The following is a 72,089-nucleotide window of genomic DNA, read 5'->3' on the forward strand; positions in this document are numbered from 1 at the left end:
ATTTTTTGATGCCTGAAACTCTGGCCTAAGTTCTGCCAGAAAGCAGGGCAGAAAACAGCTGTCTACATGTGAATAAGCATGTGAGAAGAAAATGTAAAGAGAAAGCTGCCTCTCATAGACTGGCGAAAAGGCTGTGAAAATGCCACGTGTTTTGGGTAGAAAATAGAGAACTTTGGATAAAAGTTTTTCAATTTTTTTAAAAAAATGTTTTCTAATTTTTTCTTTACTTTTTTTGTTTTGTTTTGTTTTTGGTACTGGGGATTGAACCCAGGGGCACTTAACCACTGAGCCCTTTTTTGTATTTTATTTAGAGACAGGGTCTCGCTGAGTTGCTTAGGGCCTCACCAAATTACTGAGGCTGGCTTTGAACTTGCAATCCTCCTACCTCAGCCTCCCAAGTCGCTGGGATTCTAGACATGCACCACCATGCCCAGGAAAAGTTTTCTAATTTTTAACTCCAAATGAAAGGTAAAATTAATGAACATAAAATGTATGAAAAAAGATTGGTTCTGAAAAGTTCCTGAAAATTATTTATTGCTAAATGATTTCAATATTCTGGCACTCTGTATAGGTAATTGTACCATCTATAGTCTTTTAATTAAGAACATAAATACCCAGAAATGCACATATATTTATACAATGATTTTTTCTAGGTATAATTCATACATATACAATATCATGTATAATTGATATTCCAACTGAGACTGTTATGGGGCGCAACTTAAGAGCAGACCGATCACCACTGAGAAGTCCAAATTTGAGAGTCTTTATTAAGCCGGCCAGCTGACTGTCTCACACAATGCCCCAAAAAATGGCTATTGGGAGAACAGCCCTGACCAGAGGGTTATAGGGATTCTTATACCAAAGATCACTTCAATCATAAGTGTCTGTTACTATGATTCAAAATTACAAACTAACATCATGAAATCATCAACAGAGGGGGAAGTGGCCCTTACCTAGGTACAAACTGAAGAATAGTTACTAACATCCACACAATTACTGTTCACATGGTACACTGTTTAGGAGCAATAGGAATCAAAAGAGAGCAATTTTTCATTACATAAGAATTGTCATTTTGTATTGCTAAACATGTCACACCAAGTAACTGTTGATGGGGACAGAGGCGGGGTGTTCCCATGGGAGAAACTTATTTCCTACATAACATGGAGTCTCAGAGCATTATGATGATACATAATGGGGGGTGGGAGGGAGGCAAGAATGTAGGAAGGAGGGACTGTATAGAGGGAAAAGAGGAGTGGAAGGGGTGGGAGGAAGGAAAAAACAACAAAATGAATCAAACACCATTAACCTTTGTAAATATATGATTACACATATGGTATGCCTCTACTTCATGTACAAACTGAGAAACAAGATGTACCCCATTTGTTTATAATAAAATAAATAAAAAAAAATAAAAACAGTCTTATCTGGTTGGCTTATTTGTGATTTGATGTGTGAAAAATATTTTTTAAGAGACTTTTTTTGTCTCTGTTTGCCCATTTCCATCCAAGGGTAGTTCAATAACACAGAAAATTAAATATATACTTGATTCATAGAAAATAAATCAAGGAAAAATTTTCTTAAACCTTCTGTTATGTGGTTTAAACATGTCATTGATTTTATGTTCTCTAATGAAGTTCTTTTTTTTTTTTTTTTTGGGTGCTGGGGATCAAACCCAGGACCTTGTGTTTAGAAGGCAAGCACTCTACAGACTGAGTTATCTCCCCAGCCCCTAATGAAGTTCTTTTGACATACTATTAGGTATATGTACACACACACATACACACACACACACACACACACATACACACAAATCCTAAAGAAGAGATAGGAATGAGTCTATAGGAAAATAACTAAAAAATGATAGAAATATGACTATCACAAATAATGCTGAATCTGTGGAGTAGTATTGTATTATGTTTGTATTAGAATTAATCACCCTTGAAAGTCCTTATACTTGGGGTGGGGTATATCAAGAGGAAGAGGCTGCTTGATTCTTAGTTCCTTAGAGAGTTGGACTATTTGGCCACAGTTATGGAAAAGGGATTGTGTCACAAGTAAAGTTATGGGTCAGGACTGTTTCCAGATATTCCTGCTTTGGTTTTAGGGGTAAAGAGCTGAGGCTTCTTGAAGTATTCTTTTTGGTCAAATAATTTAACAGGCAGTGGATCTGGTGCCAGTGATTCCATTTCTAAAAGATTTTCCTTTGAAGTGTGTGTTCCCCAATATGTTTTTTTCCAGCCAAACATATGCCTGTGATTTGAAATCAACTTAAGAATTTTTGTTCACACTTAGTGTTCATGTTTAGTGTACTGGCATTATAAGGTGCAGAATAAATTTGTCTGGTTCCTAAATCCTTATAGTGATATTGCCACTCAGGGTGATTCTCATGGGTAGAGTTTAGTTATCTGTGATTATAGATACTCACTTGGAAGTTATTTTTTCAAAGAACCTATTTCTGGGTAATATGTGTTCCAGCCTGTGTATATTTTGCATCTTCTCTTCTAGAATTTTTTTTGAAAAGTATTTCCTATTTGTTAGCATTATCTTAGTAGTTCGAAATTTTTATTTGGCCAAGAATACAGGAGTTATTCTTGGACAGCTTTGTGTCTAGATAGTGACCTGAAACTTTACTGATTGGATTACTTTCACTTGAGAATCCATTGAGTGTGGCAGCAAAAGATTGAAGACATTGAGATATTTCTGTGTTCTTCCTTGTTCTGGAACTGTGAGGCGTATGTTTGATAAGGCATGGCATACTGAATCTGCTAGTTTTGTGAATGGTCATTTGGATTCAAATGGTGAATGCTGGAGAAAGAGGCCAAAGTGAGAGCATCAGCTCATTAGAATGACGGATGGCATTTCCTGGAAGGAACCAAGGAGAGGTGTATGTTCTGTACTCTTGACTTTAAAAGTAAGCCTTAGATTTTCTTTTCTGGGGAACTAGTTTTCAGATCCTGAGGGACCAATTTTGACAGTAGAGACCTTCCTAAAACCCTTCTTTCTTTCTTACTTTTTTTTTTTGGTGGTACTAGTAATTGAACCAAGGGGAAGTCTACTACTGAGCCAGGGGTGGGGTGGGTTTTTTTTTTTTCCATCCTCCTGCCTCATCCTTCCAGATATCTGGGACAGACATGTACCACTGTGACAGGCCTGAAGCTCTTCTTTCCTGAAAACCAGTATAAAAAAATCTTTTAATTTAGTTGCTCACAAATTTATAGAGTAAGTGAAAAATTCAGATCTGGTATTTTTAGTGGACACCCTTTCTTGGATTTAGGTGACTTCTTGGAATAACCCCTTGTCTAGGTCATTTTCCTACACTCACCTAACTGAGGTGATTCTGATGCCTCGTGCACGGCTCCCATGTAAGGTGCCACTTCATTTCTTTCCTTCCATGAAAACACCATTGACTCATGAGTAGTTATTTGGATTCAAATGTTGGAGGCTGAAGAGGTCAAAGTGGGAATAGGTACTTTTCACTGAGAGACTGACTTCTCTTGAGAACGCCACAAGGCTCTCATTTCCTCTCAGTGGAGCCTCAGCATGCCCATTGTCAAATGAAACCCGGATGACAAAGGCTACTGTGGATTCCTCTCATTCATTACATTTGTTGACTCAGTTTGTAGCTCTCTCTACTTTTGTAGACTTAAGGCTTGGAAGGCAAGGTGCTTCCAGAGATAGACTTTTTATCTATCTACTTCCAGAGATAGACTATTTATCACATTCACAAAGAATACTTTGAAAATGTATGTCTTCACACATACTAGTCTAATTAGGTCCTAAAACTGATATTTCATAGAGATTTTGGAAAAAAATGACTTCTTTTTTATTTAATATTGTCCCAAGTTTTGAGTTAAATTAGATCTCTACCCCATCTACTCTTCTTCAAAAGATAACCAGTTGTTATCTAAGAAGTTGTTATCTTCTCTAAGAAGCTATCTTAATTTAATTTATTCATTCACTAAACACACATTTTTGGTAACTTCTGTTTGATAAGCTTTGTGTGAAGAAGTGATCACACAATGATAAATATGTACAGGTTTTGCCCTCAGGTAGTTCATGATCTAGACAGGGCATGGCTTATTAGTAATTAACTCTAATGGAACATACAAAATAATACCACAATGGCGCAAGTACATAGGAACACAGCTTCATTCTTCCAGAGACTAGGCAAGCCTACCCACAGGTGACAACATTTGAAGCACATTGCAACAGTTCTGGTGTCAGCCTGGGAAGACGGGGGTTTGTACAGTTGATATTCATTTTGGTAAGTGCATTCTTGTTCTCCTCTACTAATTTCAACCTCAGAGTCGTGATGTGGAATTATATTAGTAACAATAATGGAAATATTGCATTGCATTTTTCTCTGTAGAACAAATCCTAAGGAAGAAAGGAAGGAAAGAAGATGATGATTGAAGTTTAGTGAGAGGGTCATTAAAATTATTAAACTATTTTTTTTCTTTTCTCTACTAATGCCTACCTCTTGACAGCAGAGAATTTATTGTGAATTGAGCTGCTATAAACTTTGATGTGGCTGTGTCACTGTAGTATGCTGATTTTAAGTCCTTTGATTATAGACTGAGGAGTGGGATAACTGGGTCAAATGGTGGTTTTATTCCAAGTTTTCTAAGGAATCTCCGTACTGCTTTCCAGAATGGTTGTACCAATTTGTAGTCCCACCAGCAATGTATAAATGAACATTTTCCCCCACATCCTTGTCAACATTTTTTAAAAAATTATTTATTTATTTTTAAATTTTTTATAGACTGCATTTTGATTCATTGTACACAAAGGGGTACATCATTTTGTTTCTATGTTTGTACATGATGTAGATTCATACCATTCATGTAAACATACATGTACATAGCTTGTATTCTTGATAATTGCCATTCTGACTAGAGTGAGATGGAATCTCAGTGTAGTTTTGATTTGCATATCTCTAATTGCTAGAGATGTTGAATATTTTTTCATATATTTTTTGACCACTGGTATTTCTTCTTCTGTGAGGTGTCTGTTTAGTTCCTTAGCCCATTTGTTGATTGGGTTATTTGTGTGTGTGTGTGTGTGTGTGTGTGTGTGTGTGTGTGTGTGTGTTTTAAATTTTTTGTGTTCTTTATATATCCTGAAGAGTAATGCTCTGAGATGCAGGTGGCAAAGAGATTTTCTCCCATTCTCTAGGCTCTCTCTTCACGTTCTTGATTGTTTCCTTTGCTGTGAAGAAGCTTTTTAGCTTAATACTGTCCCATTTATTGATTCCTGATTTTATTTCTGGTGCCTTAGGAGTCTTGTTGAGGAATTCGGTTCTTAAGCCAACATGATGGAGATTTGGGCCTACTTTTTCTTCTGGTAGGCACAGGGTCTCTGGTCTAATGCTTAAATCCTTGATCCACTTTGAGTTGAATTTTGTGCAGGGTGAGAGATAGGGGTCAAATTTTTTTTAAAAAATATTTTTTAGTTGTAGATGGACATGATACCTCTATTTTATTTATTTTTATGTGATGCTGAGGATTGAACCCAGTGCTTCACTTGTGCTAGGCAAGCACTCTACTACTGAGTTATAATCCTAGACCCTATAATTTCATTTTATTATAAATGGATTTCAAGTTTTCCTAGCACCATTTGTTGAAGAGGTTATCTTTTCCCAATGCATGTTTATGGCATCTTCGTCTAGTATGAGATGACTGCACTTAGTGGATTTGTCTCAACAGCAGAGAATTTGAAGGGAATCAGAGTTTTCTATTTGGAATGAGATGTTTTTAGGAAATATTGAGATACAGAGATAAGGGAATGAAGATAAAGAGAGAAGGCATTATGTTTCCAGAATTTCCATGTAGGACATACTTGGGATGGCCATCTGACAGAAGGTTATTTCAGTAACCAGTCTAGTGGTTTTACTTAGGCTTGTATATTTATTGGAGTGGACTGGAAGGAGCTACTGGATACTGTGGGGTGAGAGAGAGAGAGAGAGAGAGAGGGAGAGAGAGAGAGAGAGAGAGAGGAAGAGAGAAAAAGACACACACACACACACACACACACACACACGTCATTCCTTGGTGCTTCCATTGCTGATAAAGTAGTCTGGAAAAAAAAAGAGCAAATATTTTTACTGGATGGTAATTCATTAAAAAGCATTTTCATACAAGGGCCTTTTTCCAATTTTAGAATGAAGCCCTGGGATGGAATTTAGAAAGTTCTGTCATGAAGATTTGTTGAAAGGAGTTTCAGTTGATTCCAAAAAAATGCAGTGTCTTATCCATGATATAATTTTAAGAGATGAACTTATGCAGTTCAAGTTAACAATTTCTCTAACCTCAAGGGGAGAGAATAAGGTAGTGCCCAAATATCACTGCAGCTATCCTTTTACTTGTCCACTCCCTGATCCATGCTTTCTGTTTCAGTGCCTGCAGAGCTAGGGAAAACAAAACAAAACACAACCCTCTTCAAGTATGCCCGGGGCCGGTGCCTTTCCATCCCTCCTGAAAACCAACTGGTTAGATGAATCACTAAATGCCTCTTCACTCTGTCTGCTTAGCTCTGCATTGCCCTGGATCATATCCACATTCCTACCTTTGACTCTAAACCAAAGTTAGGACTTGCTTGTTCCTTTTGGCACGTTTTCAGATTGTGAGCACATTTTATGATATGTCCATCTGCACAGCTATCTAAATAAGAGCAGTCTTTTGGGGAGTGTGGCTGAGAGTTCACTTAAGATCCTTCACAGGCTCCTGCCTGCCTCTTCCAGATTGGCAGCCACAAATGAGGTTAATCATGACTGTTCAGTATAGTAGAATGGTCTGGTCATGCGTTACACCTGGGAGTGTTGAGTACTGCTCTGAATCGAATGCCTGGTACTGTTTTGGTGATTTGAACTTTGAGCTGTGTTGATTTGTCAGGGGGCCAGTTAACAAATCTTCACTAAATAGTCTGTGGTATATTATTAGGAATGTTAGATAAGGCAGTTCCATGTAACACCTATCATTATACATTCTTGGAATCAAAATAAGCCAGTCTCTCAACAGTGTGGAGAGAAAGCCTTAGAACTAACTCTTTGAACACCATGAAAAATGATAATGATATGTGGAGATGCTCAGAAGGGCATCTCTGTGTCCTCCAACTTGTTAATGTAAAAAATAGATTCTTGCTAAGAGAATACAAATATGGACTAAACCACCATTTTTAATAACTGAAGATCTTTCTACTTTTTCCCAAAGGGTTATTGAAGTAATGCCATCATAGCTGCTTTAATTTAGTGTTAAAGCATTCTTGGTAAAGATTATGGAATCTGTGACATTCCTAGTCTGTAATCAATAATGATATTAAGAAAAGAAAAAATAATTGTTAGCAGTGATAAACATTTAATTAATGCCCATAAAAAGGCAAATGCTTGTGAGGACATGATTCATCATTGGAATTTTGGAGGGCAAATTTCCAAAGAACCACATGTTTATTACAAACTAAACATAGAAAGTTTTCCAAGGATCAATCATATATTTAATATCTTGCATAAAAGCAATGTAATTTCATCAGAACTGCTGGGTAACAGAAAATGATGTCATAAGCAAACTTAATCCTTAATTAAGAATGAAAGAGTAACAGTCAAATGACTTTGCTCCTATTCAACTATCATAATATAGTCAGTTAATTGCAATTTATAGGCAGGTAAATTTTCCAGCTTTAAATTATGAATGACACTGAAATGTGGCATTATTATTTAATGGTGGATCATCTTTGCCAGCAACAGTAGCAGCTCAACTTTGAGTTCTCAAGTAAGAGCAAGCATATCCATTATTCAGCGCTACTTTGGATGCAGGTTTTGAAAATTCTGAAGTTTTCAAGTGTTGCCTGATCTGCTCATGCACATGGTAAGGATTAGTTATTTGGCTTTATTCTATGGGAATGGGAAATTGGCAATCAAGTGCATCCTTACAGTTTATAATTTTGTTCCACAATAGAAAGTGATGGTTAGTGCTTATGTATTTCATTTGATGATGTCTGTTTGCCCTTTGAAGGTAGATCTGTTCATAGGAGAATAACTTCAGTTTAGTTGTAAAAAGCAAATGGCCTTCCCTCCAGTTGACAGTAGCTAGCTAATTGACAATAATTGGATACCTAAAAGAATGTTAATTTTTATATTTTACCTCCTTTTGAGAATTGGAACACCTCCAGGTAGGATCTTGTAAGAAATTTCCTTTCAACCATGCTTCTAAGTTCAGCTTTCTTAGAATTTAGTACACGGATATTATTTGGACTTGATTTTGCTTTCTCAGCGAAACAACCACTGGGACTTATATAGGACTTTGTACTTTAAGTGTCTTTCCTCTCCTTGCCTGTATAATATCTATTTTGCAACCAAGTATATGATATGAAATTCATCACTATCATAACCTCAGACTATTGGAATGTATTGTCAAGGAAGGTTGGAGAGAATTCCAAGAACTCAGACAACTTTTCATATTGGATGACTAGATATTTAATTGCATAAAAGCAGAAAATCTCTACAGGTTCTTGTGCTCTAATGTTAACATTACATATGAAGCTTTTATCGGAGATAAGAAAAATTAAGATAATTAGCTAAAATACTATCTTATTTCTTGATAACACTCAGGTTCTCCATAGCCCTGAAGCATTTTATCCACTTTCCTGATCATGTCTGTTTCTGGGTTGTGTTAAACAAATTTGCTATTCTCATTACTGAATTCTCTACTGATACCTTGGTTTTAGGTTATGACATACACCAGAGCTTTCTAATATCATAAAAAATGTTTTGAAGAGTAGTTTAAAGTGAGAAGGAAAGTGAACATGAAAATGTATAGATCTGTACAATTGAAGTAGTGCATATTGATTATATAAAATTTGAAAGATGACTAAGTATAAATAAGAAAACTCTTACTTAGAAGACAGTAGATTTCTATTAGACAAAAATATTTGAAATATATGGACAATCTCTCACCTAATTCAAATTATGAATATTTATTACATGTACATCTTAAACTGGATATGACCACCTCAGTTGTGGCTACCTGGAGGCATAGAATACATTCTTCCCTCTCCTGCTACAGGGGATGCCCTTCAATCCCTTCTTCCTTCATTTTCTTCTCGAAGTCACAGGCTTTAATTGTTGCCTTTGTAGCTACTGCTTCCAAGTCTGCTCCTGTGTGACATGGCAGGTAGGGACTATTACATTGGGGCAGAGTGTGGAAGAAGAATTGGTAGGGTGGAGAGGCCAGTGGAATGAGATGAGAGGGATATAACCCCCTTTGGACTCCTTCCGTTCAAATCCATTTTCAATTAGTATCTCTGATGACTATCTCTCAGACATCTATAACTGTGTATTTGTCGCTGACTTCTCTGAAACTTCTAGCTATCTCCTAGGCATTTCCTTATCAACATCTATTTAATTTGCTCCCTTATTTTATTTCCAATTGCAATCCCCCCGCCAAAGTTTGAATCCTTACTATATCTTTCAATTGCCAATGAATTGGTCTCCCTAATTATGGTTTCTTTTCCTTCTAATTCGTTGTATGACTTAACTTAATAACTTTATCTGTTCAATAAAGTACTTACTCTTCATCTCCTAGCATTTAAGATTATCTACTATTTGACCCAAACTCACAATATCAGTGTAATTTTTGTATGCCAGAGACTAGTAGTTTTCATCCCACACTGTGTATCAGGATTTTGTGGAGATTTAAATGCTGGAGCCCCATTTCTAGAAATTCTGGTTGCTCAGGGTAAGAAGAGCAGGTACAGAAGTCAGTATGTTTTCAAAGCTTCCCAGATGGTCCTGATGTTTCTCTGTGCAACCAGGATAAAAAATTGCTGTATAGCCTATCATGGTAGCACACTCCTATAATCCCAGCTGCTAGGGAGACTGAGGCAGGAGGATCAGGAATTCAAAGCCAGCCTCAGCAATAGCGAGGTGCTAAGCAACTCACTGAAATACTGTCTCTAAATAAAATAGAACAACAATACCAACAAAATAGGGCTGGGGATGTGGCTAAGTAAATACCACAGCAACAACAAAAAATAGGACTGGAGATGTGGCTCAGTAGTTGAGTGCCCCCTGAATTCTATCCCCAGTATCTAAATAAATAAATAAATAAATTGCTGTTTTAGCTCATGTGAAATCCTAACTGTTCTTGAAATGTTTTGCCATTTTTAGTCATTGAGACTTTGTGAGTTTTTTCCCTAAAGATTTAGAATATCTTTTCCATTAAAATTCTGCCCTTTCTTCTGCCTCCAATTCATGGAGTCTACATAATCACTCATCTGGAAGCCTACTGAACTCCTTTAGCACTTCCCAACACACAGGAATGAATGAGGTTCATCTAAATGAATGTGGCATCCATCACTTACTGTGTTTGAGTTGTTGGTATAGCTGTGTTATATTTTCTAGTGGGAGTCAGAAGGATAGAGATAGGGACTATATTATGCTACTTTTTGTTCTCTATCTCCTTCTAGTTGCCAATATAGTACTTTGCACATAATAGGCTTTGAATAAATATATTTTGAATAAAAATTCTACAGCATTTAACTGTTATTTTGCATGTTGTAGTTTGAGACATCAATTTCCAATATGCTTTATTCTGAATTTTATGAGATGGGTTTGAGACCTTGATTTGCTATATGATATTTTCAGAATCTCCTTCTAAGAGAGGCTTTTCTAACTTATGATATTTGCACCCGCCTATTATAAACTTGTGAGAATTTCTGAACATAAAACTTTCATTTTTAGATAGAATGTATTGGTTTCTCTTACTGTGATAGCTAATCAAGATTGTGGATAAAAAATAGAAAAATGCGAATAAATAACAAAAAAATCATACTTTTTAAAAAATTAGAGATTTTTGTAAGCAAAGAGGACTAGGTGAACTAAAATTGTATACTGGAAAGAGTGTCTCTGAGGGTGACTGAAATCAATGGTTATATTCTTCCATGAAGATATTTTTTCAGTTTTAGGGTATAGGTTGTAGCTATGCACTAAGGATCAGATAACCAAGGCAGAGGGTCTTTAGTGGGAGAGAGAATTCCATGGAGTTTTGTTTTTGGTACTAGGGATTAAATCCAGGGGCACTTAACCACTGAGCCACATCTCGGCGCTTTTTTAATTTAATATTTTTATTTTGAGACTGCTCTTACTAAGTTGCTTAGGGCCTTGCTGAGTTGCTGAGATTGGCTTTGAACTTGCAGTCATCCCGTCTCAGCCCCCTGAGGCACTGGGATTACAGAAGTGTGCCACGCTCCTGGCCCCGTGGAGTGTTGATGATAAACACAGGTGTGATGCATTTAAGTTCAAAGGAGTGGACTGAGGTTGTGGCTCAGTGGTGGAGTGCTTGCTTAACATGCATGAGGTTCTGGGTTTGATCCTCAGCACCACATAAGAATAAAGATATTGTGTTCACCTAGAACAAGAAAAATAAATCCAAAGGAGTAAAAAAGCACAATGTCCCTCTATGAAACATCTACTGAGTACTGTGTGCTGGGGAAGTTGTCTGTGAAAGACATAGACTTCAAAATAACTATTGTAGTATGCTACTGAAAAATACTGGAAAAAATGGACATGGAGAAAATGAATTAAAAAAAAGAGATTTAAACAGAGATTTGGCATCAACACACAATAAAATGGCCACTCTAGTGCTTAAAAAATAAAAATACAGTATCTGAAATTAAGAGATCATTGGATGAATTCTACATCATACTTGATATAGCAAAGAGCAGAAAAAATGACATCAAATACACTAAAATATTTAAATAAACCACCCAAACAAAATAGAGTAAAATGGAATAGAAAGAAAAGAGGGTTAAGAGATAGATGTGACATGGTCAAATAGGTTATCACACCCGCAAGTGGAATTCTAGAAGGAAAGAAGAGAGAAAGGATAGAAGCAATATATGAAAAGTTAATGACTGAGATAATGACCAAAATTGATGAAAAACTTGTTATAGGGTCAAGATGCTCATTTGACCCATGTAGGAAAAAAACAAAAGGAAATTACCAATACACATTAGCAGTCAAGTTACTTAAAATGAAGATTAAAAAAAAATCTCAAAAGAAACCAGAGGATAAAGGACCTATTCCCATCAAAAAAGTAATAACACTAATGGCTAACTTTCTACAGAAACCATGAAAGTCAGAAGACAATGGAATGACATCTTTAAAGGGCTAACAGGAAAAAACTGCCATGTTAGTATGCTCTACTCAGTAAAAAGTCCTCCAAAAGTGATAGTGAAAAAAAAGTGATTTTTGAAAAAAATCACTTACATATTTTGTAATTTGTATCTGACTAGAAGAAATACAAGAAGAAAAATGACTGTTGATGAAAGCACAAAGTTACAGGAAGGAATGAAGATCATTAGAGAATTAAATAAAAAGAATACTATTTAAAGTAATAATGATAAAAATATCTTATGGGTTTTAGAACATGTAGATGTGAAGTATATACAAATAGCACAAAGGACAAGAGAGGAAAGGAGTTAAACTATTTTAAGGTTGATGCATTATTGAAGAAATGGCAGAAGTATAGAATTTAAAATAATTTGTTATAAATCAAGAGTACATATTACATACAATCTCCAAAGCAATCATCAAAAGAATAATATATAATTCTGATAGAGGAGCTAAAAATTAAATAATAAAAATACTTGATTAATCCAAAGGAATGCATAAAAGACAGAATAAAGGGATAAAACTCAGATGAGAAAGATTAAAAAATATCAAAAGAAAGGCTAGATCCAGTATATCAGTAATCATATTAAATGTAATTTAATATGGAGTGTAACACACTCCAACTAAAAGGCAAATATGGTCAGATTGGACCCAACTATGTCTTGTTTATTGGAGTAATTCATTAAATGAAAGATCATAGATAGTTTGAAAGTAAAGTGATGTAAATACCAAGCTAGTCAGTGTAGCTATAATGATCAAAGTAGAGTTTATGGTAAAAATATTACTAGGAATAAAGAGGGACATTTGTTAATGCTGAAAGGATCAATTCAATAAAAAATCATAATAGTTATATTTAGGATAAATTCAAAATACATAAAGCAAACTTTGACAAGATAAAATAGGCAAATAGATTTTAATATCCTCTCCCAGGAACTGATAGATATACTCACAGAATAGGAGTACTGAAGAATTGAAGACCACTGGTAAATAACTTGTCATAATTGACATTCATAAAGTACTTCATACAATAACTGCAGAATGACCTTTGTTCTCCCTGCAAATTCCCATGAGTTATTTTACAAAAGCAGACTATATCCTGGGACATAAAGGAAATCTCAACAAATTTCAAAAGGTTGAAATCTTACATGATGTTCTTTCACTATAGTGGAGTTCAACCAGAACTCACTAAGAGAAAAGTAACTAAAAAATCCTCAAATGTTTGGACATTAAGCAGCAGACTTCTAAATAAATCTTGGATCAAGGAAGAAAGTTCAGCAAGTATCAGAAAACATTTTTAGATTAATTAAAGCAAAACATAAAAGCAGAAACCTTCTAAATTACTTATTGGTCAAGTAGCTTCAGTTTCTCCCTGTGTAAAAGAGGGATAATAATTGAATCTATGTTATTGGGTTACTATGAGGATTAGATAAGCAGATAGTAAAATCTTTAAAATGGTGGTTGTTGTATAGTAAGAGCAAATATTAGCAGCTTCTGCAACTACACATACTACCAATACTACTGTTTTTACAGGGGGAACTGTAGGCACACATTCTTACTTTTAAAAATATGATAATTGCATGGTTTCTGAGGAATCTAGAGTTCCAAAGCAACTGGAACCTAACTTACCAGTTTACAGAGGACTATACCTATGCCAAGGGGTGTAGTATATGGTGGAGCTCCCTTTTCAGTATAAATCATGTCCTGTCATTCCCCTGCTGAAAGTTTTTCTTTGCATTTAAGGTTAAGTCCAAACTTGTTATTGTGATCAACAGAGATATATTATCTATGTTATCTGACCTTTGCCCACTTTTATTTTTGGTACTAGGGATTGAATCCAGGGATGCTTAACCACTGAGTCACACCCCTAGCCCCTTTTTTGTATTTTATTGAGATATAGAGTCTCTCTGAATTGCTTAGGGCCTTGCTACATTACTGAGGCTGACTTTGAACTCGTGATCCTTCTGCCTCAGCCTCCTGAGCTACTTAGATTACAGGTGTATACCACCATGCATGACTTCTTTACACTCACCTCATTTCCTTTCCTCACTGTGCTCCTGATACTTATTCTTACAAAGCTTTCACTCTGGCTTTTTCCTGTACCAGGAATGCTGTTTCCTTAGCTCCTTGCATGGCAAGTTTCTTCTTTTTCAGGAGTTAGCTTTAATGTCACTTTTCCAGAGAGGATTTCCTGACCACTCTATCATTGGTTGGATTACCTTTCCCTTTGCACCTATATCCATATGGTTTGGATGTGAGGTGGTCCCCAGAAGCTCCTGCATTAATTCAGGAATATTTGGAGATGAAATGATTGGATTGTGAGGGATACACCCTGATCAGACCACATCCTTCTTCTCTATCCAAGCATTTGTTTTCCCAATTATAGGTAGTTGTTTCAAAACTGTAATTATTTCAAATGTTTACTTGCATTTTATCTCACCCAGTCGACTATTATCTTCATGTGGTTTGAGCCTTGAATGACTGAATCTGTTAGGCTTGCTGTCCTGGGTAGAAAGTCATACTAAGTGGCATCTGCTATCTTGTTTCTACTCTAAGACCCTGGGTTTATGCTGTGACTACTCTAAGTACTAGTTTGTCCTTGGGAGAAAAGTGGTAAACCTCAGTAAGAATTAAGCAAATTCCTCTATGTGGATGAATTTGTGATGCTACAGGTCCCTTTCTTGGTGGAGCAGTGATAACACGTGATCATCTTGCCTGAATACTGACTGTGAGTCTTTGCTGTTTAAGAATTGATCTCTCTTCCTCAATCCCTGATTTTAATCTACCTAATGCAACATCAAGGAACTTTTAGAAGGTCCAAGGGAAAAAAAAAAAAAGGTAATAATTAAAAGGATACTTTCTCTCTCTTATAAAATTTAAATTTGATATGTAACAGTCTTCCCATTGTTACTAAGCAACTCAGTAGCACCAAATTTGACATCTTTTGGTTGTTCAGGAAAAGTGTTTCATTGATTATAGCATTGGTTCTCTTGCTCTGGAATATATAAGTCATCACTGAGAAAGATGGAATTTCTTTTATGAGTCTTCCTATTAAACTCAGGCTGTGTGATGAATGGATAAAGAAAATGTGGTACATATACAATGGACTATTACTCAACCATAAAGAAGAATGAAATTATGGTATTTGCTGGTAAATGGATGGAACTGGAGACTATCATGCTAAGTGAAATAAGCAATCCCCAAAAACCAAAGCCTGAATGTTCTTTCTGATATTTGGATGCTGACTCACAATAGGTACAGGGAGAGAGAAGGGGAGGTTCAGCAGATTGGACAGGGGGAATGGCAGGAAGGGAGGGGAGATGAGACTGGGAAAGGGTAGAATGAATGGGACATAATCTTTTCTATGTTCATGTATGACTACATGACCAATGTAACTCCATATCATGTTCAACCACAAAATGGGAAGTTACACTCCATGCACATATGATGTGTCAAAATACATTCTACTGCCATATGTATCTAAAAAGAACATAAAATATAAAAAAAAATAAACTCAGGCTGTGAGATATGGACAGAGAAGTGTGCCCTTCTTGCAGAAAGAGTTCTTCCTCATTTTGTGCCTGAGTTTTTCACACAATGCCAGTCATGTCATCCTCATAGAGCATAGACCCTTCTGGTTAACCTCCTACTAAGTAAAGTGTGATACCTGACTTATTTCATTGGCTAATCTTCTTTCCTTTTTATAACTGAAGACTTCACATAACTGATTACAATTGGGTAGTTGCTTTAAAATCTGTCATGGTTTGGATATGAGAAGTTCCCACAAAGCTCTGGTGTTAATGCAGCTATGTTAGAGATAAAATAATTGCACTATGAGAATTGCACCCTAATCAGTCTATCCTACTTTGAAAGGGCTGGGTAGTAACTATGAGCAGGTGGGGCATGACTGTAAGAGCTGGGTCACTGGTGCAGTGCCCTGGAAGGGTTCATTTTCCCTGCTGCCCTTTCCTTTCCTGCTTCCTGGCTTCCATGAGGAGAGCAGCTTCCCTCAGCCATGTCCTTCTGCCACGATGTTCTGCCTCAGCTCAGGACCAGAGCAATGGACTCAGCTGGTCATGGACTAAACCTCTGAAACTGTGAGCCAAAATAAACTTTCCCTCCTCTAAGTTGTTCTTGTCAGGTATTTTGGTCACAGCGATGCAAAACTGACTAACACAATCTCTATGGGAACATGTATTTTGCTAATGTCAGGGCATTCCTTTTTAGAGCAACATTACCTGTGGGAGTCACATTTCTGAAGACTGATTTGAAACAGACACTTGTTTACCCAGGAGAGGTTTAGAAACTTTTGAAATCTGGTCTGTATCAGGTATGATACTTGTTAGTTTGAGTAGGTAAAGGAAAACAAAGGGATTTTTTTTTTTTTTTTGGCAGTTAAGAGAGTGTGCTTATGCATTTAAATAAATGGAGGTCAACACTGGTTTAAAATTAGTGCAAGTTACTTAACATATTTTTGGATTCCAGGCTCTCCCAGTAGCTTTGTTGATCTGGTATTTGAAGGTAAGCAATTCTGACACTTGTGGAAAATGTCCTGCTTACATTGTGCAGTGCTGTCCCCAGGCCTTTCCACGTTGTTTTAGCAAGGCCAGCCATTCCTTTGGTTCCTTCCTCCCACAGAGAGTAGCTTTAGACTAAAGAAGTTGAACATATGATCAACTCAGTCTGGGTAGCTCTATGAGTTTTAGATTACCCTTATTTATTAAATAAGCATGAAACTCAATTCCATACTTGAAGAAATTCATTTTATCTCATAACACTTAGCTCCAAATGTAGGAGAATCAAACTTGAAAAGAAAGCATAACTTTTTATGAATCTTTAACTATGAACCTCATTTCTGAAAGACCATCTATTTCACATCTCTTTCAGGATGCGATCTATGAGTTTTTAGATGTGCATTTGCTCTTGTTTCTGATTATGTTAATTGCAATTCCAATTCATCAAAGACCTGTAAAAAAGCATTAATGATGACTTCCACATTTAAGAGATGATATGTTTGAGGAAAGCTTTATTATTCTATCGTGGAGGATTAGTGTAGAGAATAAACTGTCTGAATCCATTTTCTGTTGTTGTCACAAAACATCTTAGACCAGGTAATTTATAAAGGGAAGAAATTTTTTTCGACTCAAGTTTCTAGAGGCTAGAAGTCCAAGATCATGACACTTACATCTGCTTGGTTTCTGAAAAAGGTCTATTAGCTGCTTTATAACATGATGTGGAACATCACCTGGCAAGACAGCTAACAGCTTAGAAGAGGAAGCTTGCTTCTTCTTTGTATAAATTCACTAATACCATCATTAGGATCCTACCCTCAAGACCTCATTTAATCCTTATTACCTCCCAAAGGCCCCACTTCAAAATACCTTTAACATGACTTTGGAAATCAATTTTCCATCACATGAACTTTTAGGGGACTTTTAATACCCTCCCAACCATGTGATATATTGAACGAAGATCATAAAACCTTGTGCTGGGAAGAGAAAGGGTGATAGACTTATACCTTGGTTCTATTACCAGAGTGCATTGCTAGCCAGGAATTATAGAAAGGCAGCTAGGTTTGTAGCCAGGACTCATGAATTCAAGTCCTGAATATACTACTGACTAGTTCTGTGATTTGGATCAATTCACCAAATTGCCCAAAGTTTTAACGTCAGTACTGTCAAATTTTATTGCTATTAACCATCTTAGAGGTTCTTGTGAGGATTAGATGAGTCATAAGAGGATGAAAAAGGTGATACAAATGGAAGCTATCATTAGCACAAGATCTTCACAGTTGTACTTGATTTTCTACCTTAAGTTTAATATTGTTGGATATTAGTTGTTTTTTCCTTATTTTGCTGTGGTAGAAGAAATAATCAATGTATAAGTGAACCTTCCATTGTAGTATTTTTTGGGGACTAACCCAAATATTAAATCTCTATATTACAGGCATTAGAAAAGTACAAAAAAAAATGCATTCACAGCATCTCCTGGTATGTGTAACCCAATTCACCAAATCTGAATTTAGGACTCTGAATAGCATTTCTTTTAGATTTAAAGAAAAGACAAGTCTAAAAGAAAACTTAGGTTCCTGCCAGTTGGAGCATATGATGCATCAGGTCTTTATCTTATAATTTTCTTTTTCAAGTTATTTCTGAAGTAGGCAATGATGTTTAATAAAGCTACCTGCTCTTGCTCAGTAACTTAGCTACAGGCCCGAGTCTGTGACTGTAATCTTTTATGATGGATGTTTGGTTTCTATCTACCAATAACTTGTCTGCAGGAAATTATATTTAGGAACAATTATCTAAGAGGCATGATCCCTACCTACCCATTTGGATGTTTTATCTTTGAATTTAGTTAGATGACTAAAGGCATATGCTACTTTAGCTTCTAAAGAATTAATGCCCTTCCTGAACCATGCTAAGATGTTGTATCCTCAACTTTTCAATAAAGTGTTTGTAAGGAAAAGCACCTGAAATAAACTTTTGATTTTAGTAAAATGCTCTTGAGGACAATGTCCATGCCAGTATTTCCAATATAAAATCATACATGACAGCTTTCTTTGAGGATTTAATAGGAAAAACTTTGTCTTTCTCAAGATACTCTTTATAATAGTGAAAGCTATGTAATTGTTTGACTGCGTTTGCTTGTCATCCAAGCTTCAAGGAGCTTGGAGCAAAATTCGAAACTCAATTATAGCATTAATTGACTTTAATAGCTAGCTTATTTGTCTCTTACTTTTTAAAAGACGTTGTGAGATTATTATTTATATCTTTTTATAAGCCATATCAAATTATTTTTTGGAAAGAATCAGGATATAAAGAGAAATAAAATAGCAGATTTAATAACAAGAGGGAAAAGAATCATCATTGTCTTTATCATTATTGTCATTATCATGGAAGGAAGCTATTATTAATTACTTATTAGTACAGAAAAAAACTAAGAGTTATTTTTACCTATATTAAAATGCTTTTTAAAAATTATGAAACATTTTAAACACTAGAAAAATGCAGAGAAACATAACATTTAAGAAACATTATGTTTTGCCATATTTTCTTCAGGAAAAAAATTTAAAGTAATAATATTGACAGATATTCTTTTAGCCTTCATATCCTTCCTATTTCCTCCCTCTGCCCAGGCTATCCTCACTCTGAGGTGACCTCTTCTATTCAGGTGTTTATACATTGCTGTATGTAATATGCTTTTTTCTCCCAGCCAAAGTTTTTGATTTTTATCTATGTCAATCAATTTAATTCATGTTAAATGCTAGGTTCCCTTGTATAAACACACACAATGTATTTATTCATTCCTTTACTGAGGACATTTTGGGTTTTCCCAATTTTCCTTCTACTGCAAATGATACTTCCTTGTACATGGATCTGTGTGTACATGTGAGAGAGTTTCTCTAATGTTTGTGCTTAGAAGGGGAATTGTTGGATCAGAGGTCTCCATTCATTCAGTGAATGATCTAATACCAATGTGCCAGGAATCATTCTAGGCAACCAAAGATGCTGAGGTGAACAAGACAATCAAAATTCCTATTTTCATGAAATTTACATTCTGAGAGAATATGCAGTGGGGGGAAGAGTAGGCCATAAATGTGGTAAACAAAATATAATTATGTTAGTGACAAGTGCTATGTAGAGATAAAATCAGGACAAGTGACTGGAAGTGCACTTGTGAAGATGTTTGTAAGTATTTGTAAAGTGATAGAGGCTATCTCATTGTGGTTTTAATTTTGAAATCTTATGAGTGATTGGATCATCTTTTCATATGATTAAAATGGTTTGTTTTTAATGGATCCCTTAAAAATTCTTGTACTATCCATTGTTGATTTAAATCCTTTCAATTCAAATGTTCCTTACATATGTACAGACTAGAACTAGACATAAACTTGTTTTCAGGTCTTATCAAAACAAAGGTGTCAATTACAAGCAACCATCTCCTCTGCAAAACTGACATACTTTAAATCAACATAAGTGATTTAAATTAAGTGACTATCACTAAGTGATACATAGTGTGGGTGACTGTGGCCCAGGTTCCCTTAATTTGGTCTGCTTTTCCCAATGGCTGCCATGAGATGATACAAATTTCTCACCACTCATCTATCATAACAGTGAAACACCTTTGTTCTTCTGGTGCACTGTGAAATCGTCTGGCCTGTTTGATGCATAAGTCTTACTTACCTCTGAAGCCTATTTCTGATTAGTTAGAGTCAATTAAAGTGGGACTTCCTGGCACCAATTTGATTGCAAACACAAAGGCAAATGGGGCCTATGAAGTGGCATTTCATTACCAGACATGTATGTATCTATATACATTTCTCCCAGATCACCCAAATTGTGCTTAGATTATCAATGAAATAAATCACCCCAAATTTATATTTTTTTTCATAGCTCTATTGAGGTAAAATTGAAGTACAATAAAATGCACATATATGAAGCATGCAATTTGATCAGTCTGACACATATGTAACCAATACTATCAATATAAAAAGCATTTCCAGTACTTTTTAAAAATTTGAAATCATGCAGACTGTGTACCCTGCATGGTTTATTACATTAGAAATCAATCACTTTAAGATATATAGAACCACCCCCACATCAGACTACTTCAAAATTAAATGACACATTTATAAATATCTCACAGAACAAAGAAGAAAGCACAGGGAAAGTAAATAAAAAGTGCTGTGAGCTAAGTGATAATAAAAACTTAAAATATCAGAATCTCTGGAATGAAATAGTGCTTAGATGAACATTTGTAACTAAAAGTACTTGTACTGGAAAGAAGCTAAATTAACAAGTTATTTTCAAGTTAGATAGTAGGAAGGAAAAAATAAGAGTAGGAGTAGAAATATATGGAATAGAAAAGAAATAATACAGTTAAAACTTGATTAAAAAAATCAAACAAGTATAATCAAGAAACAAAGCAAGAACACAAAAATTATTATCAATAGAAAGGGAGCTATCAAAACAACCCTACAGATGCTAAAAATATATTCAGGTAATATTACAATTGTATGCCAACATATGTGATAGCTTACATAACATGTTCTCTTTAGAGAAGGATCCATGTCCTGCTGAGAAGAAAGTGTAGTCAGTCATTGATGGATGAAATATTCTATATGTGTCTGGTAAGTCTAAATTATCAATTGTGTTTTTTAGTTCTGTAGCTTCTTTATTTAGTTTTTGTTTGGAGGATCTATCCAGTGATGACAGATGCATGTTAAAGTTATCCAGTATTACTGTGTTGTGGTCGTGGTTTCTTTGACTCTTGAAACTGAGAGGGTTTGTTTGATGCATGTAGATGCTCCATTGTTTGGGACATAAATATTTATGATTGTCATGTCTTGTTGGTGTATAAATTCCCATAAGTAGTATGAAATGTCCTTCTTTGTCCCTTGATTAACTTTGGCTTGAAGTCCACTTTATCTGATATGAGGATAGAAACCCCTGCTTGTTTATGTGATCCAGGTGAATGATATATCTTTTGTCCATCCTTTTACCTTCAGTCTGTGGATGTCTTTACCTATGAGGTGAGTCTCTTGGAGACAGCATTTTGTTGGGTCTTATTTTTGAATCCAATCTGCCAGTCTATGTGTTTTGATTGATGAGTTTAGACTATTTATATTCAATGTTGTTGTTGAGATATTATTTTTATTCCTTGTAATTTTGAATTATATCTGGTTTTTACTTTGCATTAGTTTCTCCTTTGATTGACTATTCTTCTAGTGTATTTCCTCCCTTTACTAGTTTTCACTTTTAGTTTTCATTTCTTCTTTATGAAATGTTGTATTGAGTATGTTTTATAGTGCAGGCTTTCTAGTTGTGAAATCTTTTAATTTTTGTTTATCATGGAAGTTTTTCATTCCATCATCAATTCTGAAGCTAATTTTGTTGGGTACAGTATTCTTGGCTGGTATCCATTTTTTTTTCAGAGCTTGGTATGCATTATTCCAAGACCTCCTAACTTGGCGGGTCTGGGTTGAGAAATCAGCTGATATCCAGGTTGGTTTCCTTCTAAATGTTACCTGATATTTTTCTCTGTCAACCCTTAAAATTCTATCCTGTATTCTATATGTTAAGTATTTTCATAATAATGTGTCTTGGTGTGAGTCTGTTGTAATTTTGTATATTTGGGGTCCTGTAAACCTCCCATATTTGATTTTCCATTTAATTCCTTAGGTCTGGGAACTTTTCTGATATTATTTCATTGTAAAGATTGTGCATTCCTTTGGTTTGTATCTCCAAGCCTTCATCTATCCCAATAAATCTTAAATATCATCTTTTCATGTGATCCCATAATTCTTGGAAGTTCTGTTCATGGTCTTTTAACATCTTTTCTCCAGGGTCTATTTGTTTTCAAGATTATATATTTTGTCTTCATTGCCTGGAACTCTGTCTTCCAAGTGATCTAGTCTGTTGGTGATGCTTCCAATGAATTCTTAATTTGGCTTATTGATTTCTTCATTTTGAGGATTTCTGCCTGATTTTTGTTTATAATCTCTGTCTCTTTCTTGAAGTGATCTTTTATTTCCTTTGTTTTCTTTCTGATTTTACTCCCTACATTGTCCTTTATTTCACAGATCAGTTTGACTATGTATATTCTAAATTCCTTCTCTGACATTTCTTCCACCATGGTGTCATTAGATTCTGTTATTGAACTATCTTGGTTTGTTTGGGGAAATTTGTTTCCTTGCTTTTTCATGTTTTTTGTATATCTACACATTTAGCAGTATAGATCTGAATAGCTGAGTTTCTACCCTGTGGACTTGTACTGTCCCTGAAGGTTTCTAGTATCTCATAGCTAAGGGGGAGACAAGTAATAACAACAACCAATGCAAGCAATATACAGCATTAAACCAAATAGTTTTTAATATGACATCTATAATGCTAACTGTCACAATAAACAGAAATGATATGATCAGTTATTGCCCACAGTAAAAACTGTTACGTTTGCAAAAGGGTTTACAAAGAACAGGGAGAACAGAAATGATGTTATTAGATGTGATGATTATGAGGGAGGAGGAGAGAAGATAGAAGTAAAAAATTAAAGGAAGAGTGAAAGAACAACAGAGATTGGTTGTTGTCAGACAAAAAGAGAAAAAGAGAATCAAGGGAAACAAATAAGTGAGAGAAAAAAATATATAAAGTAAAAATTTAAAAAAGAATACAAAAGAAAATTGAAATATACTAATAAAATATTCTACTCCTTAAAATATTGATCCATGAAAAATACTTGGTTCAAAAATACTAGAAATGAGAAAAAAGCAAATATGAATATGTATAAATGTCCCACAAACCATTAAGGTCACAATTAAACAGAGAAAAGAAAGAAGAAGAAGAAAAAAGATCTTGATGAAAAGTTAAAGAATTATATCCTTTGGAGTTCAGAAGATTCTATTTCCCTTCTCATCAGTGTTGGTTGGGGTTGCTAGGGTGAGAGAGGTAACCTGTAGGCAGAATTCCTGGAGGCAAGGTGTAGGCTTAGGTGGGCTCCAGGCTCTTTGCTGGATGCCAGTTGGTCTAAAGACTTTAAATCAGTGACCACCATGGCCAGCAATTGCCAGTCTGCCCTGAAAAGACTGTACCCAGGGATCTCCCCTGGGTTCACTCATGAGGTTGAGGAACCAATTAGTCAACTACATCTCCTACAGTCCCCTCACTTCCTGGTCTTGGGTTCAGTCTTCCAACTCAATCTCTCCTGTCCCTTCTCTTTCAAATTCCCAGCCAGGTGAGTCTCTCCCAGCTGGTCCTGCAAGTAGCAGGGTTGGAAGGGGATGGGTAGAGCCTCGTGAATTTCCACAACCAGTATTGCCCTGTGTAAGCCTTTCTCCATGTTTGATTTTCTTGTGGTCACTTAGGTACACTCTTTGTCATGCAATGTGAGTTTGCCAGGCCTGTATTTTGGCCCAAACTTGGGTTTGCCAGGAATCAGCTCCCTCAGCTGCCAGTCCCCATGCTGCAGCTGCAAAATGGTTCCTTCCTCTGTTTTGTGCACACATCTTGGAGAGATGGCAGCTTCTTTCCTGTCTGAGGATATTGTTCAGCACATCTTTCAGTTTAGTTGGGCAATGTCCTCGATTTCTAAACTCTCTGTAACCAGACATGCTTCAGGCCTCTTAAAAATGTGGGTTCCTTTAATTCGTTTATCACTCAACTTGCTCATGGAGAGACTACTCTGACTGGTGACTCTGGCCAAGGCAGTGACTGTGGCACTGGGAATTTTTTCCTTGTTATATCCAACCTCATAAGTCCCTGATCTGCTTTGAATGTCCAGTATTAAAGTCTAGTAAAGTCTCTCCCCTCCCCCCTTTTTTTTGTTCACCCATCTTGCTGACAAGTTGCCTGTCTGCTTTCTTGGTTTTATATCATGGAGCAGCTAGAAAAGTGACCTTCTATACCACCATCTTGAAACTCCCTATAAATTCTTTTTTTAAAAAAATAGTTTTTAGATGTTGATAGACTTTTATTTTATTCATTTATTTATATGTGATGCTGACAACTGAATCTAGTGCCTCACACATGCTAGGCAAGCACTCTACCTCTGAGCCACAACCCCAGCCCATAACTTCTTAATAATATATTCCAAACAGAGAATATGTAAATCTTCTGAAATGTGTCAGCAAACTCCAGTTTGAGAGATCTCTTTTTAAATCTATAGATTAAGAGGACAAGAACAGTCAGTCATGAACTGTAATACAATTTCTGGGAAAGCCTTTATTTATTTATTTATTTATTTATTTATTTTTTAGGGAAACAGTTTCAATATGGCTACCACATTAAAAAAGAAATCTTTGGAGTCTTTTTTCTTTGACTAGGTTGAATTGTACCCTGTGTGGGAATCAGAATGGGGTTCTCTTGGTTATAGAGAAGACCAGACAAAATTCTCTGTGCTCTCCATTGCTCTGTGACATTTTCACTTCTCTACCAGGCTTCCCTGTGCTTCTCTTCCTTCTTGGGTCCAGATACCCATAGTGATATTTTTTTTAAATTGAATTGGAATCATTTTTAATATTTAAATGCAAAAAGCAAGCACTGACTTTTTACTACACACAGGTCTAACAGCCAAAATGTGCAAAGGAAATGCGCCTCTGCTCTGTCCTCCACACTCATTGTTCCCATTTTGTGGCTGAAGCTGCAACCAGCTTCCCTTCTCTACAGTATACATGGGGCTTCCTGGTGCTTTACCAGACAGGTGCAGTATACTTTGTCAGTTTTAGAATACGTGCATGTCCTTCCCCAACATCTCCATTCTTTAAAAAAAAAGTCATTAATTGTCAGGGATCCTTTCCTCCTATTGTGGGGTATCAGTTTCTAATCCACAATAGGATAGTGAAGAGATCTTCCATTTAGGAGCAATTTACTAAAAGGGGTAAGGTGGCCAGAGCTGGAATAACCGTCTGCATAGCACTCTGGTGTCAGAGTGAGGACAGAAGAAACATTGAGGACAGCATGGAGCGCACAGGTAAAGTTGGGAGTCTCTCCGGAGACAGTGAGGGGAGAATTCTTTCTACCAGGTTTGGATCAGTATGCCACAGTTAAAAAAAAAAAAAAAAAAAAATTCCCCCCCAAGGAGCAGTTCAAACACAATTGAATTTCAAATTTCTCCCATAAAGACAGCTCAAATATAGCAGCAACAAATAGATCTTTCCAGGAAGTGAAGGCAGAGCCCCTGGCGTTCCTCCTGAAAGGCCTGTGTTGGGCCCTAGTAGTATCTGCCGCTGCTGCAGCTGCTGCAGTTGCTGCATTTGTAACTTCTCAGTCTATAAGACAACGGGAAGAACTAGTATCATAAAGGAAGTGGTCCCGCTCCAGAGGCTGCCCTGGAAAACCTGCACATTTTTTGAGCCACGAGGATGGAGAGATCAAAACCCTCGGACCAAACCCTCTCTGGGAACATCTCCGTCAGACCCCAGAGTCTAGCTCCTCCTTGGCGTCCTCTTCCAGCTCTTCCTCCGTTTTCTCTGCGTTGCCTTCGGGAGCAATTCATCCGGGGACAGAGGCTCCCCAGTGCCAGCAGCGGCAGCGGCAGCAGCAGCCGTGGTTGCAGGGGACACCGGTAGCGGAAGGGAACTCCTTCGTGATCTTTTAAGTTTAATTTAATTTTTGGCTCGTTTGCTAGTATCTCATGTCCTTTCACTTGGGCTTTCAGTAGGGATCTGACTCAAGACCCTCAATTTTGGTCATTCCTGATTTCTGGTAGATTTGAGTGTGCCTTCCTAGATGTAAAAGGCTGTGCAACTGCCTATTGAATGTGAATCTTTGTTTCGTTATTCACAACTTGAATCATCAAATGATGTTTTTGGCAAGTCAGGATCATTACATAGATACTGAGAACAGACTTTATAGTTAATCTGTACTAATAGTGTTGATAAAAATGACTTTTTAAATTGTAAACAAATGGGATACATGTTGTTTCTCTATTTGTACATGGAGTCAAGGCACCATTTGTGTAATCATAAATTTACATAGGGTAACGTTGTTTGATTCATTCTGTTATTTTTCCCTTCCCCCCACCACTCCCACCCCTCTTTTCCCTCTATACAGTACATCATTCCTTCATTCTTACCACCCTCCTTATCCCTAACCCTAAACCTAACCCTAACCCTAATGCTAACCCCTCCCACCCCCCATTATATGTCCTCATCTGCTTATCAGCGAGATCATTCATCCTTTAGTTTTTTGAGATTGGCTTATCTCACTTAGCATGATATTCTCCAATTTCATCCATTTGCCAGCAAATGCCATAATTTTATCATTCTTCAGTGCAGAGTAATATTCCATTGTATATATATATGCCACAGTTTCTTTATCCATTCATCAACTGAAGGGCATCTAGGTTGGTTCCACAATCTGGCTATGGTGAATTGAGCAGCAATGAACATTGATGTGGCTGTATCTCTGTAGTATGCTGATTTTAAGTCCTTTGGGTATAGGCCAAGGAGTGGGATAGCTGGGTCAAATGGTGGTTCCATTCCAAGCTTTCTGAGGAATCTCCATACTGCTTTCCAGAGTGGCTGCACTAATTTGCAGCCCCACCAGCAATGTATGAGTGTACCTTTTTCCCCACATCCTCGCCAACACCTATTGTTGCTTGTGTTCTTGATAATCATCATTCTAATTGGGGTGAGATGGAATCTTAGGGTAGTTTTGATTTGCATTTCTCTTATTACTAGAGATATTGAACATTTTTTCATATATCTGCTGATTGCTTGTAGATCTTCTGTGAAGTGTCTGTTCATTTCCTTAGCCCATTTGTTTGATTGGATTATTTGCATTCTTGGTGTAGAGTTTTTTGAGTTCTTTATATATTCTAGAAATTAGTGCTCTATCTGAAGTATGAGTGGCAAAGATATTCTCCCACTCTGTAGGCTCTCTCTTCACATTACTGATAGTTTCCTTTGCTGAGAGAAAGCTTTTTAGTTTGAATCTATCCCAGTTGTTGATTCTTGCTTTTATTTCTTATGCTATGGGAGTCCTGTTAAGGAAGTCTGATCGTAAGCCAACAAGTTGAAGATTTGGACCTACTTTTTCTTCTATAAGATGCAGGGTCTCTGGTCTGATTCCAAGGTCCTTGATCCATTTTGAGTTTAGTTTTTGTGCAGGGTGAGAGATAGGGGTTTAGTTTCATTCTATTACATATGGTTTTCCAGTTTTCCCAGCACCATTTGTTGAAGAGGCTATCTTTTCTCCATTGCATATTTTTGGCCCCTTTGTCTAGTATGAGAAAATTGTATTTATTTGGGTTTGTGTCCATGTCCTCTATTCTGTACCATTGATCTACCTGTCTATTTTGGTGCTAATACCATGCTGTTTTTGTTACTATTGCTTTGTAATAGAGTTGAAGATCTGGTATTGCGATACCCCCTGCTTCGCTCTTTCTACTGAGGATTGCTTTAGCTATTCTGGGTTTTTTATTCTTCCAGATGAATTTCATAATTGCTTGCTCTATTTCTGTAAAGTACATCTTTGGGATTTTAATTGGAATTGCATTGAATCTGTATAGCACTTTAGGTAGTATGGCCATTTTGACAATATTAATTCTGCCTATCCAAGAACATGGGAGATCTTTCCATCTTCTAAGGTTTTCTTTAATTTCTTTCTTTAGTGTTCTGTAGTTCTCATTGTAGAGGTCTTTCACCTCTTTTGTGAGATTGATTCCCAAGTATTTTATTTTTTTCAATGCTATTGTGAATGGGGTAGTTTCCCTAATTACTCTTTCTGAAGATTCATCTATTATGTATAAAAATGCATTGGATTTATGAGCATTGATCTTGTAACCTGCTACTTTACTGAATTGACTTATGAGTTCTAAAAGTTTTCTGGTGGAATTTCCAGGTTCCTCTAAATATATAATCATGTCATCAGTGAACAGGGATAGTTTGAGTTCTTCTTTTCCAATTCGTATCCCTTTAATTTCTTTGGTTTGTCTAATTGCTCTGCCTAGAGTCTCAAAAACGATGTTGAATAGAAATGGTGAAAGAGGGCATCCCTGCCTTGTTCTAGTTTTTAGGGGAAATGCTTTCAGTTTTTCACCATTTAGAATGATATTGGCCACGGGCTTAGCATAGATGACCTTTACAATGTTAAGGAATGTTCCCACTACCCCAATTTTTCCTAGTGTTTTGAGCATGAAGGGATGCTGTATTTTATCGAATGCTTTTTCTGCATCTATTGAAATAATCATATGATTCTTAACTTTAAGTCTGTTGATATGGTGAATGACATTTATTGATTTCCGGATGTTGAACCAACCTTGCATCCCTGGGATAAAACCTACTTGATCGTGGTGCACTATCTTTTTAATATATTTTTCTATGAGATTTGCTAAAATTTTGTTGAGAATTTTTGTGTCGATGTTCATTAAGGATATTGGTCTGAAATTTTCTTTCCTCAATGTGTCTCTGTCTGGTTTATGTATCAGGGTGATATTTGCTTCATAGAATGAGTTTGGGAGGGTTCCCTCCTCTTCTATTTCATGGAATACTTTGAGGAGTATTGGAATGAGCTCTTCTTTAAAGGTTTTGTAGAACTCGGCTGAGAACCCATCTGGTCCCTGACTTTTCTTTGTTGGTAATCTTTTGATGACCTCTTCTATTTCATTGCTTGAAATTGATTTATTTAAGTTGTGTATGTCCTCCTCGTTCAGTTTAGGTAATTCATATGTCTCTAGAAACTTGTTGATGTCTTCAAGGTTTTCTGTTTTGTTGGAGTATAGATTTTCAAAATAGCTTCTAATTATGTTTTGTATTTCTCTCGTGTCTGTTGTGATATTTCCTTGTTCATTCCGAATTTTAGTAATTTGAGTTTTCTCCCTCTTTCTCTTTGTTAGTGTGGCTAAGGGTTTATCAATTTTGTTTATTTTTTCAAAGAACCAACTATTTATTTTGTTAATTTTTCCGATTGTTTCTTTTGTTTCAATTTCATTGATTTCGGCTCTGATTTTAACTATTTCCTGTCTTCTACTACTTTTGGTGTTGGTCTGCTCTTCTTTTTCTAGGGCTTTGAGCTGTAGTGTTAAGTCGTTTATTTGTTGATTTCTACTTCTTTTGTTGAATGCACCCCATGAAATAAATCTTCCTCTAAGTACTGCTTTCATAGTGTCCCAGAGATTTTGATATGATATGCCTTTGTTCTCGTTTACTTCTAAGAATTTTTTTATTTCCCTCCTGATGTCTTCTGTTATCCATTCATCATATAATAGTGTATTATTTAATCTCCAGGTATTAGAGAAGTTTCTGTTTTTTATTCTGTCATTTATTTCTAATTTCAATCCATTATGATCTGATAGAGTACAAGGTAGTATCTCTATCTTCTTGTATTTGCTAACAGTAGCTTTGTGGCATAAAATATGGTCTATTTTAGAGAAGGATCCATGTGCTGCTGAGAAGAAAGTGTATTCGTTCTTTGTTGAATGGTATATTCTATATATGTCGGTTTAGTCTAAATTGTTGATTGTGTTATTGAGATCTATGGTTTCTTTATTCAATTTTTGTTTGGAAGATCTATCCAGTGATGAGAGAGGTGTGTTAAAATCGCCTAGTATTATTGTGTTGTGGTCTATTTGATTTCTGGCATTGAGAAGGATTTGTTTGACATACATGGATGAGCCAATGTTTGGGGCATAGATATTTATGATTGTTATGTCTTGCTGATTTATGCTTCCCTTAAGCAGTATGTAATGTCCTTCTTTATCCCTTCTGACTAACTTTGGCTTGAAGTCCACATTATCTGAAATGAGGATGGATACTCCAGCTTTTTGCTGTGTCCGTGTGCATGGTATGTTTTTCCCCATCCTTTCACCTTTAGTCTATGGGTATCTCTTTCTATGAGATGAATCTCTTGCAGTCAGCACATTGTTGGATTTTTCTTTTTAATTCAATCTGCCGGTCATTAACGTTCAGCGTTATTATTGTGATATGATTTGTATTCCCAGTCTTTTGACTCATTTTTGTTTTTTGACATGATTTGGTTTCTCCTTTATTTGGCTATTCCTTTAGGTTAGTTCCTCCCGTTGCTGATTTGCATCGTTGTTTTTCATCTCTTTCTCATGGAATATTTTGCTGAGAATGTTCTGTAATGATGGCTTTCTTTTTGTAAATTCCTTTAGCTTTTGTTTATCATGGAAGGATCTTATTTCCTCGTCACATCTGAAAGTAAGTTTTACTGGGTATAAGATTCTTGGTTGGCATCCCCATTTTCTTTCAGGGCTTGGTAAATATTGTTCCAGACCCTTCTAGCTTTTAGGGTCTGGATTGAACAATTTGCAGATATTCTTATTGGTTTCCCCCTGAATGTAATTTGATTTTTTTCTCTCGTGGCCTTTAAAAGTCTGTCTTTATTTTGTATGTTAGGTATTTTCATAATAATGTGCCTTGGTGTGGGTCTGTTGTAATTTTGTATATTTGGAGTTCTATAAGCCTCTTGTACTTGGTTTTCTATTTCATTCTTCAGATTTGGGAAATTTTATGCTATTATTTCATTGAATAGATTGTTCATTCCTTTGGTTTGTTTCTCTAAGCCTTCCTCAATCCCCATAATTCTTAAATTTGACCTTTTCATGATATCCCATAATTCTTGTAGATTCTGTTCATGATTTCTTACCATCTTCTTTTTTGGTAAACTTTGTTTTCAAGATTAAATATTTTTTCTTCAATGTCTGAGGTTCTGTCTTCCAGGTGTTCTATCCTATTGTTTATGCTTTCTATGGAGTTTTTAACTTGGTTTATTGTTTCCTTCATTTCAAGGATTTCTGTTTTTTTTTTCAGTATCTCTAACTCTTTATTGAAATGATCTCTTGCTTCCCATATTTGCTCTTTTAACTGTTGATTGGTGTGATCATTTAATGCCTGCATTTGCTCTTTCATCTCCTCATTTGCTTCCCTGATTGTTTTAATTATGTACATTCTGAACTCCCTTTCTGACATTTCTTCTGCTGTGCTGTCATTGGGTTTTATTGATACAGAATCTAGGTTTGTTTGGGACATTTTCTTCCCTTGTTTTCTCATATTGTTCAGATGTTTGTGGGACTCTGAGATATTGCAGATTTCCTCTATTGACTTATAGTGTCCCTGTAGATTTCCAGTGTATCACCTCCCAGCCTTCAGTAGCCTGAAGTCTTGGACGAACTTGATAATGCAGTGTTTCCGAAGAAAGCTGCCCCTAGCCCACTACTCGTTCCAGGGCTTGGAGCTGGTTCTGTGCGGAAAGGCTCTCACTGGGTGGCCTGCTCCGAGAAGCTGGCCGTGTGGGAGGAGCCCACTGCTGGAGTGAGCAGGGCTACCTGGGGGAGACTCTAGCTGCTCCGCTGGCTCCGGGACTTGTGGCTGGCTCTGTGTAGAAAGGCTCTCACTGGGCGGTCTGCTCCGAGAAGCTAGCCTTGAAAGGCGCCTCCTGCCGGAGGGATCCGGGCTGCTTGGGGAAGTCCCTGACTGCCCTGTCCTGGTCCCTGAAGCTGCCTGTGGGCCAGAGCTCACCACGGTGGCTCTGGGACTTGGAGCTGGCTCTGTGCAGAAAGGCTCTCACTGGGGGGCCTGCTCTGAGAAGCTGGAGAAGCTGGCTGTGTGGGAGGAGCCCACCGCCGGAGTGAACAGGGATACCTGGGGAAGACTCTAGCTGCCCTGCCCTGCTCTGATAAGCTGCCCCTATCCGGGCCTGCTGCCCAGGCCGAGCTTCACCCGGTGGGGGAGACTCACCCCGTGGCTCTATTTTAGTCCAAGTCTCTCAATGCCTCCCCTTCTTGAATCCTGGGTTCTGGAGTGACGGGAGATACAGACACCCTCTAGTCCACCATCTTGGATCGCCAAAAATGACTTTCTTGAGAATTTATAACTTGCCTGTGCAACTGAAAATTAACACAGTTGGGAAATTTTGCTCCAATAAAGGGAGATGTTTTACCTTGACTATGTGTATATATATATATATATATATATACACACATATATATATAGTACATATATACTATTTATGTATATGTGTATATATAGTACATACATATATATAGTATATACATATATATGTATATATAGTACATATATAGTACATATATATATACACACACACATATATATATAGTAGTTGAACTGTGAAATTGCAGTTTTTCCAGAGGTCAAAACCAGACATAAATGTATTTATATACATTTCATATTTTAGCTGCCTCCCCAAAGCAATAACAAAGATAGTGTCTAGTTTTCTTAAAAAATAATCAAGCCAGTCTTAATTTTGTTTTGTGGTGTTGGGGATTGAACCCAAGACCTTATGCACACCTGGCAAGCTTTCTACCACTACCACTGGGTCACATCCCCAGCCATCCCCAGCCCAACAAAAATTTCTTTACATAAAATATTTTAATCTTGAGAGGTTGTGGGCAAAACACTGTAATAGGAATGTCCTTTCTCACAGAAAACCTGAAAATTCTTTCAAGACCCAGGACAAATCCATCCATGAAGGCTGTCATCACTATTTTAGTCCACAGTAAGGGTTCTTTCCACTAAACTCAGTGATTTTTCCTTTGTTACCATTATTTTAGCAAGTTATTCTATATTACTTTCTTCTTTTTTAAAATATTTTTTTAGTTGTAGATGGACACAATACCTTTATTTTTATGTGGTGCTGAGGATTGAACTCAGTACCTCACATGTGAGAGGCAAGTGCTCTACCACTGAGCTACAACCCCAGCCCTGTATTACTTTCTTCTTAAATAAATTATGAATTCTTTGGGAACAGGGACTATACATACATTGACCCTCTGTGGCCATACAAGATCTGTTGATTTGTTTGAGCATGTGCTATGTAGAGCATTCTGAACAGAATTTTATTATTTAAACTGGTGGAGTAAAAAGGAAATACTTTCAGAGGAGAAGGGGTGTTGCATCTTGGGAAATCAATCAAGGATCACCCTGCTTTCTGGGAACTTACAGTCTCCACTGGGAGACAATGTGGGAACTCAGGAAAGTCTTGGGAAGGCAAAATCACCTGTGTTTTGTATTTTATTTAGCTTCCTACTCATAGCAAAATGGTCCAAGGAAGCTTAATCAGCCAGACTGGTGTGTGCTGGCTAAATTGAGTGCAGAGATCTTCACTATTTGATTTTACTATGGCAGTGGTATACATTTAGCTGGCAAATAATAGAATTTAGCCAGCTGTCTGTTTTGTGCATTTGTATTGTTATTAAGGTGTCATTTTCCTTGATTGAAGAATTTGAAGACGTGAATAATCTGCAAGCATAAAAATCTCATTTTTAATATGTCCTAATGTTCACCAATACCATCTTCAACAGAAATGCCCCATATCTTAGAAGTCAATGACAATTTTAGTCAGAGCTCAGGAAAGAACTTTAGGTAGTTAATGACAATAGTGCACCTGAAAATTTTTTCCCTTGTGTCCTTTCTATTTTTATAAGAGGACTCAGTCCTCTAAAGAAGAAGAAAGATAATGGTTCACGATTAATGCTGATGGACCAGACATCTAATCCAAACTTAACCCGAAAGTCAATATTTAGCTGTACCTTATCAGTGTGAAAATGTCAAGCATAGGAAGAGAGAAGAACACATTTCCACCTGATTTATCGTTCTTATGTTTTGGTGTTCAAAGCCATGTGGAAACATTTCAACATCAGATAAGACAAAACAACCTTTGGCAGGGGTGGGGGCATGGGGGACAATAAATGACAGTACTTGCATCTTCCGAGAAGGAAAATAGACACAGGAGATGCGCTCTAATCTCTCCTAGCACTTTCCCTTAGTTACCTTCCTGCCTGTGTGATGCTAGCCCTTGATCATGACTCATTGCAGGCAGCCTCTGAGAGACAGCAACAGAAATGTCTCCTTTCTGAGGGAAGTCATAATTTGTTGCCACCCAAGACAAGTGACACAAATTGTTTGCATTCCAAATTTGCCATGGCTGGGAGTAAACACATCAAACATGACTAAAAGGGTTGTTGGTCTGAAAAAGAAGAACTCTGCTGGGGTTTCCCTGGAGCCAGGGACAGCTAATGCATGGAACAGAGATTTTCAATATTTTAAAAACTTCAGAACCCTTTTAGAATTCCATCTAGCTTCAGGACTTCAGCTGACCTCACCCATATAATTGCTGTTGAAAGTTGTATTTTGTTAAAAGACAAGGTTACATCGGAAAAACCTGTAATGGTACTTGCATTTAATGAGATGGTTGGCCTCTCTGTCAGCATTGAACCATTTGGTTATGGAAAAAGGGAAATAGTGTATGAAAGAAAGGTGGTGACTTAAATGGCAAAATATGCATTGTTACTAGCTGACTTTTTAAGCAGTTGTGGGTGGGCTTGGCATTTCAGACAAACATAAACACAGAGATCTGAAAATTGTTCATAAAGAAAACATTTCAGACAGGAATATCACTCGAAAGGACCTGTGTGAACTAGATTCACAGAACAATAAAGCATGAGAGTTCATTAAGGGCAGGGACCAATCATTCCAACTATCAATAAAAGAATTATGTTAGCTATGTGTTAAAGATTCAGATTCCCATGGCCCTCTAATTCAGGGTCTTAAAATAATTGGGAAGCCATTAAGCTGAGGTGGCTGTAGTGCATTGGGCTTCTATGTAAGTACCCCAAACTCAACTCAGTGTAAATAGTAAAACTGCTTAACCAATCAGAAAACCTCAATAACCTATAGGGGGTTTTCACTGGAGTGGTTCAAGGAAGGCTATTGCTCCACTCTAACAATCAAGTAGTTTCTTTGCCTTATTCTGAAGTGCTCATCCTAAAACATTTTCCCCTCATGCCCCCTTGGCAAGATCCCCAAACAGCTTATGTGGTCTGAAGCTGTCTGATGTATAAATTGCTGAATGCTCTACTAACATGTCTCCATTTTTCTTAAAAACAACAACAACAACAACAACAACAACAACAACAAAACAGGAATTAAATCTAGTGGTGCTTAACCACTGAGCCACATCCCCAGCCCTTTTTATTTTTTATTTTGAGACAGGCCCCATTAAGTTACTTAGGACCTTGCTAAATTGCTGAGACTGGCTTTGAACTTGGGATCCTCCTGCTTCAGCCTCTGGAGTCACTGGGATTATGTTTGCCTGACTCCATTTATCTTATAACAAGGGAGGCTGTACTGGTATTTTAAACCAGAAAATATTTTAAATGAGTCCTGGGAGATTTTACTGTTGTGCAGCTCTGAAAACATTGGTCTATGACATCCCAGTAAAATGCAGGTTACGTAGGAGAGAGAGAGAGAGAGAGAGAGAGAGAGAGAGAGAGAGAGAGAGAGAGAGAGAGCACACTAAGGAAAAAGAAAAAAGGAAAGAAAAGAAAAGAAAAGAAAAGGAGCCATAAAGAGGATGCCATAAAGGCAGTCCCAGCCCCTAATTTTACTGCATGCTCAATGCGCCAGGGCTCCCGGTCTTGCACAGCTAACTCCCTGTCATGGCAGGAATGACCTTTGTAAACTGTTAAAAGTTACATTTTTGAAAGTCATATGGAATAATACTCCTTCTCCCTTATCTTGTATTAGAATGTCAGAGTGACATAAAATAAAAGATAACATCTTTAAAAAATAAATGAATGCTAAGTGTAAAAAACACTTATTTAAATCTCCCTTAGAAGAAATCTTTCTTTTTGTGTGTTTTCTGCCATAATAGATCCCATCAGGTGTATACCATCCTTCCTTTTTAACCTCTCCATAAAGGCACAAAGGAGAGGTGGTGTCAGAGTGGTATTCTGATCTCCATGTGAAGAATGTGGTTCATAATTTCTGTATTATTTGGCAATCTAGTTCTTATTCAGTTGCAGATCGTATTTACTTTGTTTTGGTCTCCAGGGGAATCATTTAATCACTCTGGCAAATGAGCTTGTCCCTTCCCATAATTTACAACATTGTGTTACAATAAAATCCTCAGAAATTCAGGAGCTGAGTGGCAAAGACTGAAAAGAAGATGGGACCTGTGCCTTTATACCTCTGCAAGGTCTTCAGAAAGAGGTTGGACATGAAGTGGATTCTGAGACTGCTTGAGAAGACACAACCACCTCTTTTTTTAACCTTTATGGCTGCCATTCATTACCATGGGTCTAATTTAAGACCATCCGATTTCTATCCAGGAGACGATGGAGAATACAGGATAGAAAGAGCTCCAGGGAATTTGTTGAAATTCGTCATGCTCTCTCTTTGTGACTCACTGGAAGATTTCTAGTGAGCATTATTGGGAGGAGACTAAACAAGGTCAGATTAAGGGAGTTTGCAGATTGTTCCATTAGTGTTCTTAAACCTTACTGCATTCCAGAAGTACCCAGAGGAGTCTTAAATATCCAAGTACTCATGCCTTGCTCCATACCAATTAAGCCAAAATATATGTGGGTGTGACCAAGACATCACTTTGTTTTTTTAAGTGTCCAAGTGTTTTAATTTCAGTGTGCATCCAATTTGAGAACCAGTGATTGGCTAGACCACTCATATGCTATGAATTTTTTCTTGTTATATGTCCTTCATCTTTTCTTCTAGTAAGGCCTGCTCAACTTTAAAAATTTTACCAATATACTTTCCATTGACATAGTTCATTCATTTGTTGAATGAATATTTACTGAAAATTGAGTTGTTTCATCTTCATGGCAATAGCACTTAGTAACAATATTTCATACATTTTAATTATTTATTGTTATTACTTTTTCCTTTACAGATTTTAACTTCTTTGAAGTCAGAACATACAAATTATTCATTTTTTAATTTTGGTAATATATTTTCCCATGTTCCAGTTCTGGAATCCTTGTTCCACATATATTCACTGTTGAATAGCAATGCCTTTTTTTTTTTTAAAGATGTGATTACTATATTTAATGAATATAAAATCTCTCTAGTTTGATTTTTGAAAGAAAAATCATGTTCTTAGATTTGTTTATAATGCTTTTCTTAGACAAGCCCATTGTTTTGTGAACCTTTTGTTTATAGTAGCATTGAATGATGACTTCATCTAATAGTATGAGATGACTCCAAAATTCATTTCCTGGGCAACCTCTTCTTTTTTTCTTTCACTCACCCATTCTCAAGTTCATCTGCTCTTTTTAGTTTACTCACTCCTTTGCACATTTAGGATCCCCTAGGCTTAGGACCTGTCTTACCTAGATAACCTTTGTCCTATAAACTTTCCAAGCTTGGGTTGGCCTTCTCAATGTTTCCAGATATGAAAGAGTTATTTTCCTTCCTGCTTACTATTCTCCTGAATTGTTTTCATCCTAAAAGGCCCCACTTCCTCTGTAAGTTTTTTTTTTATCAGTTCTTTAGCTCGTATAAAATTGTTATTGTACACTTTAGCACTTGCTTTATTTAGTCTTGTCTAATTTTTCCCAATGGCCTGTTTCCTCACCTGATTGTAGGAATGCATCATGTACATCTTTTGTAGACCCAGTGGCACCTAACACAATAAAGGCCATGCTCAATTGTTTAATAAATATTTGCTTAATTAGATATTTATTTAACCACATCTACTATACACTTTAAAAGATTTGGAAAGGTTTTCTATGTAATTATTTTCTATGGGCATGATGTAGGAAGAGTCTAATCCCAGACCTGGATCCCTGTTACAGTCTGAATTGTTCCTTATCATATCCATATATTTAAGCTCTGACGTGAGAAGGTGACTGTATTTGGAAATAGAGTCTTTAAAGAGGCAACTAAATTAAAACCCTAATCCAATCTAACTGGTGTCCTTATAAGAAGAGGAAATCTGGACACACAAAGAGATAAAACAATGTACATGCATAAAGGAAAGACCACATGAGTATATATGGCAAGAAGGCAGCCATCTGCAAGTCAAGGTGCAAGGCCTCAGGAGAAGTCAAACCTGCCAATGCCTGATTTTATTTTACTTATTTAATTTTTAATTTGTTCTAATTAGTTATATATGACAGTAGAATGCATTTTGATACATCATATGTAAATGGAGTATAACTTCTTATTTTTCTGGTTCTATATGATATAGAGTTACACAGGTTGTGTAATCATATATGCACATAAGGTAATAATGTCCAGTTCATTCTACTATCATTCCTACCCCCATACCTCCTCCCCTCCCATCGCTCCCCTCTGTCTAATCCAAAGTACCTCTATTTTCCCTAGCTCCCCCACTCTTATTGTGTTTTAGTATCTGCATATCAGAGAAAATGTTCAGCCTTTGATTTTTTGAGATTGGCTTATTTTGCTTAGTATGATATTCTCTGGTTCTATCCATTTACTGGCAAATGCTATAATTTCATTTTTATTTATGACTGAGTAATATTCTATTATGTATATATACCACAATTTCTTTATCCATTCATATGTTGAAGGGCACCTAGGTTGGTTCCATAGTTTAGCTATTGTGAATTAAGCTGCAATAAACACTGATGTGACTGTGTTGCTGTAACATGGTTTTTAAGTCCTTTGGGTATAAACTGAGAAGTGGGATGACTGGATCAAATGTTGGTTTCATTCCAAGATTTCTGAGGAATCTCCTTACTGCTTTCCAGAGTGTTTGCACCAATTTGTATTCATACCAGCAATGTATGAGTGTACCTTTTCCCCCACCTCCTTGCCAACATTAATTGTTGCTTGTACTCTTGATAATTGCCATTCTGACTGGAGCGAGATGGAATCTCAGTGTAGTTTGATTTGCATTTCTTTAATTGCTAGAGATGTTGAACATTTTTTCATATATTTGTTGATCAATTGTATATCTTCTGTGAAGTGTCTGTTCAGTTCCTTAGGTCATTTATTGATTGGGGTGTTTTTTTTTGTGTGTGTGTGTGTGTTAAGTTTTTTGAGTTCTTTAAAGATCCTGGAGATTAATACTTTATCTGAGGTGCAACAACACCAACTTCCAGAATTGTGAGAAGATAAAAGTCAATTGTCTAAGGTCACTCAGTTTGTTATATTTTGTTGTAGCAGCCCTAGTAAACTAGCAGAGGCTGTGTGTACTATCTATCCAGGATTACTGAAACCTCTCTGGGATGAGTTTTCCAGTTTGCTCTTCTTCTTTCCTCTGTTGAAAGATTCTAGATGACACCTCTCTGAAAGAGGATAAAATTGTGAGGCAAGAGTGATTCCTCTTTCTCTCCTTTTACCTGCCCTGATAAGCCCAAACTTTGTGCATGGCCATGAGAACTTGACTGGAAGCTTTCTTTCTCCTTTAGCTTTGGTCTGAAATCACTTCCTCAGTGATGAAGCTTGTTCTTTGGGAGTTAAGTAGTTTATTTTTGAAATAGTCCCAGGAACACCTTGAGTGAGTAGGAATATGGGACAGGGATGGATGAAAGTCAAGGTGCATTTGGGAGTGGCTACCACTGGAGGCACCTGGAACTCCATCCTGCCATGACCCTATAAGAGACTCTCAACAAGGGGCAAAGAACCTGGGGTATCTATTTCTCTGCCCTCAGGAATTAAAGTTTATTTGTGAAGGAACTAACTTCTCACTATTTCTGGCCTACCCTAGGAGTGGGCAGATCATGCCTTACAGGCATAGGAAACCTGCAGGCAAAGACACAGATGTTTGAGGTAGGAACCCATTGCCTTTTGAAGGGAGCTATCTGCCAAAGATACAGGAAACCAAAGTGACAACAGTGGATCAAGGGAATTTGGGTGGGGCATCAACTGTATCGGAAGACCAGTTGTCAAAAATGAGGAAACTGGACTTATGTTCTCTCAAGTTATAACCTGTTCTGTTAGGGATCATAGGAATAGATTTATACTGCTTTGGGCTTTTTGTAGCTGATTTATGCTTATCCTTGAAAACCCCTTTTAGATTCATCCTTCCTGAACTCAATCTATTCTTGTAGTTTTACAGTTCTGTTTTTGGCACTGACCTTGATCAGTGTCTTCTGGTGGTTTAATTACTCAGAGGGTATACCTTGCTCTATTATGTCTGTCTTCTAAATCTTCCAAATAAACCATATCAGAATGCAGGGATAATTTAATTCCATCTTTGGTACTTATCCCTAGCTCTAAGGTAAGAGCTAGTAAGGGCTGAGTAGGGTAGGTGGGGTGTTGAACGTGGCCATACACTCACGCAGTGTCATCTATTGAGGGTCAGCCACAAGCTGGGCATGTTGAAATTCCTGGTTGGAAGGATCCATCAGAAGCCTTTTTGCAAAAGGACTGAGGATCATCCTGGGAGATGCTTATTATAGAGGAAGAGGTATCCAGGGGTGACAGCTTGATCTAGTAACAAGTATTAGTCATCAGAGGACAGTGGCCATTCTGAGAATGGTGTGCTGTCTATGATTCAGATTTGTCTCTAGTCCTGGCCTCCCTTGAGTCTGTGTTTTAATCCTTTACAGAAAGACTTGAGGGGAAAGCAACAAATGAGTGCTAAGAAAGTTGTTTTGTTGAAACTCTGGAGGTAGAAACAAGATTACTTGGAGATCCCTCTGATAGAATGCAGTTAAACCAGAAGAGAGAGGGCCTCTCTTCTAGTTCCAATGCTATCCATGGAGGGGACTGGACAAGGGCAGGAGAATTTGGAAGCCACAGATATCTGACAAGTCTTGTTCATTAGCACAGGTGAGATGCCTCCAGGGATTTCTGAGCTACTTTTGGCAGTGCTTGATTGATGGCTGTGTCCTGATGAGCTGAGGGGGAAAGCCATGAAATCCAGGTTAGTTGGTTCATGCAACCTTATTTGTTGCATGAGTGAGAACTGGGCAAACTCTAGCTGTAGATGGAAAAAAATTCTTTGGTTTCTTTCCACAGTCAAGCTTAGGATATACATAACTACCTAGTCCATAGTAGGTGCTTATTAACTATTCATTGAATAAATTAACTATTCTTACCTTTTTTGCAGGAAGAAAGGTTACTGGAAATTGAATCTGAGGTGCTTAACCAGTGAACGTCCCCAGCACTTTTAATATTACATTTAGAAGCAGGGTCAGGCTAAGTTGCTTAGAGCATTGCTAAGTTGCTGAGCTGGCTTTGAACTCATGATCTTCCTGCCTCAGCCTCCTGAGCTGCTGGGATTACAGGTGAGCACCATGGCACCCAGTTACTTTTCTCACATTTGATAAACATCAAGAGTGAGCAAAAAGTGGAGAAACTGATCGAAGACAAATTCCTAGTCTTGTGGTGAGGAAGCTTTTACTTCTTTCTTTCTTATTTGCTATGTCTTCCAGAAATACATTGATGTGATGACAAGTACACAATAGATATCTAAATGACATTGTCACTGTGAAAACTTCAGAGAAACTAATTTACTGGTGAATACTACTTTAACCAATTACTGTCAGTTTAGTAGCTTTTTCTAATAGTGAGTCTTTGAGCATATTTCATAACACCTCTGCATTTGGGATTCTACTGTGAAATTAAGATAATATTATGCACCTAATGATGCTGTTGAGGATATTAAAGAAGATAATGTGCACTGCACTTGCTTAGTATGGTGTCTGGGACATGGAAAGCATTTAACAAGTAGTTATAATCATGCTACTAATTATCATTTTTATCACCTTTTAGGTAATCTACAACTATACTAAATAAAATTCCATCTGGGGAATCACCTTTTCTTTATTTTTTTAAAAATATTTTTTAGTTGTTGATGGACCTTTATTTTATTTAGTTTTATGTGTGGTGGGGATTGAACCCAGTGCCTCACACATGCTAGGCAAGCACTCTACCACTGAGCCACAACCCCAGCCCTACTTCACTCTTTTTTAGTTGGTTTTCTGCCTAATAAAAAATATTTCATGTAATCCTCATGACTCAACCTTTTACAAATGAGCCATTTGGTGTAGACTTTCATAAAAGTTTCTGATTAGGTATATTTACTATGTCCAGTTATTTTGTTGTATCTAATTTTGACCTCCTCAAGAAATATCAACAAGTCAGAAGCCTCACTTACGCTTATGTCAGTTGGGTTGTCTTTTCTGCTTTTCTATCAGCTATTACTTATTTGCATCTCTCTCAGCTAAACCAGTCCCTAAAACTAGTGTCTTGTGCACTTCTCCTAGTGTCTCCTGTGGAAACTGCTTGAAGCAAAGTTTGCTGGAGCCCGTGAAAGTGCATATTGTGTAGAAGACAGAACTATTTTTAGCTTGAAGGTAGTGCTGTGTTTTTTCTCTTTGGAAAATTCCTTTTCTTTTGATGAAAGCCAAAACTTGAAGCTGGTGGTGATAGATTAGGATCCTAATTGCTGTGTTGTTGGAAATAAGGAGAGAAATGTTTATTGCTATTCACATAAATAGCAAACCAAATTTCATCAGGGTAGTAAGATGGGCCTACTTAGTGGGCTAGTCTTATAGAATACTTTTTTTGAGTGAGCCTGGGAAAACTTGTGAAGTGGCAATAATAAAAACAGCATATGGTCTTTGCAGGAACTTTGTCATACATAAGCAATGTGCTGTGGGTGTGGTAATGAACATCAGGTGTATTTGGCTCAAGACTCTTCTAAACTTGGGGAAGAAGAATTTTGCTTTTATGCACTTTCTGGAATGTGTTTTTGCATTTCTGGTATTTTTTAAAAAATAACTTAAGAACTACGTTATGTTTTTATTCCTTATTTGGAAGCTATATTGGTCAGCATAAGAAAATACTTAAGATCTTCAAAGGCATACTGTAGAGGTTTGGAAAGCATTTGGTTTGGCTTGAAGCAAGTTTGGCTAGTGAAGTGACAGGCACACAAGAAAGAACAACAGGTGAAAAAATGTGAAGTGTCTTTCATCTTTCAAAGGGCTTTTTTGATGAATTGAAACAGCCATGAAAATAAGCACTGGCCTTCGTACCCAGTGGCCTAAAAGGACTTAGAATGGGCCAAATCAGAATCAGGCAGGGGTCTAATGAAAATCAGGCAACAAGCCTAGGCTAATTAAATGTGCTCCACCACTTCTCTTATCCCCTTTGGCTTGATTTTTAAGAAAAAAAAATCTGTTTTTGTGGTATAGAGATATTTCTCTTCTTTGTCTCCAATAGAGTTGGTAAATGACTGACAAAGGCAAATAGTGACATTAGTAACTCAGTAGAACCAGTGAGAATTTTTGTTGGCTAAATAGATTTTCTTGCAGGCCTATTTCTTTTAAAAGCTCCTTATAAAAATTAACAAATGTATTTCTAGACTAAAGTAAATAGTATGACTTGAAGTGGTTGAGTGTGAGTCAGAGACAAAATTATTCATTTTGTTTGGGAAAAATATTGCATTTGATTGTAACTGTTTTAGAATAGCTTTTAAAGCTGTTGATTGAGCTTCAGCAGTTTCCCAAACTTGTTTAAAGAAGTCTTTGGGACCTATGAGTCATGAATAATTTTTTGATTAAGATCACAAGAAAGATGTCTGCACAGAATTCTGCAAAACTTTAAAGCAAAACTGAACAATGTGAATTTGTCATAAGAGTAGAATATTTTCTCTAGAGTTCAAGTTCATAGAGTAGGTACACTGAGGGCTGGGCCTGGACCACAGATTCCTGAGCCTTCGATGGAAGACTGCTTTCTGGCCAGTACCTCCCATGAAGAAGCTGCTGCTTACTTTGGCATTTGAATACAAATAAAACTTTTATGTAACTCAGGGAGATAACATACTTAATTTATTACAGCACATTTATGAAGTCCTAGGAGATGCCTGAATTATAATAATTGGAGAGTCTGTTTTGTGTCTTTTCCAAAGCCTTTGCTCAGGGAGCAACTTTTGAAGTTAGTGATGAGGCCAGATTTGGAAGTGTTCTAGAGGCATATGTTTGGGGAGCAGTGCGGATGAGAATCGGATTGGATCTGCAGACTGCAGGACACTACAAATATGCACTGAGCACATGAATTACATAAATGACAGTGAGACAGTCAAATCCTGTGAGAGATCACTTTTTCTAAGAGAAATATAATACTCAGCCACTGTCAAAGGATAGTCATAAACAACAACCTATATATTTTCGAAACAAGATTGGTAACCTGTTTTCCTTTAGAAATGCTTAATGAAAAGCTACACACACAAAAAAATATTCTGTGGATTTGAGGATTCTGGAGTAAGCAAGAAGCAGGAATAGAAGTCCACGTGCTGTCTTTATTGACTTTAATTGTCTGGTTTCAAGCTTAGCAGCAAAATGTTCCTGCCAAATGAGTGTACATGTGCATGGGATGTTTTCTGCTTTGTTTCACTCAGGCGTTTGAAGAAATGCCCTGGTTTGTATCAGTCATACATCATTTTGGTGTAAGAGAAAACACACCCCTTGAAACAATTAAGGACTTGCAACTTATCATTAGAATGAGTAATAGGCTGCAATGTCAATTTAGGATAGGTTTTTAGAAATTAATTACTGGGATAGGTCACAGAATGCTTTGCTGTTTTGTAATGATTAAAAACTACAATTTGGCAATTAGACAGTGAGAAATTTGTCAGGGCCATATATTTATCATTTATCACTTTAGAATGGGGTCTGCAAACTTTTTTTCTATAATGAGTCAGATAGCAAATATTTTTGACTTTGAGCCTTTCTAGCATGAAAACAGTCATAGACAATAAGTAAACAAATAAGCATGTCTATGTTCCAATAAAACTTTATGTATTTCATGTATTTTGTATTATATTTCATAAAATGTTAACCTGTCTTAATATATCATTCTTCCTCTGGTTCTTTTCTCAACCTTTTAAAAACCTGTTTCATTCTGGGTTGTGTAAAATCAGGCAGCCAGCCAGGTTTGGCCAGAGGGCTACAGTGTGCCGACCTTGCTTTATAGGATGAGACTCTATTTTCGCTTACACTAATATGTCTGTGTGTTATTTGGAGGACCAAAGCTTTTTTTTCAACTCATAATTATTTTATAATTCTGGCCCAATGATTTTTTTAAAAAATGCACTGATCGGGCTCTTTGAGGACTGCAATATGGGGCTAGCAGAGTGGCATGAGGTCTGATAAATTAAACTCTGACTGTGTTCTTCTCATTATGTTCTAATTTCGTTCATCTGTAAAAGGAACTTGTGTCATTGCCTCACTTGTTGCAATGAATAAATCTGTATAATTTTACAAAAGAACAACTGCGTGGATTCTTTTGCTTCCCAAAGACTTGAGTGTTGGGCTCCTCTTCATAAAAGTTTCCATGACAATCTGGCCTGAGAGAATGACAAGTTTGCCCTAATGGGGAATTTCTCATTAAGGATGCCTTTCTTTCACCAGGAAGCTTTATGGAGGTTTAATAGTCGGTCAAAGAGAAAGGACCAAATAGGACCTTTCATAAGCCATACCTTATACCCATCCCAGCCTGAAAGAGTTTGTTTCCTCTTGTGTGTGGCAATGGGGTGATGTTCAGAGGCTGAGAGGTTAGAGAGGACCACCATGCTACCCTGAGGTCCTTGCTTCCTAGTGGTAACCAGGAGACACAGACACAGGCATGTGCCATTAACACATGAGCTAAACCAAGAATTAGACTCCTAGCTCTCTCTATGGAAAGGCAATATATGGAGTAGTGAAGCTAGTGGGCTCTGAGCTCAACCATCTGGGTCTTTACCCTGGTTCTGCCATTTACTAACTGTGTGACATTCACCTCTGTGTATTTTAGTTTCCACATGTGTGCAAGGGGCATGATAATAATGATGTCTCTGTCATAGGGATTGAGGGAATGAATACATTCATGTATGTCATGTATTTTAGGACAGCGTCTGGCACATGCTAGCTATTATAAATGATAGCTATTGTGATGAGTTTCTTGAAGGTAACATAACATTTGAAAACTTGTATTTAAAGGGAGATTCCTTTCCTCAGACATAATCACTGTGACAATATCCTTTCATCTCTTGCTCTTTTTCTCATCCATTATCATCCCTTCATTCTACTGATCTCTATCTTCAGCCACCTCAATCACCCAGTTCTAATTTCCATTTTGGATCTTGGCCTTTAATCTTTTCCCACCCACTACATTTTGTTATAAACTAGTGATCTCCTGGATCTAAATTGAGAAACACTTGGCTGGTACACAAGAGGGGAGCCCAGTTCATTGGGTGTAACCTGATGCGATGTCATGTAGCTATGGTGCATCCCAGCCCCATGTGGCTGGAATTCTATAGGTTGTTCAAGACAGGTTTGTGGTAAGCTGCTGTCTCACCACAACACCTCTCTAAAGCTGAGAAATTGAAGGGATAGACCCCAATGGGGAAAACTGGTTGTGTTCTAAACATAGGCTTTAGGGCTCATCATCCTCTAATAGGGTTTCCCAGGGCATAATGTTCTAAGGACCTTTAATAAATCCTCTATATTTGGCTATGTATATGCTTCCTTTCCTGCCAATGCTTTCTGGGACGGGGGAGAAAAAGTGTTAAATGTTGCTACAGACTATTTTAAATCCATCTTAAGCTTTGTTATCTTTCCTCTTGGGGCTGTTCTGCCTGTGCTCTCAGGAGCAGGGCAGGGTGTGGACAGTTGTTGATGGAAGCATTTACTTTGGTTAATTACTAACCTGGGTGTGTTTATTCCTATTTTTGGGGGATAAAAATGAAATGCTATTTTTGGTCTACTCAATGTAGGATTTTTTTTTTCTAAAGAGGATGTAGTGTGTAAGAGTTACAGACCAAAGAGGTTCTGAGACAGTTTAACATGCTTGCGTCATGAAAGGCCCTATTGAAGGAGACCACCTCAGATAATAGGAAAAGTATAAGATTTGCATGAGGTCTTCTGGTTTTACTCTTTTGAATGATTCTAGAAAAACAAAACAAAGCAAAGCAAACCAAAACAAAACAAGTTTTTGACCCTGTTAAAAATGATATTTGCATTAAATGCCTGCTATTCCTTAAAAAAATAAAAAATACACAGACCTAGAGTTTTCCCTCATATTTCTTCACTCCCTAGGTATCTCATCCATATGAGATGCTCTCCTTGACTTCAAAGGGTACTTTGTATATGCAAGAAATACCCAGAGTGTAGAGGGGAAAGACACTGTGCCCCAAATATATTTTTATTTGATTGAAACAATTCATCTGAATGACACTCACTGTTGTGTTAAGCGCTTGCGCTCTAGGCTCATGCAGAGTTTACACTTGTTTGGTGATGATGCCTCTTTATCCAGCATGCGAGTTTCCTATTGTGTGCAAAGGGCAAAACCAAGCCATATATTGGGACAACAAGGCATGCAAATGCCTGTTTCCACTGTTCATTTCAAAGGTGAAATATTCCCATTTCTGCAGCATATTTGTTGCGGATATTTTGGAATACAACCAGTGGTGCTCATGATGACTCTGTTTATTTTTCTAAGGGCTGGAGAAAGAGGAAAACTAGCATTTCAGTGCTTACTGCCTGCCAGGCATTGTATGGACGTGGTTTCACTTAATCTTCACATTAAGCTTTAAGCATAGATATTATTATTTCCATATTACAGAAAAGAAAACTGAGGTTTGGAATTTAAATTACTTGCCTACAGTCACACAGCTGGTAGGTTGTAGAGAGACAGGATTCATAACCCATTCTGTCTCTTTTCAGTAACCCAAACTGCCTGCCTTCAATCAGAGATTGTCTTTCCTGTCCATGTAGCAGAAATGCTCAGGTGGGATCTAGAAAAATGTTCTCCAAACAGATTTAGCTTTTTTTTTTTTTTTTTTTTGATCATATATCTAGGTGAGAAATGTACGTCGCTTTCAGACTTTAAAAAGCAAAAATGTGAAGCTTAAATTCCTGAAAATTGGGTACAAGTGCATGAGTAAAATGAATTGTGTAAGTGTCTATACTGAGAGAATTAAACTTTTAAAATCACTATTTCACATAAGTACTTAAATTCACAATCTGTCAAAGTGAGATACGTTTTTGATAAACACAATTTAAACTGAAAATTGAACAGCTATCTATTTGGTTACCAGTGTTACAGTAGTCGCAATTTTTTTAGTTTTAAAAAAATTGCCAATAATGAAATAAGAACTCAGAGGTTCTTGCAAAAACTTAAGAGTAACCACGAGTTATTGCTACAAAGCAGACAAAATAGCCTTCATTTTTGTGCCAGAATCTCCTTTTAGCTCAGATGACCTGATCTACTAAAGAGAAAATAGGGAGAGTTTGTTACTGTAAAAGGTTTTCCTGATGTATTGGGGGTGGAGTTGTAAAAGAAATATAAATTCTTCTATAAAAGATTTAAAAAAATTTTTTTTTGGTGGGCTCTCTGTCTTATTACTCCACAAAACTCTTTCATTTTCTCAGCCTTAGCTTCTATTTTTAACCTACGAATGGTAACAAGTTCTTTGGGTTTTTGAGAGGGTCACCTGATATGTAAAAGTGCTTTGGAGTGGCTAAAGTGTTATCCATATGGAATGGTAAGTGCATGCAGGTGTCGGTTTCCAACATTTGTTTTCTCCTTTTAATCTAGTTCCCCTCTCCTCACCCTATTGCCTCCCCTTCATTATTGTTCCAGGGAAGAACAGGGAGAATGCTTTCTAGGGGTGACAGCGGAGCTTAAGAAAGAAAGACAGGTTTTGTCAGTCATAAGGGAGATTTTGAAAGCACTATAGATTCTAGGTGGCAAAGTGGAAGGAGAAAAAGGGAGGAAGACAGAGGCAGCAGGCAGACAGGAAGGAATGGGGAGGGAGAAGGCAAGAATCATATTTAGTGTACTGGTTCCATGCATTGTGGTGAAAATTCCCATGGGCAGTGGGGTTAGAAACATTTGGGAAGGTTTTAGGAAAACCCAGAATTCCCCTCTCTCCTGAGAGGAGTATGAAGTCCTGTAAGAGGAGGGTTTTTTGTTTTCGTTTTTTTCCTGGAAAAAGTTTTATTTTCATTTGGTCCAAGGTTTGGGAAAGGCTCCATGGTGGTTAAAAAGCTGCCTAGGGGTTAGAGGGAGAGGCTCAGGCCAAAGCCCTGATGCCAGGAGATGCAAGGGAGCCCCATCTAAGGCCACTGTGTTCCAGGGCCTCCTAGTCGTGCTTGAGGGTGAGTCTTTCGAAGAGATACTCGCCCAGGCCAGCCTGGGGGCCTGCCAGATGGCGGAGATGAGTCAAGTGGTCTCCCATCTTCTTCATGAGCTTCACCTCCTCATCAAGGAAGTGGGTCTCCAGAAAACACAGAGATGTGGGTCTGTGTAGGTAGAACCCAAGGCATGAAGATCCAAAATGGCTTGGTTCAGGTTCTTCTCCAGGGCCAAGGCAGCTTCCAAGGCATCCTGAGAGTTGCCGCACTCATCTTGAGAAGGTTTCTGCACCTCCTAGAAGAGGGCGCAGCTGCCGCGCTGGTTTTACATCTTCAGAAGGCGCTCGGAGGCCTCGCGCTGTTCCCCGGCCAACAAACGGAAGAAAATGGCCCACGCCCTCCACATCTTCACGGTGGAAATAGTAGCCCCGAGAGAGGTAGGTGTAGGAGGACCGCAGATGTAAATTGACCAGGCGGTTGACGGCAGCCTCCACCTCCGTAGAATGATTCTGGGAGGTCATGGTTGGTCGTCAAAAAGGAGCTGACCACAAAAAACGGAGGGAGCTGGAAGCAGGAGGTGGGCGAGAAGATGGGCCCGGGGATCGCAAACGGAGATCAGATTGGAAGGCAATTTGAAGCTGGAAGAAAAGGGAGTCCCTGGGTCTGTTCTGTCCCAACACCGTAGAAGCAAGAGACAGATCGTAGGACCTCCAGGCGCGATGGTTGGTAAGAGGAGTTTTGAGATCAGCTTGGAGCTACATGATGTAGAAATAGTGGAGCTTGCGTGTGAGGGAATAATCTACGTCCTGACATAACCTTTCCAGTTGCCCAGGACCTGTACAGTTGTGCATAGGATCTAGAAATTTTTAATAACTTCAGGAAAGAGTTTTGAGCATTTGAAAAGAACTGGTGGTCTAGAATAGGCCCACTAAGCCACCCATTACTGAGTATCAGAAAATCAGTTAATATCTACTGTTGGTAAGGGAGTTGGGAAACCTTTTGCACTGTTAGCGGAAATCTAGCCTGGTTACAGGTATTCTAAGGTTATTATCTGGTTGTTCTTAGAGAAATCAGGTCATGTCCAATATATGAACATTATTCCCTCTCTCCTATATACCTTAGAGCCACTCTCACGCAAAACTCTAAGGGACATGTAGGAGTATGTTCCTGGATGCTTTATTTGGAAAGGTAGAAAGTTGAAGGCAGTTGAGGTGTCCAACACTAGGAGAATGGATTAATCAGTTGTGGATTATACACTTGTAATAGAATCTAGGTACTGCTCAGGTTTAATTACCTAGAAGAAAATAGAGCAATATGGCTAGATCTTAAAAACATTATGTATTGTATTTTATTTGTTCTAATTAGGTATATATGACAGAAGAATGCTTTTTGACACATCATACATAAATGAAGTATAACTTCTCATTTTTCTGGTCACATATATGTAGAATCACACTGGTTATGCAGTCATATATACATATAGGGTAATAATGTACAATTCATTCTGCTATCTTTCTACCCCTTCCCTTACTTCACTCCCCTCTGCCTAATCCAGAGTAATTCTGTTCTTCAGTAACCATCCACCTTATTGTGAATTAGCATTCCCATATGGCATTAGTTAGCATGATATTCTCCAGCTCCATTCATTTAGCAACAAATGCCATCATTTCAATCTTCTTTAAGGCTGAGTAATATTCCATTGTGTATATATCACATTTTCTTTATCCTTTCATCTGTTGAGGGGCACCTAGGTTGGTTCCATAGGTTAGCTATTGTGAATTGAGCTGCTATAAATATTGATGTTGCTGTGTCACTGTAGTATGCTGATTTTAAGTCTTTTGGGTATAAATTGAGGAGTGGTATAACAGGGTCAAATTGTAGCTCCATTCCAAGTTTTCTGAGCAATCCCATCCTGCTTTCCATAATGGTTGTACCAATTTGCAGTCCCATCAGCAACGTATGAGTGTACCTTTTCCCCCCATATCCTCACCAACATTATTGTTGCTTGTATTCTTGATATTTACCTTTCTGATTGGAGTGAGATGAAATCTTAGTTTTGATTTGCATTTCTCTAATTGCTAGAGATGTTGAACATTTTTTCATGTATTTGTTGTTTGATTGTATTTCTTCTTCTGTGAAGTATCTGTTCAGTTCCTTAGCCCCATGTATTGAGTGTTTTTTGCTTTTTTTTTTTTTTTTTTGGTGTAAAGTTTTCCGAGTTCTTTAACTATCCTGGAGATTAATGCTGGATCTGAGGTGCAGGTGGTAAAGATTTTCTCCCATTCTCTAGGCGTTCGCTTCATGTTATTGATTGTTTCCTTTGCTGAGAAGCAGCTTTTTAGTTTGAATCCATCCCATTTATTGATTCTTGATTTTACTTCTTGTGTTTTAGGAATCTTGTTAAGGATGTCAGATCCTAAGCTGACATGATGGAGATTTGGGTCTACTCTTTCCTCTGTTAGGCACAGGGTTTCTGTCCTAATGCCTAAGTCTTTGATCCATTTTGAGTTGAGTTTTGTGCAGGGTGAGAGATAGGGGTTTAATTTCATTTTGTTACATATGGATTTCCAGTTTTCCCAGCACCATTTGTTGAATAGGCTCTCTTTTCTCCAGGGAATGTTTTTGGTGCCTTTTTCTAGTATGAGATACCTGTCTTTATGTGAGTTTGTCTCTGTGTCTTCTATTCTGTACCATTGGTCTATGTGTCTGTTTTGGTGCCAATACCATGCTGTTTTTGTTACTATGGCTCTGTAGTATAGTATTGTGATGCTTCCTGCTTCTCTTTTCTTCCTAAGGATTGCTTTGTCTATTCTGGGGCTCTTATTTTTCCAAATGAATTTAATGATTCTTCTAGTTATTTGAAAAATGTCATTGGAATTTCAATGAGAATTGCATTAAATCTGTATAATGCTTTTGGTAGTATAGCCATTTTGACAATTTTCATTCTGCCTATCCAGGAGTGTGGGAGGTCTTTCCTTTTTTAAAGGTCTTCTTCAATTTCTTTTTTTTAGTCTTCTGTAGTTTTCACTGTAGAGATTTTTCACCTCTTTCATTAGATTGATTCCAAATTTTTTTTGAGGCTATTATGAATGGGGTAGTTTTCCTAATTTCTCTTTAGTGGATTCATCACTGATGTATAGAAATGCATTTGATTTATGGGTGTTGATTATACATCCTTCTACTTTGCTGAATTCATTTATTAGTTCTAGAAGTTTTCTGGTGGAGTTTTTTGAATATTCTACATATAGAATCATGTCATAGGCAAATAGTGATAGTTTGAGTTCTTCTTTTCCTATTCGTATCCCTTTAATTTCTTTCTTCTAATTGCTTTGGCTGGAGTTTCAAGGATGAAGTTGAGTAAAAGTGGTGAAAGAGGGCATCCCTGTCTCATTATAGTTCTTAGAGGGAATGCTTTCAATTTTTCTCCATTTAGAATTATGTTGGCCTTGGGTTTAGCATATATGGCATTTACAATGTTGAGGTATGTTTCTACTATTCCTAGTGTTTCTAGTGTTTTGAATATGAAGGGTTGCTGTATTTTTTCAGATACTTTATCTGCACCTATGGAGATGATCATGTGATTCTTGTCTTTAAGTCTATTGATGTGATGAATTACATTTATTGATTTCCATATGTTGAACCAATTTTGCATCCCTGGGATGAAACCCACTTGATTGTGATGCACTATCTTTTAAATAATTTTTGTATGTGATTTGCCAGAATTTTGTTAAGAATTTTTACATCTATTTTCATCAGGGATATTGGTCTGAAATTTTCTTTCCTTGATGTGTCTTTGTCTAGTTTTGGTATCAGGGTGATACTAGCTTTATAGAATGAGTTTGGAAGTGTTCCCTCCTTTTTCTATTTCATGGAATACTTTAAGAAGTATTGGTATTAATACTTCTTTGAAGGTCTTGTAAAACTCACTTGAGAATCCATCTGGTCCTGGGCTTTTCTTGATTGGTAGTCTTTTGTTGGTGTCTTCTATTTCATTGCTTGCAATTTATTTATTTAAATTTTGTATGTCCTCCTGGTTCAGTGTGGGTAGATCATATGTCTCTAGAAATTTGTTGATGTCTTTGAGATTTTCTATTTTATTGGAGCATAAATTTTCAAAATAGTTTCTAAGTATCTTCTGTATTTCACCATTTGTCATGATATTTCCTTTTTCATCACATATTTTACTAATTTGAGTTTTCTCTCTCTCTTTTTGTTTTGTCAGTTTTTTCAATTGTTTCTTTTGTTTTCATTTTCATTGATTTCAGCTCTGATTTTAATTATTTCCTGGCTTCTACTGCTATTGGTGTTAATTTTTTTTCTTTTTCTAAGGCTTTGAGATGTAATGTTAGGTCATTTATTTGTTGACTTTTTATTCTTTTAATGAAGGAGCCCAAAGTTATGAGCTTTCCTCTTAGAACTGCCTTCATAGTGTCCCAAAGATTTTGATGTGTTGTATCAGTGTTCTCATTTACCTCTAAGTACTTTTTAAAAATTTCATCCTTGATTTCTTCTGCTATTCACTCATCATTCAGAAGAGCACTATTGGGCTGGGGAGATAGCTCAGCTGGTAGAGTGCTTGCCTCGCAAGCACAAGGCCCTGAGTTCAATCCCCAGTACCACAAAAAAAAAAAACAAAACAAAAAAAACAAAACAAAAAAAAAAACATAAGAGCACTATTTAGTCTCCAGATGTTGGAGTAGCTTCTATTTTTTATTGCATCATTGATTCCTAATTTCAGTCCAGTATGGTCTGCTAGAATGCATCATCTCTATTTTTTTGTATTTGCTAAGAGTTGCTTTGTGGCACAAGATATGGTCTATTTTAGAGAAGGATCTGTCTGCTGCTGAGAAGAAAGTACATTCACTTGTTGGATGAAATATTCTATATGTCTGTTAAGTCTAAATTATTGATCTTATTATTTAATTCTTTAGTCTCTTTATTCAGTTTTTATTTGGAACATCTGTCCAGAAGTGAGAAAGATGTGTTAAGATCACCTAGTATTATTGTGTTGTGGTCTATTTGATTCTTGAAATTGAGAAGGGTTGGTTTGATGTATATAGATGCTCCATTGTTTTGGGCATAAATATTTGTGATTGTTATGTATTGCTAATGTATAATTCCCTTAAGCAGTATGTCCCTTCTGGTTCACTTTGACTTGAAGTTCACTTTATCTGATATGAGGATGGAAACCCCTGCTTGTTTACATGATTCATGAGTGACATGTTTTTTCTCCATCTTTTCAACTTCAGTCTGTGGATGTCTTTGCCTATGAGGTGAGTCTCTTGGGGAGACAGCATATTTTTGGGTCTTTTTAAAATTCTAATCTGATAGACTATGACTTCTGATTGATGAGTTTAGGCCATTAACATTCATGGTTATTATTGAGATGTGATATGTATTCCCAGTCATTTTGGTTTATTTCTGGTTTAAGTTTGACTTTTGACTTAATTTTTTCTTTAGTGTGCTTCCTATCTTTGCTGGTTTTCACTTTTTATTTTTCATTTCATCCTCTTGGAATATTTTGTTGATAATATTCTGTAGTGCTGGCTTTCTAGTTGTGAATTCTTTTAAGTTTTGTTTATCATGCAAGGTTGTTATTTCATCTTCAAATCTGAAGTTTAATTTTGCTATATATAAACTTCTTGGTTGGCATACATTTTCTTTGTTTTTTTCTTTTTTAAAAATTTGCTCTAATTAGTTATACATGACAGTAGAATGCATTTCAACTTATTGTACACAATTGGAGCACAAATTCTCGTTTTTCTGACCGTATATAATGCAGAGACACACAATTTGTGCAATCATACATGTAATCATAGGGTAATAATGTCCATTTCATTCCACTATCCTTCCCACCCCCACACCCCCCTCCCCTCACCCAATTCAGAGTTCCTCCATTCTGCCCTAGTCACTGCCCCCACCTCCAGGATTATGGATCAGCATCCTCATATCAGAGAAAATGTTTGACCTTTGGTTTTTTTGGGAATTGGCTAATCTTGCTTAGTATGATATTCTCCAACTCCATCCATTTATCTGCAAATGCCATAATTTCATTATTCTTTCAGACTGAGTAATATTCCATTGTGTACATAAACCACATTTTATTTTTCCATTCATCTGTTGAAGGGCATCTAGGTTGGTCCCATAGTTTAGATACTGTGAATTGAGCTGCTATAAACATTGATGTGACTGTGTCACTGTAGTATGCTGATTTTAAGTCTTTTGGGTATAAACTGAGGAGTGAGATATCTGGCCAAATGGGCATCCATTTTCTTTTAGAGCTTGAAATATAGAATTCCAAGACCTCCTAAGTTTGAGGGTCTGGGTTGAGGAATCAGCTCAGATCTGAATTGGTTCCCTCCTATATGTAATTTGATATTTTTCTCTCATGACCTGTAAGATGCTATCTTTATTCTGTGTTAGTCATTTTCATTATAATGTGCTTTGGTGTGGGTCTGCTGTAATTTTGTACATTTGTGCCCCTGTACCCCTTTTGTATTTGATTTTCCATTTCATTCTTAAGATGTAGGGAATTTTCTGATATTATTTCATTGAAAAGATTGTACATTCCTTTTGTTTGTATCTTTGTGTCTTCACCTATCCTGATAAATCTTAAATTTGGTCTTTTCATGTTATTTCATAATTCTTGGAAGTTCAATTCATGGTTTCTTACCATCTTCTCTCTGTGGCTAACTTTATTTTCAAGATTATATATTTTTTCTTCATTGCCTGAGGTTCTGTCTTTCAAGTAGACTAGTCTGTTGGTAATGCTTTCCATTGAATTTTTAATTTGGCTTATTGATTCCTTTATTTTGAGTATTTCTGCTTGATTTCTTTTCAGAATCTTTATCTCTTTATCTCTTTATTGAAGTGATATTTCATCTCCTGAAATTTATCTCTGATTTCACCTCTTACATTGTCCTTTATGTCACAGATCAGTTTAACTATGTACATTCTAAACTCCTTCTCTGACATTTCTTTACTGTGTTGTCAATGGATTCTATTATTGGAGCATCTTGGTTTGTTTGGGGCACTTTGTTCCATTGTTTTTTTCATGTGGTTTGTGTGTTTTCCCATTTAGCAGTGTGGATCTGAGACAGTACAGTTTCTATCCTGTAATTTATAGTGTCCCTGAAGTTTCCTAGTACCTCACCTTAAGTGGGAGACCAATATTTAACAGTGTCTAATGTAGATAATATATAGCCTTAAACCTTATAACTCCTATTAAGATATCTATGGTTTTGTTTCAATAAACAGAAATGATGTGTTCAATTATTGTGTACAATATAAACAGTAAGTTTGCTAAAAGAGTTTACAATTTCAAATGGTGGGCAAAGAGAGTATAGAAGTGGTGTATGCTATGATGTGTATGAGGGAGGAGGAGAGACGATAGAAGTAAAAATTTATAGGAAGAGTGAAAGAGGAATTAATAGAGGAACTAATAGAGGTTGACTGTTAGCAGGAGAAAAGAGAGAAAGAGAATCCGGGGAAACAGATAAGTGAGAGGAAAATATACAAAGTAAAAAAAAAAAAAAAACTTAAAAAGAAAAAAAAGTCACAATATAAGAATACACAATAAAACTGTAAAATACTATTCATATATCCCAGTCCTCAATAAACTATGCATGAAAAATAGTTGGTTTCAAATATGGTAGAGATGTGAGAAAGGGAAAAAAAAAACCTCAATGGAAAATTGAACAATTGTTTCCAGAAGTTTCTCAGCTTCCCTTCTCTGCTGATGCGGGGATTGTCTGGAGTTTGATAGTACCTCCAGTTCCGTGGGTGCCTGGACTGACTGGCTGGGTGACTGGCTGGGCAAGCTGATAGCAAAATGCCCTCACACCCTCTTCTAACCTTCCGACCTGGTGTAGGCAGCCCCACTTCGGGACTCTCAGAGTTGAGGAGAGCCTGGCTCCTGCTGGTTCAAAATGCCCCCATTCTCTGACTTTTCACAGGATTGCCAGGACGACCAGACTGGCCTATAAGACCTAGTCACTCTCTGATGGATCTGGGCTTCATATATCCCAGACTTGGCCATGTTGCAGTCCCCAGATCTCAATGCTGGTCCAGCTTGCAGAGAGACCACCAGGGATGTGCTCACACAAATGAGCAACCCTGTGAAGAAGCAGCAAGATGACATCCAGTAGCACTCCCAGCTGGAAGACCTCAGGTGTAGCCAAATCCTCAGGCACCCCAACACTGGACCTTAAGGCCCTGGCTGGTGTGCTCAGACAGAGGTGGCTGTACCCTGAAATAGCAGTGGTGGCAAACCTGCAGGCACCCTGGACCCCAGGGCCCTGGTTAGTGTCCAAAGATAGAGGTGACCACATGTAACCAAACCTGCAGGCACCCTGGCAGTGGAAAAGGAAATAAAAAAAATAATAATAACAATTTTCTGCAGTACAATTACACATATTAGTTAAACATGGCAGCACAAATGATATTACGTATTTCTCAAAGTACAAACATACCTGTATTAGTGTTCTTCAGAGAGACAGACCAATAGGTTAGAGATACAGACATAGAAATTGATGTATGAGATGAAACTTAACAGGAGAATTATCTTACACTATTATGGAGGCTGAGAAGTCCCACTGTAGGCTGACTGCAACCTGAAGACCAGGGAAGTCAGTAGCACATCTCAGTCCAAGTCTGAAGGCCTCAGAATTAGGGAAGCCAATGGAGTCACTCTTCACCTGAAACTGAAGGCCTGAGAAATTGGAGGTGCAAATCTCTTGATCCAAAGACTGAAGAAACTTTAGTTCTAATGTTCAATGCCAGGAAGAGAAGGATATCCTATTCCAGAAGAGAGGGCAAATTCACCTTTCCTCTGCTTCTTTGTTCTAACCTCAGCCAATTGGATGGTACCTGTCCACAGTGAGTGAGGGTGGATCTTTCCTACTTAGTCCACTGATTCAATTACCAGTCTCTTCTGGAAATACCTTCCCAGGCACACCCAGAAATAAAGTTTTTCCAGCTATCTGGGGATCTTGTAACCTGTTCAAGAGATCCTATCACATGCCTAAATATACTTATGTTTTATAAACATTAGAGTAGATGGCTCTCACAGGGAAGGGAGCAGGGATTAGGATGAGAAGTTAAATTAATAAAACATGATGTGCTGGATGATAGTGTACTGTGAGCAAAGAGATATAATTAACTCTGAATTGTAGGTTAAAAACAAACAGAAGAAAGCTACTGTTTGCACATCTGAATCATGGTAAATGCACATGGTTGTGATGATTACTTTCAGAAGTGCCTCCACCTTATGAGGGTGGCCCTGCAGGAAATGACCAGCCTCTGTGAGTAAGCTACCCATCCATATGACATAAACAGATGATTTCAGGACGAGGATGGAATTTAGTAAATTGCTTGTTATTTAGGTATCTGATGCCCTGGAAGATGAAACATTTACCCCCTGAGATTAATTTTTCACTGACTGATCAAACTCAATGTACTGTTTATGTTCCCTGTAACAGGAATTTTAGAGTACATAAATTTTTAAGCAAGAGTCTGATATCCAAAAAGATATATTACTTTGATCTAAAGTAATTTGAAGTTCAGCTGGGTGAAATACTCCTACTATTTAAGCTACTTATTTATAAAATATGGATCTAGTTAATCAGATTTATACTATGAAGCCGGAACACTCTCTGATGACTGGAGATGGAAGGTTAATGTTCTGAAAATATTATCCTCCATGGTCTTCATTATTCACTAACTGCATGGCCAGTCACTTTACCTTTCTAGATCTGTTTCCTCATATAAAAAATGATCACACTAGTTTATCACTCCCTCCAAGCTCCACAAATGCTGTGACATCACAACAACAAAACAAAAATGGTGATTAGAAGTTCTACTACATAGAAAGTCCTCCCAACAGTATATCAGGGTTGCCTCAGGGCCAGAAATTGATAAGCACAAACTCCAAGGGCAGGGGTGAATCGTTTCTATTTCCACACACTGTTTTATTCCAGTCATCTTGTTCTTTCCAGAATCAGGCTTTTAAAAAAATCCAGTGTACAAAAACGTCTACTTTTAATTATTCTTGAGAATAGGATTTGAGCAGCAGATATATATGTTGGTGATTCAGTGTAATCTGTTCAGAAGCATGCCTGATACTGAAAGGTACTAAAAGTAAAATTAATACAAGTTTATTCAGGTGCTTCCACAAAAATATCTTGGTGTGCAAGATGGTCCTATAATATAATAATAATAGCTAATACTTTACACCACTGGTACAGACCCTGTACTAAGTGCTTTAGAAATATTAACTGAATTACCTTTCACAACAACCCAGTGAAATAGGTACTATTAGAATCCCCTTTTTGTAGATGAGGAAAATGAGGCAGAAAGTTGTTAAGTAACTCACTTAAGGTTTTATAGCTAGAAAATGGGAGGGATCAGATTTGAACCAGTCTGTCTAGTTCAAGAATTTATGCTTTTAACCATCTGGGCCTACTGTTTTCTAACATGTAGTGAAGCTCCTATTTACATCAGGATTTTGATATTAAAGATTTTTTTTGGACTGTATGTTTTGAATAATGTTCCCATTACTCCACTGATGGTCAACTGTTGGAGGAAGATAATCAAAATAAAACTGATTGCTTAGCTCTCTTATCCTGGCTCTTCCTTCAACCCTCCTCTTACAATAACAGTGGTATCTAATATTTATTCAGTTCCTCCTTTATACCACACTGTGTTTTATGTCTATTAACTTGTCATCCCTCATGACTCATAGGAGGTATGCATGGCTATTAGCTCTATCTTACCGATGAGGAGGTTAAGACTTATATTTTGCCCTTGATCATATGTCTAGTGAGCATCCCAAGGAGCAGCATCTGAAACCAGAGCCTGTTTGCCCCTTGAGGATTCCTTCTAGGGTTGCTTAGTAGATCCTTAGTAAGGATGCTTTGTGGATCTGGATTTCTCTATCCCTCAGGTAGCAGAGTTGTTAAGATGTCTTCTAATATATTGTCTGGCTCTAATTCTTAGAGTCTATTATTCATATGAGTCAGGGTTCCTTGCTTATTTCCGGACAATGTGGAATTTCAAATCAGGCTAAAAATGGATGCCTCTGTCGTTCCTTGGTTTTGGCAAATCACAAATCTTGAATATGTTACAAAGCAAAACAAAAATAATAAATAGAAAACTTAATTTTCATCCCTTTTACTGGAACTGTTTTAAATCAAGCATTGTTATTTACATTATGCAGGCTTTTCTTTCATTAGTGAAGTATTTTCGAGCATCTTATTTATTACTTTACACATAATTGAAAGTGATGTTACAGAACATTATTTTCAACTGTGTAGTAATATTCTGCAAACTGAACTGTCTAGAAGACAGCAAAAGTACATTGTGAATGTATGTGAAACTATACATTGTTTATGCTCACACTTTTTATGATTGTTGGTTTCATATGATTGATATGATCATCTATAGTGTGTCAAGATATGTCTTCTCACAAACACTGACCCCTAGGTTGAAGAGGCTATTCTAGCCATGGTTCTCAGATCAGGGCTGGTGACACTGGGGTCACTGATGCCAAGTGAGAGCCGAGCTGTCCCCTGTCTAGCTGCAGAGGGACACAGTCAGGACTTCCCAATAGGGTTTGTGTGTGTGTGTGTGTGTGTGTGTGTGTGTGTGTGTGTGATATACTGGGGGTTGAACCTAGGGCCTCACACAGGTGAGGCAAGCACTCTACCACTGAACTATATCCCCATCCTTTTTACAATTTTGAGATAGGGTCTCACTAAGTTGCCTAGACTGACTTTGAACTTGTATTCCTCCTGCCTCAGCCTCCAGAGCTGGGAATTACTGGCTTGTCCTTTTTACCAATAGCATTTTTACTGGTTTACATATTTTTCTCCTTTAATCTTAAGAATTTTATTTCTCTTCCTGATAATAAAGTATGAGTTTAAACATAAAAATTTCCTTAGTAAAGTATCTTATGTTAGGGGGAGGAATTGCATTAAATCAGTTGAAGTTTTACTGGTATTCAAATCTTAAAAAAGAAAAAAAAAAAACTGTTCCAAAATTTGATCCCGAATTTCCGAAGCCCTTGAAGCAGACTTTCTTTGTAAAAACTATCAGGAGAGGGATTGAGGTAGAAAAGAGGTTGTGAGTATTTGCAGGGAATGGCTTCTCACCCTTGAAAAGAGGTGGAAAGGTGAGCCAGGAAGTGGGAACCTGTGACCGTGTGGCCTAAGATGTCTTGTTTATGTTTTCTTATCATGAATCTTATCACTAAAAGTGTTGGTAAAGTGGTTTTAGTCTGCCAGAGAGACTCTTGGCCTTGGTCCAAACCTAACTGAAGTGTTAATCAGAGGTGCATTCTTTACCATGTATAGCACTGACCAGTTCTAATGAAGTCTGTGCAACGCAGCCAGTTAGGCAGGAGAATCCCATGCTTGGCAGGAAAGAACATGCCCTTTCACTGTCTGTCACGTAGGGGCTGCCCACCAAATGTGACTCTGCAGGGAATGTCCAGGGGACCGATGCCAAAGTGTTGTTTTGTGGAACAGAAATAAACAGCAAGCCTCAAAAAATCATTTTTTGGGGGTGTGTGTGTTCTTATTTGGTAATAAAGATATATAGAGCTTATTTTATTCTGGGGCAGAATTCCAATCTGTTTAAAATTATGTATCTAAATTATTTAAAGATAACTGAGGGTGTTTAAACTTGGCTACAAGGGAAACTTTGATGAAGTATGTCTCTGGAAGGACAGGGCAATTTTAGAAAAGATAAGATAATGGAGAGTTAAAGGACAAGAAGGAAGGGTTGGTAGAGGTTACAGGTTGGAGGAGGTGGCACTCATAACACATAACAAACTCGCAATGTGTGCAAATTCACAGACGTTCCAGAACTGATATGGGAAAATACATAAGGTTCCAAAATATACTTTAAAATGTCAGGTGTTCTGTGCCTTTTATTTATATAGTGCTTATCTCTAAGCAACTCTAAGTTTATTTAGAATTCACATTAGTCTTTACATAAACCAAATTGGTTAGGAAAGCAAAATTTGTTTAGAATGAGGAAGTTAGGATGTGGTGTATGTGCATAATTTGCTCCAAATCACTTTGTTTGAACTCTGTTAAAATAGGAAGAAACTGTTTTTTTTTTTTTCCTTTCTGTACTCTCATCACTCTTGATACTATACTTCTGACACCAGATTGGTGGTTTCTTCTCACACCACTCAATTTTTCAGTAACAGCTGGATATCTTCCCATCAGTTCAGTTCTGACACAGTGCAGTTAGCACACACCCCACAGGTTAGGGCCCAGTGTCACAAGACTGTCCCCTACTTCAGATACCCATCAAAATCCAAGTTGTTAAATTACGCTTCAGTAAGAGATTCCCATAAACTCCTCAAAGTATTTGAATACTTGTTAGAGTTGTCCACAGAACTCAACAAAATGATTTACGTACTATTTTAATTTTTAACAAAAGGATACAATTCGGGAACAGCCTTATGGAAGAGATGCATAGGGCAAGGAATGGGGGGAGGGGCACGGGGCTTCCATGCCCTCTCCAGGCTCATTCCATGGTTTAGCCACTCAGAAGCTCTCCAAACTCTTGTCTCTTTGAGTTTTGATACAGGTTTCACTGCATAGGCATGAAATCATCAACCATTAGTGATGAACTCAACCCATCGCTCCTCTCCCCTGCCCTCAGGTGGGACAAAAAACTCCGAGACTCTAATCACAAGGTTGGTTCTCCTGGCAACCAGTGTCCATCCTGAGCCTATCCAGGAGCCTCCTACTGCCAGACATCTCATTAGCTTGCAAAAAAAAAAAAAAATCTCATATCATATATGTGTATGATTGCATGAATGGTGTGACTGTACATCATGTACCACCAGAGAAATGAGAAGTTGTGTTCCATTTGTGTACAATTAATTGAAACGCATTCTGCTGTCATGTATAACTAATTAGAACAAATTTTTAAAAATCTCTTATCATTGCGGAGATTCCAAGGGTTTTAGAAACTGCAAGCCAAGAAACTAGAAAAGGACCTATGTATGTGTATTTTTTATTAAGTCACAGACTGTGACTCAGGTCTCCTCTCTTCACCCATTGAGGAAGTGATCTGCCTCATCAGAAGTTAACATATCCCAGTTGAGCACCTCCATTTGGCTTGGACTCATAAAAATATTTGAAAAGATGTAATCTCATTGTGACTTTTGCTTGAATTCTCTCTATTTGACTTTTCTCACTATATTTCCCAAATTGAAATACATCCAATGATGACACCACTAGGGAGAGGTAGTAGGCCCAAGGACTACCCCCAAGGTAACTCTGTTAAAGATAATGACAAAACCCTTCCCTCATTTGCCTTGATAAAAAGTTCCACATTAGCCATATTTGCTGTTCAGAGAGTGTGCTTTTCTAAATAATTTTTTTTAGTTGTAGATGGGCACAATACCTTTATTTTATTTATTTATTTTTATGCAGTGATGAGGTTTGAACCCAGTGCCTCACACATACTGGGCGAGAACTCTACCACTGAGCCTCAACCCCAGCCCAGACGATGTGATTTTTGACTAAGTTTAAAACTCTTAGACAATTTTAGTGCCCATTTCCTAACCAGTTCCTATGTAAATTCTGTACTCTCTCATTGGATAAAAGGCAGGATTAGAATGTCCTTGTTTGCCTCCAGCCATCCTTGTGGGTGTCATGATCTTGTACCAGTGGGTACATAGAGATCTATTTTGGTTCTCCTTGGGACTCCAGCAGCTCAGTCTTTAGCAAGATTGACTTGGTGCCCTTGGAGTCTTGAAGAACTTGTGCTCCTTTTAGATAGGCAGTAACTCTTCCCCTTCCTAACACACTCTTGTTAAGAAACCCGGTTCACTTGAAATTTTATGAAGATGGTTTCAATTCATGGCAAAATCAGGTCTTTTCCACAGAATTGAAACAGTGAAATCTGAAAGGCGTGTGGTAGAAACTATTTCTATCCAAAACATTTTGAAATGTAATGGAAAGCCAATGAGCCTGCAAAACTGTAACCCAGGGTAGCCTAAATGTCACTTACTGAGGACAAAGGAGCAGCGCTCCTCAAGGGTATTCTTCCTCTGTTCACTTGATTCCTGATAATCAGTATGGGAAAGCATTGTATGAAAGAAAGGGGCATGCATCTCTTTCCTTGAAAAGAAGACTCTAGCTTACACGTTCAAATAGACCAGGTGGAATATTTCCAGGGGTGAAATCTAGATGAAACTTGCTTCTGGCAGGGATGGAATTGTGTATCCGGGTGATGTCTTCAGAGTTTCTGGAGCTTCTAGGGGAGGAATGAAATATTTATCCTTCTCTCAATCTTGGTCACAGGAAAACCAGTTGAAACTATATCATCAGTATGGAGCTGGCTTGAATGGATTTGCTAGAGATGCACCTAACTGGAATCCTGAAGTCTCGGACATTTGTGGTGAGCATTCTAATTCCTTCTTCATTCTCCAAAGTATAAAAGATGTTGATAAATTAATGTGTGGCATCTTGGAGGCATGTATTTGTACCTTAACAAGGATAAGTATCCTAACCCAAAGGGATAAATCTTATAACGGGAATTTCAGTCACTGTGGAAGACCAGTGAGGAAGAAATTTTGGGGGTAATTGCACTTTGCAGAAATTTTCACATCAATCTAAATGGATGGGTAGTTATAATTTGTGATGTGATATCAATTGCCAAAGTTACTTCTGGGAGCCCCTCTACTGTGGATTCCATAGAATTCTGTGAATCAGAAAGAATCAGTTATGGTATACGATAGGCTGAAATGGAGTTGTTAAAAAACAAGAGGTCTCTATGTACTGATGTGGAATAATTAGCAGTAATATTAAGTGAAAAAAAATCAAAGTACAGAACAATAAGCATGAAATACTACCATTGCATGTGAATGTATTATCTAGTCCAAAGATATGATTTCAATTATGTGAGCTGTACATGTGTACCTGATATTAGTTTACATCCACAAACTTGTGTGAAAATAAATATAAATTTATTTTCAACAATAATAAAAAAGAATCCAGCCAAGACCTCACCTCCACATGTATAGGGTCTAAAACCCAATCCTTGACTACCACGCCTTCTGGTAGTTCTGTCCTTTCAGAAAGAGGAACCCAGACCAAATGAGAACTTTATCCCATGATGTATCACATGGGAGGGAGGATAGTAATTGTGAAAAGGGAGAAGGCCATCCCCTTGGAAGAGTAAGAAAAAGGGGCTCATTTATCCTTGACCTAGGTCTGCCACACCCTGGCTGAGTGGCCTTGCTGAATCTAACAGCTAAATTATCAGGTGATACCTGGAAGTCTGCTCAAATTAGACATTTCTTTGAAGCAAGGTCTTTTCTTAGGGTAGGGACTCCTGTTTTGCAAACAACTTAAACTGAATAATTTGAAGATGATATATGGTGAAGACCATTAAAGCTTTACTCTTTTTTTGTGACTGGTACAGATCTAGATCCACTTTGTGGAAAAACCTTGGCTCTACCTGCAGATGCTTCATGGCCTGTCTCAATGGCTGAGTTATGTTGATTTGGCAAAGAGTTGGGACTGGTATCTTAAATTTCATAATCTGAACCTGTTATTTAAAAAGAATATTTTATAATTATAAAAAGCACATTATATAAAATATAAGATGTTGCTCCCTGTCGGGCAACAAGGTCCGATGTACCTCCTCAGGGCCCACTGAGGAGAATACGGGGCCGAGCAGGATGATGAGTGTCGGTGGCAAGGAAACACACCCAGAGCCAGGAGGTCTGTCAGCCCACGAGGCACAGCAGGAACTGTTTATTGAGGAAATCACACAGCTTTATGTAGGGTGGGGGCTAGGCGGGAACCAATCAGCTTAAAGGTCAGCAAGGCATGGGGGGTTCACGCAGGTGAGAGTCCCATAGGATAATATGCAAGCACGAGCTGATCACGTTCCGGAACTGTTGTTAACCAATCCCTGACGGTGGTCCAATTTATCGTCATTAACTTTTGAAAACTGCCTTTGAGGCCTTGATCTTGCTCACCCCTCATGAGAAGTAAGGAGTCAGCCTGAGTTCATTAACATGTCATTAGTCCCAACAATAAGAAAATAAAAATCAAGTTTTGTGATATAGAGAAAGTGGCTATTTAAATTTTAGAACACTTCCTCCCATTCTTAAAACTATATATTAGTACCTTATTTTATTATGAAGGTATGATGCTACATGTTTTTTTTTTTAGCTTTATTTTATTTGTTTATTTTTCTATGTGGTGTTGAGGATGGAACCAGTGCCTCACATGTGCCAGGCAAGTGTGATCTACCACTAAGCCACAACCCCAACCCCATATGTTTTAAATTCTAATTCTTATTGTTAAACCAGAAATGTTTCTTACATTATTAAACTTATTTGGAATTATATCATTTATGGGTTGGATAGTGCTACATTGCATGGAGGTATTATAATTACTTAAATGAACTTCTTATAGTATGACTGAAATTGCCTTGGTTTCTCATGGAATTGTCTTTTGCTGGGTGTGCCCTCAAATTTTATAAGATGCCATTACAAAAAAAAAAACAGGCTTATTGTGACAGTTAATTTTATGTGTCCATTTGGCTTGGCAGTGGTGCCAGCTGTTTGGTGAAACACTGTCTTGATGTTGCTGTGAGGTATTTGTAAATGGTGATTAGTATTTATGATCAGTTGACTCTAAGTAAAGGAGATGATTGTGGATAATGTTGGGTGGGCCTCCTCCAATTGGTTGAAGGCCTTGCAAGAAAAAACAGAGAAGAGGGAAATCTACCACAACTTCATCAAAATTTCCTCCTCCACTCTTACCTGTAAATGTCTCAATTCTTTGTGAAAAAGGTTTAAGACATGAGGACTTTATTTCACCCTGTATTTTTCTTTCTTTGATTTTAGAGTGAATGTTTTCCTTTCCTCTCAACTGCACATAGAATCCTACCTGAGTTTCCAGTCCCTTAGCCTGCGCTACAAATTTCAGACTCACAACTGTGACAATCAGCTCTTACCCGAGTCTTGAGCCTGCAGTCCTGCACTATAGATTTTGGACTGCCTAATCTCCAAAATGGCCTAAGCCAATTCCTCAGAATAGATCTCCTGCTGAATCTATTTCCCTGGAAAACCATTATTGATACTCTTAAGAACCTACGACAATATTTACTTTGAGAATGTCATCTGACACCCCTTCTCTGTCACATCAGTTAGACTACCCACAAGAGGTATCATAGAGAATTTTCTTAAAACTTAGTGGTGGGAAAACATTGCTTACACTGAAGGTGCTAGTATGTTTCCCATTCTCTGATAGTGAGAATTACTCCATTATCCTCCCCTTCCATGGGAAGAAACATGGAGCTCTGCCAGAATGGCTATGTGGATTGAGTTACAACCTTTCTTCCTGGTCATAATTTATCACTTCATCAAAATTTCCTCCTCCACTCTTATCTGTAAAATGTAATACTTTGTGAAAAGGTTAAGACATAAGGAACTTTGTTTCACCCTGTATTTTTCTTCTTTGATTTAGAGTGAATGTTTCCCTTTCCTCTCCTCTGAACAATAGTCTATTTACTTTTACCATCTTCCTAAAGATTTGTGAAAAAAAATCATTACACAAATCTGTTCTCTCTTCTCCTGCTCAGATGTGAATATACTATGTGCTGCTATAGTAATGGCTTCCTACTGAGCTCTGTCCAGGAGGCCAACTCTTGACTTGCAACCAAGAGGAGGGGCATTGGAACAGCTTTCAGACATTTGAAATTGACTAGACCTGGTCAGTGGATGAATTTAGAGACTAGACAGCAGGATATTGGGTGGGCTTCATTGACTCAATTAATTGTATGTACCAGAAAAATTTTACTCTAGAGTTTTCTTAGCATTATCTTCTTTATCTCAATTTGACATTCTCCTTTAATAAAAGCATTTGTTGTCATTATCAAAATGGTTTTTGCATAAAAAATCTAACCACAGTGGCCATTGGCAGTTTAGTAGATTCATAGGTCATATGAGTCAATGACGTTGGTAAAAATTCTTAGACATGCAATAACAGCTTCCAAACCCACCACAAATATCAGCAACCCTAGGTCCACTTTTTGCTTCTAGTAGATGCTTTTGATTTATAGATACATAACATTACATAGGAAATACAATATCCAAGGTAAAAGGCATGTGGCAGAGACTATTTTTACCTTTCCAGAAATATTTTATACTTTGATGAGAAGATGTGGCAGCCTGGCACATTTGGAATTCCAGAAAGGAAAGCAAAACCAGGCAGCCCTTAAAGAAGATATATCGAATAGAATCATCTCCAGTGACTAATGCATATGGTTAGTACAGTGCATCAGAAAAACAGAATACTCTCATTTTCTTCTTCTGGGAAAGCAAAGCATAAAGAAATATATTTGTAATGTATTTTGCAAAAATATTTCTGTATTTATTGTTCATCCTTCCAAATGGTATTCTCTCAAAAGGCAAATGTAGTTTGAGTCCCAGAATTTGGATTTAGTCTTAGAAATTCTCTAATACACTGTCTGATGTTTCTTTAATATGGAGATTAACACAAATATGAAATTAGCTTCCTTGGAACATTCACTTCAACTCAGCTTTTCTGCTACCAAGGAGATGATCTTTTGAACTGATGCCTTGCCACATCCACAGTATGCTCAGAGCTGGGATGTGGGCCAGCCCTGTTTAGCCCTTTTTCTTTATTTAGCTTGTTCAATATTATTGGCAGGTTGCTTCCACTGAAACGGGTAATGTTCTAAAGGATTTTTGACAACTTCGCAGTAGGTTCAATATCTTTTCATGGGAATTGTGTTAAATGGGTAGAAAGACTGAAGTGCCAATTATAATAGTAGCAGCAGAAGTTGAGTTGCTTTTGTTTTATTGGGTATTTAAGGGATTCCTGTGCATTTCATATATAGAACCTATGATGTAACTTTTGAAGTAAAACACTACGGAGTAACTTCAAATTAAGTAGTGTCTCTTTTATGAATGACCTTGGAGGATCTCTTTAGATCATTTCAAATTTCTCTAATTAGTTTTATTACTTGATGGACAGCACTGTCATGCTTCCCTTAAGGGAGAAATTTAGCATGGTTCTTTCCTTCGTTTTGGCAGAGTATATGAAAGCAATTGAATCTCATCATTCTTTTCTTAATTTTTGGGAACTCAGAATAACTGCTGGCATAACCCTCAATATAGCTATCTATTGACACATTCTCCAAAATGTAAAGACTGAAAAATCCAGGAGTCTTAACTGTCATTTTGGTGCATTCCTGCTGTAGAACAAAGAATATGGGCTAATGAGGAAGATTATTCTTCTACTTTTTTTTTTTCAAAGCAGAAAATTATTTTCTACAGCTGGTTGAACTTAGTTAATGCCACCAATCAGACATAGGGGAATATTGTTTATTTGTAATTCACAAATACATTTTATGATGATTTGGTTGATAAGACTAGCTATATGTTTTCAATAGACCTTATACATTTTTGGATTATATATGTAATATGGTAGTCCTCTCGTTAAACACAGTATCTAATATCTCAGCCTCAAAAGTAGGGAAATATCTATTTTATGTATTCCATCCTCAAAATTAAACTTAAAGGTGTTATTGTTCAGTTTTATTAAGCAGTGGAACAGGGGAGTTACACAGATAGAAGTGATGGGTGTAAAATTTGGGACTATGGAAAATTCCATGGTTCAGGAAGGATGGAAGGAAAATGAGGTAGCTAATAGTAGAGAAGGATTGCTCTGGATGCTGCTACATGAACTCTGAATTATAATCTTCAGTTGGTGTTTGCTTCTTTAATTTTAATAACCAGCCTTTAATGGTCTTAGACAAAACAATTTCAGACTGGCATATAATTTTGCTTACCACTACCATTTATAATAGACAACAGTGGGAAATTAGGTGAGTTAAATTAACTCATTTGTCAGATTTTATTTTGAACGCATGTACTATATTTTCTTGTTTAGAAACTTTTATATTTGATAATTTGTTGATTAAATGCTTGATCATTGCATCAAAATATTCTACTTAATGATTGGGTAGAATGAACAGAACACGAATCATTATTGACAAGGATAGAATTGTAAGGCTTGTAGACAGCTGTCTTTCAAGAATCATTGTTTTTACATTGATCTTCTAGCATTTATGTTTTACTATGTGCTAGGCATACTATAAACATTCCTTTATAGAATCACTGTAACTCACAGAAGTTCCACAGGATTTGGGTAAAATGCCAGAGGGTATGTAGTAATGAGGCAGAGCTTGGGTGGTGTCCAGGTCTCAGGTCCACCTGGTTCCATATTCTGTACTCATTATCACCCATAGTACTCTCCATCTATCAATTTTTATTGCAAACATTTCTTGAAAATTTCTACTACTTTTCATTACAATGTTATAGGCAGGTACTAATGTTGAATAGGCAACACCTTTCCTTCTTTCCTTCCTTGAACATTCTCTTGGCTGTGTCTGATAGGACCATATGTTAGTTCTCTGAGTCCCGAGGAGGCCAGGACCTGAGAAGCTCCGGGGTGTGTTCTCATGTCTGCCTTCTGACCTTAGTGCTAGTGTCTGAAGAAGGGAATGGCAACATCACAGGGTCATCCATACGTGTAGAGAATCGGAAACCTTCTGTCTCATACCTTTTCCCTTGCTGGCTGGCACAGTCTTCTCTGAGCTTTGAAGACCCCAGAACAATCTGCTTTGCTAACTCCTGGAGCATTCCAGATGAGGAAGTGAGTAGGATGCTAAGATTTCACAGTAGGGTTGGGGGAAAGGGAGAAATCCCTCTGTAACCTTGAGTCATGGACTGACACAAAGCATAAAGATTGCCCATAAGGAAAAACAACAGATTAAAAACCACTTTTGGCAGTTCTCCCACTGGGGAGAGACCTACTCCCCACCTTTATTTCCCTTTTTTTCAGGAGGTATAAATTGGGATGGTGCTCTGTAAAAATGAAAAATCCTTAGCAATGTAATTGACATATGCTTTGAAATCTAGAGAAATATTGCATAACAAAAGTTAATTTTTATAGCCTAGTCAATTTGCTATTGGTCTGGATGGAAGCATTCTGACAGTGGAAATCTGCAAATGGGAAATTCTTCGTGCAATGCATTAACACATATGCCCTCCTCTCCTCCTTTCTTTCCTTTCTTCCTCGCTTTCCCCTTCTTTGAAGTACGCACCTAGGATATAGAAGTTCGTTCTGTTAAGTCAGCTTATACAGATAAGTCAGATAGGGTCTCACGATATGTTAATAATCTGTCTCTCTGATTGTTATGGTTGGCTGTGAGGTGTCCCCTAAAAGCTCAGGTGCAAGACAATGCAAGAAGGTTTGGAGGAGAAACATTTGTGTTATAGCCTTAACCTAATCAGGGGACTAATCCCTAATGGGATTAGCTGAGTGATAACTGGAGGCAGGTGGGGTGTGGCTGAAGGAAGTGGTTACTGGGGGTGTAGCTATGGGGTATGTATTTGTATCTGGAGAGTGGAGTCTCTCTCTGCTTCCTGATATCATGGAGCTGCCTTTCTCTCGCCACACTCTTCCATCATGATGTCCTGCCTCATCTTGAGCCCTGAGGAGTTGGAGTCAGCCGTCTGTGGATGGAGACCTCTGAAACTGTGAGA

The 72,089-nt window shown here is 37.3% G+C and overlaps 2 pseudogenes; both read right to left on the minus strand.

Moving 5' to 3' along the window:
* Positions 1 to 25,745: 25,745 nt before the first annotated feature.
* On the minus strand, positions 25,746 to 47,651 carry LOC124991308 (mitochondrial import receptor subunit TOM22 homolog; annotated as a pseudogene).
* A 1,828-nt stretch (positions 47,652 to 49,479) lies between these two features.
* LOC124991970 (ferritin light chain-like) lies at positions 49,480 to 49,992 on the minus strand (annotated as a pseudogene).
* Positions 49,993 to 72,089: the final 22,097 nt, after the last annotated feature.

The sequence above is a fragment of the Sciurus carolinensis genome, chromosome 8 (genome assembly GCF_902686445.1).
Source record: "Sciurus carolinensis chromosome 8, mSciCar1.2, whole genome shotgun sequence".
Classification (NCBI taxonomy): Eukaryota; Metazoa; Chordata; class Mammalia; order Rodentia; family Sciuridae; genus Sciurus; species Sciurus carolinensis.